Source organism: Bidens hawaiensis, unplaced genomic scaffold, assembly GCF_021521415.1.
Source record: "Bidens hawaiensis isolate Kalapana, Puna unplaced genomic scaffold, B.hawaiensis_p1.1 tig00047703_1, whole genome shotgun sequence".
Lineage (NCBI taxonomy): Eukaryota > Viridiplantae > Streptophyta > Magnoliopsida > Asterales > Asteraceae > Bidens > Bidens hawaiensis.
Genome location: NW_027498545.1, coordinates 14171 through 81823, shown reverse-complemented (window position 1 = coordinate 81823; position 67653 = coordinate 14171). Strand labels below are relative to the sequence as shown.

The window sequence follows — 67653 nt, the reverse complement described above, 5'->3', positions numbered from 1 at the left end:
TCTAACTCTGCGAAACCAAGCTTTATAAAGTTATACTTTGCGATAAAACCAAGATATTAACTAAAATTAAAACTTTTATAGAATGCCTCCACTATCAGCTCGCCATCTTAGGAAGAAAGAAGCCGCGCGCAGGCGATCGCTGCAACGTTCCCAGGAAATGGCCACCGCAATAGCCCAAGCTTTGAGCCAAAACAATACCAACACCTCTGGTTACAACATTAAATCCTTTAACGCGGGTAACCCTCCAAAGTTCACAGGTCTTGAAGGAGCCACCGTGATGCTCCAGTGGCTTGAGAAAATAGAAAACACTTTCCTCCACACCCAATGCCCCTCAGACAGACGAACCCTATATGCTTCCAGTGTCCTGGAATCTAGAGCGCTTACATGGTGGAATGGAGTAGCTCATGCGCGTGGCGCAGAAACTGCTTCCAACATGCTCTGGGAGGAATTTAAGGAAATTCTGACGCGAGAATTCTGCCCTCCCAACGAAGTAAAGCGCCTGGAGGAAGAATTTTGGAACCTGAAGCAATACAGTGGAGAAGCGCGCGAGTACGCGACGCGCTTCCATGAACTAATCCTGCTTGTCCCTCACCTTGTTACCCCTTCCCGCCGAGCCATAGAGAAATTCCTTGGGGGTCTCCCCATGGAAATTCAAGATTCTGTATGGGCCAGAAACCCAGTAACCCTCTCTGACGCCATCGAGTTGGCCGCTGTGCTCAGCGACAACCATGTCAGAGCAGGAACCCTGTTCCTGCGGGGAACAGAAAAGACCAAACTCACCAAGACTGCCCCTGAACCAACAGAAACCAAACCAGAACCCTCAAACCGTAACAACCTCAAGCGCAGGCGCAAGGCCTATGCGCTTACCAACCCGCCCGTTGTCCAGCAACCCATCTACCAACCCCCAGTTTACGCGCCTAACCCTCTGTCAGCCTACCCAACACCTCCTGTAGTCCACAACTATGCCTTAACCAATCCAGCACTCCCTGCCCCGCCAACTAAGAAACCTTACACAGGAAACCATCCCTTTTGCCCAACCTGTAGATTTCACCACCCAACCCAAACCCCGTGTCGACTTTGTACCCGATGTGGCCGCGCTGGTCACCTTGCAGAAAACTGTAGAGTCCTTCCCGCTAATCCAATTGCGCCAACACCACCAGTCTACCCGCAGAACCCACAACCAACCTACCAAAACCCACGACCCAGATCGTGCTTTAACTGCGGTGATCCCAGTCATTTCCGGAACGCGTGCCCGAGACTACAAGTTCAGATTACGCAAGCGAATCCGGTGAACCAGATTTCAAACCAGGTGGCACGTGGACGAGCTTTTAACATAACCGCGCACCAAGCGCAAGCGAATAATGACGTAGTTAATGGTACATTTTTGCTTAACGGATTTTATGCTTCTATACTTTTTGATACTGGCGCCGATCGAAGTTTTATCTCTCGCGCCTTCGAGCAGAAGCTTGCGCGACCGCGCAACGACTTAAAAGAAAATTTTTCAGTTGAATTGGCTAATGGCGAAACTGTTTTAATTAACTCAGTGATTAAAGATTGCACGCTTAACCTTAACGAAAACGATTTTCTGATTGACCTCATTCCCATGCCTCTTGGAAGCTTTGATGTTATTATTGGTATGGACTGGCTCTCGAATAATCGCGCCGAAGTTATTTGCGCCAAGAAGATGATTCGCATACCTCAAGAAAATGGTGATCTTCATATCTACGGCGAAAAACCCTCCAGTGGTCTTAAACTTATGTCTTGCGCCGAAGCCCGAAGACTCATGCGGAAAAGGTGTATTGCATTCTTAGCCCATGTGGTTAAACCTGCTGAAGAAAAGAAGCTTCGCGATATCCCTGTTGTGCGTGATTTTCCTGAAGTTTTTCCTGATGATCTTCCTGGTATCCCTCCCGCTCGTGAAGTCGAGTTCCGTATTGATCTTGTCCCTGGTGCTTCCCCCGTAGCTAAATCTCCTTACCGTCTTGCGCCCGCTGAGATGCAAGAATTGGCAAGCCAACTTCAAGAGTTGACGGCTAAAGGATTCATTCGCCCTAGCTCTTCGCCCTGGGGTGCTCCGGTGTTGTTCGTTAAAAAGAAAGATGGATCGTTTCGCATGTGTATTGATTACCGCGAGTTGAACAAACTCACTATTAAAAACCGGTATCCCTTACCGCGCATTGACGACCTCTTTGATCAACTCCAAGGTGCCTCTTGTTTCTCGAAGATTGATCTCCGCTCTGGCTATCACCAGTTGCGTATCCGCGATGAAGATGTTCCGAAGACTGCTTTTCGAACTCGTTATGGCCATTTTGAATTCTTGGTCATGTCCTTCGGTTTAACCAACGCACCCGCCATTTTCATGGATCTTATGAATCGGGTGTGTAGGCCTTTCTTGGATAAATTCGTGATTGTGTTTATCGATGACGTTCTGATTTATTCTAAGACCAAGGCCGAGCATGAGCAACATCTTCGGTTGGTGTTGCAAAAGCTTCGAACCGAGCAGCTCTTTGCCAAGCTCTCCAAGTGTGAATTTTGGTCGGATGAAGTACAGTTTCTTGGCCATGTTGTTAACAAGATGGGTATTCATGTCGACCCATCCAAAATTGAAGCAATCAAGAACTGGATTACGCCATCCACTCCTACCGAAATCCGTTCCTTTCTGGGCTTAGCTGGTTATTACCGGCGCTTCATTTCAAATTTCTCGAAGATCGCTTTGCCTTTAACAGCTTTAACGCACAAAGGTAAACCGTATATTTGGGGCTCGAAGCAAGAAGAAGCCTTTCTAACGCTCAAGCGTTTGTTGTGTGAAGCTCCTGTCCTTGCGCTACCTGAGGGTAATGATGATTTTGTCGTGTACTGCGATGCCTCCAACCAAGGTCTCGGTTGTGTTCTTATGCAACGAGGCAAGGTTATCGCTTACGCATCAAGGCAACTCAAGGTTCATGAAAAGAATTATACAACTCACGACCTCGAACTAGGCGCAGTTGTTTTTGCCTTGAAGATCTGGAGACACTACCTTTATGGTACTAAGTGTATCCTCTACACTGACCATAAAAGCCTTCAGCATATCTTTGATCAAAAGGAACTCAACATGAGGCAACGCCGATGGAACGAACTCATCAGCGATTACGATTGTGAGATCCGGTATCATCCTGGTAAGGCTAATGTGGTAGCCGATGCGCTCAGCCGAAAACCCTGCCAGCTTAACTGTATTTTGCCGCGCACGCAGCTTCACTTCGCGCCGATCCAAAGCAATCTTGAATCACGCATTCGCGACGCGCAGCGCGCATCCATCAGTAATGGTAACCTTCGTGCCGAGTTAGCGTGTGGCGCGGAAGCACATTTTGTGCCTAATCTGAGTGGAATTCTCTGCTATCTCAATCGCATCTGGATTCCCTTTGATGAGAATCTTCGCGCTGATATCCTGAGTGAAGCACACAAATCTCGATATTCCGTTCATCCTGGCGCTGATAAGATGTACAAGGATTTGCGCATTACTTATTGGTGGCCCGGTATGAAAAAGGATATTGCTGTGTTCGTAGCTAGATGCCTGACTTGTTCTAAAGTAAAAGCTGAACACCAACGCCCATCTGGTTTGCTCGAACAACCAGAAATTCCTACGTGGAAATGGGAATGTGTAGCGATGGACTTTATTACCAAGTTACCTTTGACAGCAAGCAAACATGATAGCATTTGGGTAATAGTGGATCGTTTGACTAAGTCTGCTCACTTTCTGCCCATTCGTGAAAACTACCGTGTTGAGCAACTCGCGCAGCTTTATGTCAAGGAAATTGTCTGCCGCCATGGCACTCCTTTGAGCATCATATCCGATCGCGATGGCCGTTTTATATCTCGCTTTTGGAAATCTCTCCAATCTGCGCTAGGAACTCGCTTGGACATAAGTACGGCATATCATCCTCAGACTGACGGTCAGTCTGAGCGAACTATTCAAACTCTTGAGGATATGCTCCGATCTTGTGTTCTTGATTTTGGAGGTAATTAGGATTCACACCTGCCTTTGATCGAGTTCTCTTATAATAACAGCTATCATTCCAGTATTGGTATGGCCCCATTTGAAGCACTTTACGGTCGTAAGTGCCGCTCCCCGATTTGTTGGAGCGAAGTGGGTGAAACTCAAATCACAGGACCTGAACTTGTTCAAGAGACAACCGATAAAATCGCCAAAATCCGTGATCATCTGCTGACTGCCAGAAGCCGACAGAAGAGTTACGCAGATCGCAGGCGAAAGCCTCTCGAATTTCAAGTTGGTGATCTTGTTCTCCTCAAAGTGTCGCCTTGGAAAGGTGTTGTCCGCTTTGGGAAGAAAGGTAAGCTTGCTCCTCGATATGTTGGACCATTCAAGATTCTCGCGCGTGTGGGAAAAGTTGCCTACAGACTTGACCTGCCGCCCGCGCTCAGTAATGTGCATCCAACGTTCCATGTATCCAATCTCAAGAAGTGTTTAGCTGACGAGAACCTTCACATTCCACTTGATGAAGTTCAAGTTGATGAATCCATGCATTTCGTTGAGAAGCCTGTTGAGATTGTGGATCGCGAGGTTAAGCAAACCAAGCGCAGTCGTATCCCTATCGTGAAAATTCGATGGGAGTCCAAGCGCGGAGCCGAGTTTACATGGGAAAGGGAAGATCAAATGAAGATCAAGTACCCGCACCTGTTCTCTGCGCAACCTACTTCGAGATAAATTTCGGGACGAAATTTCTTAAAGTAGGGGAGACTGTGACATCTGCCCCGATCCGACCCGACCCAGGTACCCGTTTCTCTGACCCGATCTTTTCTTTTATGATTTAAAATTTATTTATACTTATATTTTTCTTTTAATAATAATAATATATTTTCCTTCCCGCCTCTTTCTCTCTTTTTCTTTCCGCCGTCCCGTCCCTCTTCTCTCTTTCCGCCTTCTTTTCCCTCTTGTCGCCGTCCCGCCCTTACGCCTTGTTTCCCTCTTTTTCTTCTAACTCTTTGCTTGTCCTTTGTTCCTTCCCGCCTAAGGTTGTCTGCGCAGCTCCACGCGCATGACTCCTTACAAGGAATCCTGCGTGAAGACCATCTGTTCCAGCGATACGCGAGACGAACTCTTCTCGCAGCGCGCTAAGAATTGGAATTCTTCTCGCAGCGCGCGAAGAACGGTAGTTCTTCCCGCGACGCGCTAAGAATTTGTAGTTCTCGCAGCACGCTAAGAATCGTAGTTCACCCCTCGACGCGCGAAGAATTATAGTTCTTCCAGCGGCGCGCTAGGAATTATAGTTCCTCCCGCGGCGCGCTAAGAAATGTGATTCTTCCCGCGGCGCGCCTTAGCCTTCTCGCGCTACGTCTTGAGTCATTTCTTCTGTTTAATCTAGCCGTTTGTTTTTGTGATGTCTTATCTTTTGAGCCGTTGACCTAATCTGCTTTATGTCTGAAAAGTTACTTTCGGCGCAGCATGCGCACCAACCCCATTGGTTGGCAGAAAAAGTGACTGACATTATCTTTTGAGATCTGCTTTTTCCATGCCTGACCAGTACCTTTTTCTGATCCGCCCATGCTTTTTACTGTTCCCTGTCAGCTTTATCTTGCCCCCTGCGGCTGCCATATCTTTTGATATCTTTTGCTTTTGGAATCTTTTGCTTTTTGAGATCTTTTCCCCTTTTTCTAGGGATTGTGTTCCCTATGGTTTCTCTATAAATAATAATAATGTTATTTTCCTAACACTACACACACAAAACACTTAATCTCTCCTGTTCTCTCTTGCTCCTTGCTCTCTCTGCCGTCTTCCTCTCTGCCTCCGTCTTCCTCCCTGTTCTGCCCTGCTTTTCCGGTAATATATATATATTATACATAATAATTTACTTATGCAAACTTATAATCAAGACTTAAAACAATAATCTTATTTATAGGTTAACTTGTGCTTGTTTAAAGTTGGTTCTTGCTTTATCTTACACCGCCTCGTTTATCAAGTGAGTAATCTCGTACCTAATCCCTTTTTGGCTTTTAATGTTTTGGGATGTTCATGTGTTCATACAAACTTAGAGTCTTAAACTTGTTTATGAACTTTAGTCGCGCAGTATCCCATGTGTTGAGGACGTAGACTTGGCTGTTTATTTGTATGTGTGGATCATTAACCGTCTTGTCGGTCTATTCCGCAGTTCTCATGGTACCATTAGATGAACACGGGAGAACTATCGTTTATGATTTTCTCTTTTGTTTACACATGCACAGTTTGTCTTGTTTGTGAGCTCAATTGTGAGCACTGGCAGTCTATGAATCTTAGAGTTGGTCCCGATCAGATTACACCCCTGTTGAAAACCAGACATACACATGTTGCGCGCAGATTTATTGTTATCTATGTATTGTATTAAACTTGATTTCTCACCAACACGCAAGTGTTTGACGTTTATTTTAACACATGTTCAGGTTTGCAGTAGCTGTTTTGGAGCTTGTGGACACATAGGACGTTTTTACTTTTGGACCTAGATTAAAATGTATCAAGACAAGTTATTGCTGTTCGAATATTATGATTTATAATATATTGATTTATGATGATTTAAGTTATCTTGTTTACTTTGCGTGTGCGCGAATGAATGTATTTATTAAATATTGACACCCAATAGTGTCACGAGTAATGAAACAATATGTGGCGCCCCGATGTATAATCCGCCTTTGGTCGGGGTGTTACAGTGATGAGACCACTGTTCCGGAGGTTGAGACAGCTGTCACCTCCGGGCAGCCTAGTACAACGACGGTGACCGGCGTGAAGAGGCCGGCTCCATCGGGTTCGTCCCCGCCTATTCGCACCTTTAAGCTCAAGAGGACTCGTAAGTGTAAACTTTAACTTTAACTTCATATCTTTCCGCCATTATATTTAAATATGTTGTCTTCATGCAGGCGTGGATGCAACCGCATTCCAAGGTGGAGCGGGGAGGAGCACTTCTGGACCCATGACGGTAGGTTTGGTAAACCTACCCGAGGCGATGACCCAGGCGGCTGCGCCTGCTTCAAGTGTTGGTTCAGTTGGTCACTCGGTTGAGGCAACTGTTCCAACTGTGACGTCGTCTCCGCCGGCTGTCAGTGCCATATTCACTGATTCCTTCACTGAGCCGGCGATGAGTTTTTCTGCGGGCTCTTCCGCAGCGGCGACCACGGTTGTGAGTTCACCTCCGGTGAGTTTTTCTGCGGGCTCTTCCGCAGCGGCGACCACGGTTGTGAGTTCACCTCCGGTGAGTTCACCTCCGGCGACCACGGCTTCAACCGCGCCTCCGGCAGCGGCGACCACCTAGCCCCCGGCCGGTTCAGCAGGAATGTTTGGGGTTGGGGCGTCTAGCCAATCTCTGCCTCCTTCCCATCTGCCTGACCTCTTGGATGGATATCCGTTAGGTTCGGGTGATGGGTTTGGCGGCTACAGGCCTGTCGTCGACCCTACAGGTGCGTAGGGTTATTTTGGCCTGTTATGTTTTTTTTATCATCTTTTCCTAACTGCCTTTTGTTTTTGCAGTGTCGGATTCGAATGAGGTGTTTGTTCCGCGGTGGAACATCCGCCGGGGAACCACCCTTCGGACGGCTGTGGACTGCGTCGAGTGGGCGCGCCACGCCGCCCCCAGTGGTGCACTGGGAGAAGCTATGTCAAGCTACCAGGAGGGTAGGCTGACAAACGAGCTTCGAATTCTCCTTGCCCGGATGCAGCCGCGCGTCGAGCTGCTTTGTCGTGAAAACGACAAGTTAAAGGCGGCTCGTATCCAAGAAGTAGCTCAGGCGCGGGCTATCCGGGAGGAGAACAGGAGACTATCCGCTGTTGCTGCGGAGAAGGAGAAGGCCTTCAAGGCCCTCGAGGTTGAAGTGCAGGCCCGGCTCAAGGCCCGTTCCAAGGCTGCCCAAGCTGTTAACGAACAGCTTCGGTTGGCTAAGGAAACTGCGCGAAACGCGACTGAGAGGGCCACCAAGGCTGAAGCCGTTGCTGAACCTCTGCGTGCCGAAAATGAGAAGCTCAAAGCCAAACTAGAGAGGCTTCAGCAGGCTCATGATGCTTTGGCTATGGAAGACGCCAAGAAGCTTCAAGAAATCTTGGACCAGAGGGGTATGCTTGACCATACTGAGCGTAAGCTAAAGGGCGTTGAAGAGGCTGCTGCTAAGGAAGTGTTGCTTGCCAACCTTAACAAAAGTGAAGCCGAACGCGCCCGTAACCAAGCTCAAGCTGCCCTCCAGGAGGCTCTGGTTACCAAGGAATGACTTCTACGAGAAGCGTTGTCGCAGGTAAGCTTAGCTTCATAATGTCTTTACGCTTTTCTTTGTACTTAGAAAAGGTTTTGATACTTGTATTTTTGTTTTGTAGGTTGTGCATCGGGTCTTCACGGACACATCATATGACGATGCCATGAGCGCAGCCCTCAACGCTTCTCATGAGGATGGGGAAAAGGCTGGCTTCCTGCTTGGTCTAGGGTTCGTTGAGAAGGGCATCCCGCCTTCCAACTTCCCTTTATATGATGTGGATACTGAAGCTGCTTATGACCAAGCAGTGAACCAGTATGCTGCCTTCCCGCATCCAGTGGTGGAGAAGGTGAACGAAGTTGCTGCTGCTGATGATGGGTTAACCATTCTCAAGACCTTCCTTGAACCGCCACAGCCAACTGATGGTGCGAGTACAAGTGGGTTTGGAGGGAGTGGTCCTGAAGCTTGAACATTTAGATCCCTTCCCACTGTTAAAATAGGTTTATGTTTTTGTATAGATTTACACTCTTGTAGGCGGGTAGATACCCGGCCATTCTTGTAATACTTGAATTTTTATGGAATGTAAATCTTTTGTGCGGGTAGGACCGTCACTCTTGCTTTATAAACGTTATACGACTTGCTCATGCATATTATAGTTTAATTTGGCACTTGTTTTGCCGCATAAACAATATATGATTCGCTTGTGCATACTTTAGTTTAACTTAGCAATTTCTTAAGTACTTTGAATAAGTTAACCTATCAACGTGGCAGATAATAGGTTAAAGTTTTGCTTCCTCTTTCGTGATTGTGCGGGTAAGACCGTCACTTGCACTTAGTAGGATGGCTAAACTTTACCTATATCTGACCTGCGTGGAGGTTTTCCTCATTTTTTCCTTGAAGATATTTTCTAAGTGTTCTGAATAAGTTAACCGAACTTCATGATTTGTACGGTTAGGCCCGGCACTTTCATTTAGTGGGATGACCGAACTTCACCTATGACTGACCTGCGTGAAGGTTTGCCGTTTTTTGTGTTTATGCGGGTTTTGCCGCCTTCCACACGCAACGATTTCTTCACACTTATTTATGCGGTGAAAACCGGCATATCAGTGTTTTGAATAAATTAACCGTTCGACGCGCGCTTGTCAATAGGTTAGTTCGGTGTCCTCTATCATGATTTGTGAAGTTAGGACCGGCACTTTCATTTAGTATGATGATCAAACTTTACCTATGACTGACCTGCGTGAAGGCTTTCCTTATATTTTCTTTAGAAATTTGTCGTTTTGTGTTTATGCGGGTTTTGCCGCCTTCCACATGCAACGACTTGTTTTCCCACTTATGTATGCGGTGAAGACCGGCATATCAGTGTAGAAAGTTCATTAAGTATAAATGTAAGACCATCAGCGTCAATGAGGAGAATCATTTCCATTAGAAGTGGCTCTGGGCCTTTTCTTTTACAAGTTTGGAATTGATCTACATGCAGACTGTGTAATTGAGCTCCCTTCCATGTTCTTGGGAGTGTCATCGAGCCTTTAAAGCCGATATGCACTTGGTTCGGAATCTCGTTGTTTACGCAGTATGTAGTCTCCGACATTGAAGCTGCAGTTTTATTCGTGTTTTCCCCAACTGTGGTTCTACACGCATTAGCCTGCTCAGAGTTCATTACGCCACGAGGTGCGTGAGCGTCCCATCTCTGACAAATGCTTCGACGATGTCCTTCAAGTCTACGCATTCCTCGGTGTTGTGGCCTCTTGTCCTGTGGAAGTCACAGAATTTGCTCTGATCAGCGTTGTGACGCTCTCGGATTATTGGAGCCTTTGGCCATGGGAGTCTCTCGGTGTCGAATATCTCGGTGACGCTTTTGGTGAGTGGCGTCCATCTGGAGTTCCGGTTTGACGACGGCATGTTATCCTTTCCGCCTAACCGAGGGTGCGAGCCGGATGAGGTGTCAAAGTTTACCCTTGACTGCCAAATGTCTAGCTTCCTCTTTTTGTTTAGTCGGGCGGTAAGGACATTGTTTTCTCTTGTTTTCTGGGTGTAGAGGTTTGTGCTCTGGGGAAGATCTCTACCCAGTTGCTTTTCCGTTTCCGCGAAGCGTTTAGCTGCTGTCATGATGGCATCCCATGTGGATGGCATGCCATCTTTACCCGTTAAGGTGCGGATGAGCTCTGGGTCTTTTGTGCCCTGGATGAAAGCAGCGCGAACAAGATCTTCGCTAATACTACCCAGACTTAGCTTCTTTGAGTTGAAGCGAGTGATAAAGTCTAGCAAAGATTCATCTTCCTCTCGAATGCAATTGAGGATTGTCCATTGCTCTTCGGTATACTTTCTTTGTTGGCTGAAGTGTTGGCTAAACTTCTGTTGGAAGTTTTGCCCAATCATAGATGTGGTGGACCGGTAGACGGTCAAACCACGCTCTAGCCGCTCCAACTAGTGTCATCTGGAACATATAACACCACGTGGGTTCCGTCCAATTGCTGACGGTTGCCCCCGCTATGAATCTGTTCAAATGATCGTCTGGGTCGGATATACCATCATAAGTGCCGATGTTGGGCATCTGCTTGGCACTCTTCGGGGCGATTGCTTCCGCAATGTCCCTTGCAAACTTGGACGTTCCCGCATTTGCAACAGTTGGTCTAAAAGCTTTGGAGAAGTCACGTGGGTTTCTACCCGCGTTTTTTGGTTTGAAAGTTTCTCCCAAATTCCTTCTCGGTTGGAAGTCCGTGTCCTTACACTTCCCTTTCGCTCTATGGCGAGGGTTTACGTCGGTGTCGGATTCCTCCGAATCATCGTCCAAGTACTCGCACTCATTGCTCATGTTGAGCTGTTGAGAGCTTCCGAATTCGTCAGGCTGTTGGAGTGAACGTAAGCGTTCATCCAACCCAGCTTGGAATTCCCTTTGACGTTTTTCCGCCCACGCTTTAACTTGTTCAAGTGTTTGGCGGGGGTGCCTCGTCTGTTGTCTTTCCACCTGGGTATCAATGAATCCCAGGGGAGGATTGTTTACTGCACTTGCCCCGGCTCGGGTAACTGGGGTAGTGTTTGTAAAATTTACTGCACTTGCCCCGGCTTGGGTAACCGGGGTAGTGTTCGTAAAATGTGTGTATTCGCCGGTGTTCCCCCCAGTAGCTGGGGTTGTGGTTACCGGGGTTTCTTGGTTACTCCCTGGCCTGGGGACCTGAGTAACGTTAACCATCTTTTCGGAGGTTTTGAAAAAACTGAGAGAATTAGTTCTAGCTTTTATGCACGGATGGCGCCAATGAAGAAACATTAATTGACCCCGGGCAGATTACGGATAATCTGGGGGTTAAATAGATGTTTCCCACGAGGGGTTAGGTCCGGCAAAGATGGTTGTTCTTCAGATGACCTGCAAAACAGACACCGTGAGCTCGTCACTGAGAAGGGGGGGGGTACCTCCTTATGACCACCCTCCTGCGTGAGAATCAGACTAGATTGCTCTTGAATATAAGTGTATATTAAGAGAAATGACTAGAGCAGATATGATGGTATGAGATGAGATGATAATACCGTTCCAAGGTGTTGGAGTATTTATAGTCGAAGGTAGGTTTCCAAGAAGGTACAGCCGGCTGAATAGTATTCCTGTTCTGCCAACTGTGGGCTACGCACATGCCATGCTAGTGGTTGGTGGGTAGGCAGCGGCTGATAGTGACCAGGCCGGCTGTGTACTATTCCTGTTCCACCAACAGCAGGTTATGCACGTCCTCCGACAGGTTGGTGAGTAGGCAGCGGCTGATAGTGACATACAGTACAAGAGCGTGCTGCTCGTCATACTGTTGTCAGTGAGCTGTCGTATCTTTGGTCAGATCTTTTGTCCATACCTCGTCAGGTACAGTACAAAAGATCCTCCAGTATCGTACGGACTGACCCATTTGGGCGGGAGTTTTCCCGGCTTTGGGCGGGAGTATTTCCGGCTTGCTCACTCCTTCTTCAGGTGACATTACTGAATTATTTGAGTTAAGTGCCTTGTGCGTGTAGCCTTGCTGCGCAGGTAGCCTTCCCTGATGGCTTGTATCCGCAGCTGCGGGAACAGGCGGGGTACTTCACCATTGGGAGGCTTTTCCTGCGGGAACAGCTTGCGTACTGCGCGTAAGGACGTCACGTCTCTGAGCATGGTGGGTCCTGCGGATCCAGTTGGTTTCTGCGCAGACGTCTCTCTTCAAGGTGAGTCTTACGAGTTTAGCCTTTGCGCAGACGTCCCTGTTGAAGGTGAGTCTTGCGGGTTCAACTACGCAGACGTCCCTCTTTGAGGTGAGTCTTGCGGGTCCAACTGGGCTCTGCTGGGACCTACCTCTTCAGGTTATGAGTGGGCCGAGATTGGAGGAGTTTAGGAAGAATGCGTTCAGTTTGAAGACAGCGGCGTGTGAGGCTGTGATGGATGGTGGTTCATCGGACAATAATATTCAGATGTTTGTAAATGAAGTCATTTGCTCTTGCTCATCGTATCCAGGACAAACTTGATTTTGGTGTCTGTAAAATTATACCTCATCCGGTTAATATGAAATAAGTAGTTATTACTTATTAGCCGGATGTTGGTTTAGCCTATAACATAGAGAGAATTTAAATGTATAATTAATACAGGTAACCGTTTATAAATTAATAAAGCATGAGCATTTATTTTATACATGAGTTGTTTTAACTATGGCAAACAATTAAAAAGAGAAAAAATAAATCGTGTACGTAAGCGCACGTTGCACACCAACAAGTCGTATGATTAACATAAGAGAGGTAAATCACGTGTCACATAGCTTATTTGATGGTCCTAGGGGTTGATCCATATATCTTCACAATAGATTTTCGCATCCTTACCATAGAAACATCATCGTAGGGACTAACTTTAATTTGTTTAAAAGTGCATCTTTTAAAGGTTGTACTGAATTTATATAATATAAAATTATTTTGAAACAAATTCAAACTACATGTGTGATCTTTAAATAGATGGATTGCTACATGTACGTGTGGTACATGTGTTTACCAAGTCATCAGTATAAATAAGAGACTATCTCTGCAAGTTGGTTGTAGTTTATGTATCTTACTTCTTAGATGGCAATTGATAAATAAGCACTAAAAGCTTTTTTCTATCATATTATCTTTTTTGTTCTTATCTTATCTAAGTTTGCAACTTCGTATACCATAAGAGTGGTATCAGAGCTTTGTAAACGAATCTTTGGATGCTTATGTTCTTATTCATCTGTATCGATGTCTAACCCTATGCATCCCCTACCAACTACATCAACACCCATTCCTATATCCGAAAGTGAAGGATATCAATACTGGAACACCCGAATTGTTGGCCTCCTCTTGACATGACCGATTGAATAAACGAAATAGAAATCAAATAATATGTACTAGAGTAATTAACAAAATAATTTTGTTAATGATTCCTGAAGAAAAGATGATCGATATGTATTGAATCGATTAATAACAAATGTAATTAGAAATAGTAAAGAAGCATGCTTAGCATTAGCTGAAATATTTTTACACAAGAAATAATTGTTTGTAACTACTAGGGATAATAATAATAATAATAATAATAATAATAATAATAATAATAATAATAATAATAATAATAATAATATATTATGTACCTTTTATTTATTGTTTTTGATTTATGCAAGAAAACTAGATCGACAAACCCACGGGCCACGTACGAAGTGGACCTAAAGGTTAATTTTAGCTTTCAATCACTTTCCTGATATCATATTTAGAGTGAAAACTATCGAGCATGTTAAATGTGAAGGACAAAATTGTTATGTCACTGCTTAGCTAATATTTAATTACACATGTCGTGTGGCCTTCACAGTTCACATAATAAATTTGGTTTTGTTCTTTTCATATACTATAAAGTATAAACCCGTAAAGGCGTCAAGATCCCCTTCAATGACATTTCTGGTTCTATAATTACAAGTTTACAACCCATTATGTGTCAACTATTCATAAAACTTAACAGAAATTGGATTTACTGGATATTTAACAGAAAGATTCAAACACTAATTTCGAATATTGACAGGAAGTTCACTTTTACTTAGCAAAGAAAAAGTTAAAATATAAAAAGATACAAGAATGAGTGAGAAAAGCATTGTGACCAGACAAAAAACCTCTCAAAATATTCAAAAAAATAATAATAAAAATATCATAACTTAGTATATAAATAGAAAACAAAAAAAATTTAAAAAACTAATATATTTCCCCCGTCATCCACGCTTAAAAAAAACGCCGACAGCACACAATGCTGAAAAAAAGACACAATGGAGAAATGAACAAAAGGCACAATTATAACTAAAAAAAGACACAATAGATCGTAAAATATAACACAATGCTGAGTAATATAACAAAATATCAAGAAAAAAAACAAAATGTCAAGAAAAAAAAAGACACGTTCAACGACGAAAACAAATACAAAACACAATGATAAGCAAAAAGATACAATGATCTTTTTCCCTTTAGACTGTGTTTTTTCTAAGAGCGAATACGACGGTGGAAGCATTTTTGTATTTTTACCTTTTTTGTTTTTATTAAATTTTGAGTTATGATTTTTTTTATTATTTTTTTGAGAGATTTTTTTATATGGCTACAAATCCTTCTCATCATTCTTATTTTTATCTTTATTTGTAGAATAACTTAACCCTTAATTAACATGATTGACAATAATTCCAACTTACTTCACAACATTACCAGTAATACTTAAAAATATTGTCCTCTTCAATACGTTAATGATTGTTAGTCATCAGTGCATAGGCGTTTTTGGGGAACGGAAACTCGTACAAAAAAAGCTTTTTTAGTGTTGCATTATTCGTCTATTTCGACATGGCATCCGTAGAAACGTTTACGACAAACCGTTAGAAACCTTGACAACGAATCTTAACCCACATTTTAATTAAAAATAATTTGATTTTCTAAAATTTATTATGTGACTCGACTGGATAGAAAACCCCAAACGTTAGTGATAGACAATCGATCTTTTGTCTCTCGAAAATTTCCGAACATGAAGGAAAAAAGTTCTAGCAATGCCACTATAGGTATCCACAACAACCTTAACTATTTGTGGTCTTTACTACAACCACTACATATCGCAAGTGACTATTTGTGGTCTTAATATGCTAATGAAATTTGAACTTCGTGTTATTGACAGAGAAATATATTATCGATCTTATAGAGTTTTCCGCCTTATCCGGTTACTACCGAATATGAAATTGTTTAGAGTAAAACATATAGGATTTAGAAAGCTGTACGTCTAGGCTAATTGCAATATAGAAACCTATATCAGGCTAATGGAGTGAGGAAAACCTATATGGTTATATCTATCATGGTAGAAATGAACCAACAATCATGACCAGAGAAATACTTTAATCCCAAATTCTTTCAAATTACAGAAATCGGTTGAAAGATGCACGGCAATTAAATTGACCACTTGACAACCCAAATTATGGTTTTCTAGTTTGTCTGCCATATATGGTCCACTCAAATTCAAAACATCACATTTTATGAAACATATACATTGTAATATTGTGTGGTGAAAAATGAAATACGTAGGGCCATTTGTTGGCATGCTCACCCTGATTTCTTCAAACTTTGCTTCCTAATCTCATCTACAAACTCTTGGATATTCCGATCAGAAGTTCCACCTTGTGCCACCGCTTCCTCCGCTGCTTTCTTCCATTTCATCACATTCTCTTTCATCTCCACCGCCTTTACGCCATGCGAAGCCTCCCTTATGCGCTCCTCCACCTCCACCCTGCCAATCACTTTGTGGTCAGCCTCACACCTACACATCCTGATCCCAACCTTCCATTCATCAGCCAAGTATCTGGCATTTGTCACTTGATCCCCCCACTGGGGGAACGCCACCAACGGAACACCGCTTGATAAAGTCTCCATTGTCGAGTTCCACCCACAGTGAGTCACAAAACAAGACACCGCGGGGTGAATCAACACCTGTGCTTGTGGGCTCCATTGAACTACCATCCCCCTCTCACCCGCCTGCTCCAAGAATCCCTCAGGAAACTTGCCAGCTTCTCCAGGAGAAGTCACATCCGTCCTCATGACCCACAGAAACGACACGCCCGAATTTAAAACACCATAAGCCATCTCCGTGACCTGTTCTTGGGTCAAGCTCACAATGCTTCCAAACGATATATAAACCACCGATGAATGCGGCTTTGAGTCGAGCCAATCAAGACACTCATCAGCTTTTATCAGGTCTCCAGAGATATTGGAGCTGGTTTCGAGTAGTGGGTTTTTGAACAACGGGCCAACAGATCGAATCGGGCATACTTGAGACATGTACTTGATGAGATCACCCTCTAGTTCTTCAAAGGTTTCCATTAATACACAGAAGTTCTTTGATAGGTTCTTGAACTGCCCTAAAATGGCTCTTCTTAAGAACGGGTAAGGCGTTGAAGGATGTAGAAAGCTGGGAATCTCATCAGATTTGAGTATCGGCATGCTTGGCAATTGAACATCAATGTCTGGTTGTTCTTCACTCGGAAAAGGAACCAACGAGTTCTCGTAATGATAATACGATGAAAAGCAAGCACATGACTGCACCCAAAGCATTGCACAAGGGATGTTTAGCTCTTCCGCTAAGTCTGAGACCCATGGCACAAACGGATTGTTGATTAGACACTTGACTGGACGACCGTTTTCTGCATGGTGGTTGATGATACTGGTGAGTGCTTTCTTCCCGTAAGCCTCGAGCTTATGCAAGTACGTGTCAAGGTCATTGCGTTCATCATCGTTGTCTTCAGAGCATCCATCATCAAAGAATTCAAACCTGATCATGCCACCACAGTTTCCTACAGGAGTTGGATCACCAGAGATCGCGGCTCCGGCTTTCTTCATTTTCTTTCCAATAGATTTGTTGGCGGAGAACGTGACGAAAACGTTTCCCTTGGAAGCTAGAAGCTTGCCTAGTCTGAGAAGGGGATTGACATGGCCTTGTGCGGGAAACGTAACTAGGAACACATGAACAAGATCTTCTTTAGTAGCCATTTTTTATGGATATGAGAAGTTACAAAGTTGTTTTGACTTTGTGAGTTAATCCTTTTGGTATATGAGTTGGTATAAATTTATATAGATGGAAAGATGATGTTGAAAAACTGAAGAGGTGGACGTTTGTGGACAAAACTAGATACGATTTTTTAAGTGAAAAGTTGAACAAATATAAAGTTGAATACACTCACTTCCAATGCTTGTGTAATTGCTCGGTCTTTTAACGTGTATTGTACTAATTTCGTTCACACAATTTATACTTTTTACGATTGTTGTCTATTTCAGAATTTATATCTATGGTATGCCGTTAGTGTTCACTTTTAAAACATTTGTCACTTGAGACCTAAATCCTTCAAATTATACTTCAATTGTTCACGTTATTTCTTTATATCTATCAATAATCATGGACTAAAGTAGCTAACTAAATATTTTTGAACTAAAAACATAACTAACACGACTTATTAGAGAAAAAATAATTAGATTATAAACAAAATATTATTGAAACCGAACGTTTTCAATTGTTTACGGGCAAAAGTCGTTTAGGATTCACACTAGACACTGAAAACACCGAAACATGAACACCAGAATCTAAATAGTACTAGCTTGATACCGGTACGTAGTGCAAACAGGCTAGGTCTATTGCGATTCGGACCATAGAACGACTATCCTTCATACCAAAGCTGTCTTGGATGATTTTGGAGACATTCTTAATCATCTTAACACCTCTCGATCATTAATTCATCCATAGTTTCATCCTTCCAAACCATAATTGAGCTAATCATGATGCAGATGCAACGCTAAACCACTCGTGACCACTTCAGGTGTAGGGTTTGCGTATGAACTGATTATTTTCCGAACATTACATGTATTGGGATTAGTTTTGATTAATCTTTTGGTTGACTGAATCTATATATTTATTGGAATCGATTAGACAATTGTTTTTCCAGAGACTTTCGTTTTGCATCAATATTTGGTTCGTGTTCATCAATATTTAGGATTAAGTTTTTATCGTCATTGAACCATTTGCCATTAATCATTGAGATATGTTAAGTATTATATTAATGAACTGATAATTAGGTAGACCGCTTTCAGTTGTGTCAATTCATCGAATTAGATTTTATGAATCACCATAACCAAGCTACTGTATCTAGTGATTATTTATCTATTCTAATGAACGAACCATGTTTATGTGATTTCCCAGTTGGTATAAATTATTATCAGTCAATTTATTGCATTTCCATAACCTGAAGTGTTGTCAATCTTTTTTCAAATTGTTTTACAACCAAATCAATGTTTAAATTGCTTGACATTGTTTGTTAGCATAAACAAAATCAACTAATAAACAATCAACTTGATTAAAGTATTTCATGTTAATATTACGAAATCAATAACTAGATTAAGAATTGCATAAAATTCTACTAGAACTATATATACCATATTTCTTTGTAAACAAAAAAACGAAGTTCTAATTAAAAATGAGACAAGTTAAAAAGTTGTATGTGACTAAGAGGTGGTACAAAACCCGCATCTATATGCAATGTAGAATCCAAAGAATCATCGTCAGAGAAAAACTTACACACTTTATTTCAAAAGTTAAGGGGCTATTTGGTTGGACGGAATTCTTTGGATTTCATTGGAATTGGAATTTAAATTCGATTCCTTAACTTGTTTGATTGGTTAATAGAAGAAATTGGAATTGATTTCAATTCCAGCCAAATCCTTCAATTAATGGAATTCAAAATCCCTCAACATCTAGATGGAAAGTTGAATAATCCTTGAAATGTTTGTAACATTACCAAAATATCCATGGTTTCCTCATCTCCATCGGCCAACTTTATCTCTGGCCACCAAGACCAACCTGATTCCGATGGCATTTGAACCATGTTTTACCAGCTATATCATTACCTAAGCGCGCCCGCCACCCCTTCGTTTTTTCTGGCTATAACATTTCCGGCCAGATATGAACCACCGAAAGCCTGGGTTTTCCTTCACCTTTGATTCCCACTGGTTGCCGGAGATGGGCGATTGAAGCTCGCATACACCGATGGTGAACGAACCACATATTTTGGATCTAGGTTTTCAGAACCAATAGCTTATGAGACTAAACAAGCTGAAATGAGAGAATAGAAAGGGAGAGATTGAAGTGAGAAATAGAGAGGCAAGTGATGACCAGCGATGGCTGAAGGTGGTGGCTTGCAGGTGGCTGTTGCTTTACAAAGAGAAAGACCAGAAGATGGAGGGTAATATATGCTATTTGGAAGGGGTAATTTTGTTTTTATAAAACATTTCTTCATTCCAATTCCTTACCAAGCATATAACCAAACACATTGGATTTTTAAAGAAATTCAATAAATTCCAATTCTAATTCTATTTCCATGCAAACTCTAATTCTAATTCCTAAACATTATGTGAACAACACAACCTGAGTAGTATATTTTAGTTTGTGTGTAAGAATACATAAGACAACGCTGGTCCACTCAAAATAAAACAAAAAGCACTATGAAAATAATTAATAAAATGGAAATCAACTTAAAGATCATAAAGCATTCTTAAAGTTTAATCAGTTGGGCTGCTTGTTGGCGTGCTCAACTTATTTCTTCAAACTCAGCTTACTAAATTCATCCACAAACTCTTGGATATTCCGGTCAGAAGTTCCACCTTCTGCCACTGCCTCTTTCGCCGCTTTCTTCCATTTCATCACATTCGTCTTCATCTCCGCCACCATTGCACCACTTGTAGCCTCCCTTATGCATTCCTCCACTTCCTCTCTTCCAATCACCCTATGCTCAGCCTCACCCCTACACATCCTGATCCCAACTTTCCATTCATCAGCCAAGTATTTGGCATCAGTAACTTGATCCCCCCAGTGTGGGAACGCCACCACCGGAACACCGCTTGACAAAGCCTCCATCGTCGAGTTCCATCCACAATGAGTCACAAAACAAGACACCGCGGGGTGAGTCAACACTTGTGCTTGTGGGCTCCATTGAACCACCATACCCCTCTCACCCGCCTCCTCCAAGAATCCGTCAGGCAACTGGCCAGATTCTCCGGTAGAAGTTGCATTCGTCCTCATGACCCACAGAAACGACACGCCTGAATTTAAAACACCATAAGCCATCTCAGTCACCTGTTCTTGGCTCAAGCTCACAACGCTTCCAAACGATATATAAACCACTGATGAATGCGGCTTTGAGTCGAGCCAATCAAGACACTCATCGGCTTTTATCAGGTCTCCAGAGATATTTGAGCTGGTTTCGAGTAGTGGGTTTTTGAACAACGGACCCACTGCTCGGATCGGGCATATTTGAGACATGTACTTGATCAGATCGCCCTCAAGTTCATCAAAGGTTTCCATTAATACACAAAAGTTTTTTGCCAGGTTCTTAAACTGCCCTAAAATGGCTCTTCTTAAAAACGGGTAAGGCGTTGAAGGATGAAGAAAGCTGGGAATCTCATCGGATTTGAGTACCGGCATGCTTGGCAACTGAACGTCAATGTCTGGTTGATCTTCACTCGGAAAAGGAACTAACGAGTTCTCGTAATGATAATACGATGAAAAGCAAGCGCATGACTGCACCCAAAGCATTGCACAAGGGATGTTTAGCTCTTCCGCTAAGTCTGAAACCCATGGTACAAACGGGTTGTTGATTAGACACTTGACTGGACGACCGTTTTCTGCATGGTGGTTGATGATACTGGTGATTGCTTTCTTTCCGTAAGCCTCGAGCTTAGGTAAGTACGTGTCAAGGTCATTGCGTTCATCATCGTTGTCTTCAGAGCATCCGTCATCAAAGAATTCAAACCGGATCATGCCACCACAGTTCCCTACAGGGGTTGGATCACCGGAGACCCCGGCTCCGGCTTTCTTCATTTTCTTTCCAATAGATTTGCTAGCAGAAAAGGTGACGAGAACGTTTCCCTTGGATGCTAGGAGTTTGCCTAGTCTTAGAAGGGGATTGACGTGGCCTTGTGCTGGAAACGTAACGAGGAAAACATGCATAAGATCTTCAGTAGCCATTTATCATCATCATCATCATCGTACTCAGTAGCCATTTATGGATATTTGAATTATAAAGTTGTTTTGACTATGTGAGAAGTTGATTTATTTTAGTTTATGAGATGGTGCATGTTATTGGCAACTGCGGAAATTTATACAGATGGAAAGATGACGTTGAAAAATTGAAGAGGTGTATGTTTGTTTGTATACGTGAAAAATGAAGCAAATATAGAGTTGAATACAACTACCACCATGGCCATATGCATGTGTAATTGCTAACGTATATATATTGATGAATGATTAGTGGGACCATGCACGTTTGCAAATATAAAAATCAATTATTAAAAGACCAAGATGTGTGTATATAACTACCTAATTTATATACGTAAGTTTAACTAACAAACTATTACTTTTTTCAAAGATATAATAGAGACCACTCTTAACAGCTAGCCTCTTCGAACAGTGTTTTTAACATGCATATATATCAATATATTAATATGACTTAACAAACTAGGTGTATATAATAACTTTCTAGCTTGAAAAGTTTAATGAAAAGCTTACACTGCTCTTAATTAATTTAATTTATAGCAACACCATATTGGTGAAAGTGTTGTACTTAATTACATGCAAATGTGTATTAACAATACAGCTATTTGGCCTACTCAGTACAAATAATTTATTTTCTATTGCAATTGTGCATGTGTTATGGAGCCTTAGAGCAACCAAACGTCTAGTCTGTTATGGGATTTGCTCCTCAAGAACCGTGTGTCACCAGACTTTATCATTGTAGGCAATAGTTATGATCAAGCTAAAGTTTGTGGTTGTAGACAGAGATGTAGATGCCACATCAGCTCACATCTCTCACATTGTTATATGCATAACTGAGGTTGCGGTTTAGGTTAAGAATATTAAATTACTAAAATTAATGGCAATGGGATTTATTTGTGAATTTTAACATCCATAAATCACTCTAGGTTTTTATGTTTCTATCCCCAAATAAAATAAATAATAGAATTGGTTGGAAATTAGTGAATCACCACTAGTATTCTAACAAAACAAATAAAATTACAAAAATGGAGTAATTGAAACATCTATGAATCACCATGAATTTTCATGTCTCAATAAAAAATGAAATAATAAAACAATTGAGAATTTGAGATGAAGAGTTAGAGCAACTATGAATCATCATGGATTTTCATGCACTAATTAAAAGAACATGGATTTTGAAATGAATTGTCAAAGTATCCAGTATCCATGAATCATCATGGGTTGTCATACTCCAACCACTCATTCAAATAAAATCATAACGAAACAGAGTTTAGCAACGAATTACCGTGAATTTGGTTATAAACGAGGAAGGTAACCATTAAAAATGATTACGTTGACGCCTTGAGGCTTGTAGATCCGCGTAACATTTAGTGTGGTATGTTTTGGCCTAATAGGTTTCACCAAACCCTCCAAGAAATCAACCGGATCTCACGTCTGATTGAGATTTATATGCATTATATTCCCTTAGGCAAATGTTATATTTACATATATTAAAATATGTAAACTCATTTAAAAGCATGTAAAGCTATTTTAATAATTTATAAATTTAATGCATTGTTTAATGTTAAAAAATATATGTAAACTTACTTAAATATTATATTTACATATATTAAATCATCATCATCATCATCATCATCATCATCATCATCATCATCATCGTACTCAGTATATCCTACCAATAGCAATGCTATGGTAGGGTCTGAGGAGGGTAAGATGTAGACAGCCTTACCTCTATCCCATAGGGATATAGAGACTGCTTCCGGTGAGACCCCGGCTCGATAGTAGTTTTGCATCAAGCCTTGGACATAAGGCACATAGCACTCAATCATCGGGACACCGGCTGATTGGTGCATGTGCCCTTGTCTTTCGGCTATCAACGCCACCACATGATGCCTGATTAACCTTCCGCCACTTTTAACGTTATTTTCATGAGATTAGTAAAATAATGTCAAAATTAGTGCAATTTTACTTTTGCCCACATGAGGGTTCACGCATATATACATTATACGCGTGCAACGCAAGCAGGGCGTATTTACATATATTAAATATGTAAACTTATTTAAAAAACGTGAAAACTTATTTTTCAAAATATGTAAACTTATTTAAAAATAGGTAATTTAATTTTAAAATATGTAAACTTACTTAAATATTATATTTACATATATTAAAATATGTAAACTTATTAAAAACACGTAAATTTATTTAATAATATCTAAATTTAATATATTTGTTACATGTTAAAAATATATAATTCATGTTTTAAAAAAATATGTCAATTTACTTAACAAGATATTTACATAGTTTTGAAAAAAAAAAACATAACGCTCTGTTATGTAGAAAAAAACAAAAAGGCAGAATTTATTAAAAGAAAAAAAAAACGTAGTCTTGCTTGTGATTTAATTTCATATAAATTAGTTTCAAGTTCTTCACCTTACATAAGCATATTTAAATGTTTAAAAGGAAAAACATGTACACATTCAACTCTATATCTACTACTAGTCAATAAATATTTAAATATTTAAAGCTTTGGAAAATTGCAAATATGGTCTCCGACAGTTTCAAGAAATATCTTAAGCTTTGGCAAGGCTGAGTAGAAGGAGATGGAGAACGGCAGTATGCTCCGACAGGATCTAACGACGGTGGGTCACCGAAAACATTGTCTAGACCTCAGATCTAACATTAGAATTCATTTCTGCCACCCGCCAGAGCGTAACACTTATCGCCTCCACCGCTCTACGCCTGAACCCTAGTTTCCGCCGAGTTTTAGCTCCACCGTTGTCCACCATCTAACACCTTTAAAATCTTCAAAGGTGGATTGAGTTTTAGGGTGTGTTTGGGATTCTTATTTAGTCCGAAGGTCTTTTGGTTAAAAGGACTTTTATAACTTATGACTTTTGAAAAGAAGTTTTTAAAAAAAATGTTTGTATTAGCTTACGTGGATAGTTGGATACATATGCATTTTTAACCTAAAAGTCATTAAAATTCACAAATTCTTAATTTCTTAAAATCAGTTTTTTTACATTAAATAAAAAGTTAAAACCTAAAGTCCTTTTCAGTTATCCAAACACCTTTTTCTATTTTCTCTATTTTATAAAAGTTAAAAAGAGAGGAAAATAAGCAATCCCAAACACCCCCTTAAAATTATATTTGAAAAGTTATAGGAAAGAAAGAAAAGGTTTTGTAGAAACCCAACTCTGTGATTTTCCAAAGCAAGAAGAGAGATAAATTAAATATCTTTTTTCTTACTATTCTTGTAATATTTTTACCTATTATTTAACTTTTTTTTTACTCACAAATCACACTTTATTTTCAACCATAGATGTGAATAAATGGTCACGAAAGAGTTTTTAGAGTTTTCGTAAGTAGGAAGAGTTTTCATTCTAACTCTTTCCTATATATACACACACACGGTTAGTTATCTGTGTATAACACAGGTTTAACAAATTTAATTTTATAAGTCCAAAATAATCGATATATTAATAATAAAAAGTCATGATAAGAAAATTTGAGTATTAAATTTAAAAATAGAAACATACATTATAGTTAAATAACATTTTTTTACTAATACATTAGTTATAAGACATGCAAAATATAATACGATCGAATACAATATATATGATATAAATTAATCATGTCATGAGTTAAAATAAAAAAAAAAGTAAAGTTATAATTAATTTTACCGAAAAAATTTGTTTTTAATAATAATTAGAAGTTTTTTATAGTAACTATATTACTTAATAGTAAAATATTATTTTTTTTAATAGCAATTAGAAGTTTAGTGTTGCATAACATACATGTAGCAAACAATTTATTTATTAACAGTTAGAATATGATGTTAAATTTCATTATCGAGTTATGATAAACTAATTTTACTATATGTTTTTTCGTGTATAAATATATGGTGCTTTCTAATAGTATTTATAACAACTATAGTATGTGAATAAAGTTGATGCTATTATATTTTAAAAATTCAAAGGATGTCTTAGTGCCAAACAATATGAAACATAGCGTTTCATTTCATATAACATCAAATGTTTAGATAATATAAAAATGTAAAGAGATAAAATTTTATAAAACAATCATGTCATTTCATCAATAAAAAACAATCTCAATAAAGTCAAACACAAACACAATCCCAAAACAAATTGTAAAGAAACATAATACGAGCAAACAATGAAAAAGTATAATAAAAAAGGAAATTGTTTGTAACGAAAAAAAACTTCTACTTCTCCATTTTTGTAATCAACAGTTTGTTATTCCAAGTTGCATTGGACACATCCTTTGAGTGAATCTTTAGCAGTTTAGTTGACAATAGAGCAAATAAGTCGTCAATGTTGTATGTACTTTTAAGGTTACACTTCAAATCAACATTGATGCGTTTTAACATTATTATAGGTTTATATACATAAGTAAACTACATTGTATGTTTAAATTAGTTGATTATAACTAAGGTGTAAAATGATAAGATACTAAAATTAGACTATCTATTTATAGATGGTATAATTTGGATTTTAAATTTGAAACCGATTATTATAATTTTTGATTGTTGATATGTGTTTTAATGAAATAAACTGTAAAAGTAATTAAAGTAGGTTATAAATTTGCATTTTGGTTACATATTAAATATATTAAATGTCGTATATATAATTAGCAGCAGGTAGTGTAACATAAATCGTTGTTGTTGTTGTTGTTGTTATTATTATTATTATATGTCATAGAATATGGAATTATAGTAGCAGGTGGCGTAACTTAAACCATTTTTTTTATTAAATGCATAAATATGTATAGTTAAGAATATGATATCTAACTTCACCTATTTAAAACTATACTTTTATGCATACAATTATCACATAGTATTTTTTATTATTAATTTGAATAATTAAAATCATTCTTAAATCGATAACTGTATACCTAATTTACACATGGAGAGATTGGTATTACCATTATGTGATCTGTAACACTTGGAGATAAAAATAAATCATCGAGAATATAGATAATGGACCGGTGGATACCTTACTATGGCTTTCACCTCTTCCAAAAATCACTTAATCATCATCTTGACTATTATTTTAAGAAGAAAAAAACATTTTATTTAAATTTTCGAAAAAGAACATCCAATAGGTATCATTTTATCATATGAACACAAAATCATACAAAAATCATATACAAAATTGAAAAAGAACATTTTGTATAAAATTACAAACCAAACATCAAATAGTTATGCAAGTGTTTATGCTTAAGTATAACATGAAATATTTGCAGTGAAAGTGTTTGAGGAGCAAAAAAAAAAGATTAGATCAAAAGAAAAGAAGATTTATAGGTCTGTAGACAAAAAAAATGTTCATAAATATAATTTCAGTTTTGTTACATAGTCAAGAACATGGCGGCGCTATGATTTTTTCATAACTATTTTTATGACTATAATTTAATATAACAAAATCCTAATACAGATGCATATTTGTAAACACGGTATCAAAATTGGCTAAACATGTATAAGATAGATTAAATCATAATATAAACGCAATTTAAATTTTACGAAATTATTATATATGATACCTTAGACACAAGAAAAATGATGAACGGGTAGATGATGATTCAGATTCATTTCCTATAATTAAAGATTGATTACAATTTCTTGAAGAAACATTACCAAACTCCAGAAAAATGATTTAGGGTTTCCGATATGATATGAGATAAATTGAAGAAAGCCATTAGTTCTGGTCGCCAGTGATTTTAAAGATGAAATTATAATTTTCTGATTTAGGTTTTCTGTAGATGAAATTCAAAGTATTGTCGTCGGTGATTTTGGAATTTGGGAACGATTTGCTGGATCAATGAGAGGAGAGATTGGAATGTTAAACATTGGGAGAGACAAGAAACAGGGTTTCTAGAAAATAGCCAGTATGTTTGTTCGGGTTATAAGTAGTTAATTGGATCGGGTAATGATACGAACCGGGTTTGTAAAAGGAGTGTGGTGGGAGGCGGGAATTTGAAAGGAACGATGGGCTAAAAAGAGGACACGTGGCGTAAGAAAACCTTTATTTATAAATTATTATAGATTATAGATTACAGATATATGAGAGATTTCAAATGAGAACCACTTTGAGTTTTAAAAACTCGAAAGAACTCAATGTAACAATTTTTTTTTTTGAATTTTTTATTACACGTGCGTAATACGTAGGTGATGGTTGGGTAACAGTTAGTTACTATTAAATATTAATTAAGGAGCTTATTGGGAATATTTACGAGCTTGGAACGAAGACTTAAAAGTGAGAGATTGTAAGTGCACGCATCACGAGGCAGTTAAAGAGAAGAAAATAAGTCTGTGGTTATTTTGCACCTTCGCGCGACACGAAGGGTCTGAGAAGCAACTTCGCGCGACGCGAAGTTGCAATATTCTGAGCCCAACTATTTTGTCCTTAGCGCGACGCGAACCGACTTAAAACAAAAAAAATCTAGGTTTTTTACTATATAATCCCATTAACCTCACCATTCGGATTATTATGACTTCCAGAGGCAAAAGAGGCTGTTTAGGCCGAGTTTTCATCATTCTAAAGCTGCCGGTTCATCTTGGGTTTACATGTCATCAAAGATAAGTCATTTAATTGATATGTCAATGCTCGGCTAAGTTCCCGTGGTCATTCTAGGCTAGGGTTTTGTGTAATTCCTCTTAAGACCAGATTTATTATGCTTAATGTAATGAACTTTATTTGATTTATTGAAAAAAAATTAAAAATATTATTTCTTATTAGTTAATATATAATTTAGGTTATTTTTAGTTGTAAATTTTCATTATTGGGGATAATCGCGACCGAAATGCTATACAGTTGTCGCCCGTAGTTGTGTCGACACGAACTCATTTGGTATATTTATTTGCAGATGTCGAGGAAGAGATCCAAAAAGAAGCAGACGTTTGATTATGCTTCTCAGCAGTATATGCGGGCCCAGATTAGGTATGAGGTCGACGAGATTCCGGTTCACAGGGCTGCAGTCGAGGATATAACTGGGGGAGACGATGAGGATCACATCATTTTACGATTTCTCCCCGGTTGCCCGGAACGAGAAGTTTTTGATCAGATTCGTAATATGTAGTTGTTGAGACATCGTACGTTTGATTGGGGTTTGTTGAATTCATTGGGGGAGGCTAGGAGAGTTAATGGATTCTTGAGTGGACGTTGGGCAGATGTACTGAGGTTTGAGGAAAAAGAGTATGTGGAGTTGGTATACGAGTTCTACTCTACTTTTCGACACAATACTGGGGATTTCAATGAGGCACATGCTGTGAGTTTTGCTTTGGGGAGGCAATTGTACCAAATGACAGTGCCTCGATTTGCGGTGGTGGCAGGTTTATATGGGGAACATGAGGTAGATGGTCCCGAGTTTAGGGAAAGTATTAGAGGTTTCACCACTGGTTCTACTAGTTCTCGTCCTCAGTGGATTTCGACTGATGATTTGGCCACTTTCTGGAGTACCATTGCAGATGGGCCACATTCTAGCAGTGGGGTTTCGTCGGCTATCCGAGATCCGAGATCCTATTCACAGGTACATGCATAGAGTGCAATAATATTGATTTGATGTGTTTGATGGCCCCGGTTGGAGGTAGAAATGTTAATATGGGCACTTTGTTGTTGAATTCTTTGGGGAGGGGTGGTCATCGAGCGAGTTCGGTTGCGACACGGTTGTCGTTAGGGCCCATTATTACGAGGATTGCTGAGTTTTTAGGTGTTTTTGGATGTTATCCGGTGGAGTATTTTGAGGAAGGACCGGATACTGATGTGGTTACTCTTGAGGATGCCCAAAAGGCCGACATTGTTATTTATGATAATCCACCACGGTTGGTGGGAGCTAGAGGTTCGGGTAGTTCGAGGAGGCAATGAGTGGGATGCCACTTGCCCAGCCACGTTAGAGACGGCAGCCCCCGTCAGCCTAGTCCACCACCGGTGCAGCACCAGCATCCACAACTCATGACTTTGGATTATATGTTTGAGCAACAGTTACAAATGCGATATGAGTTACATGGGTATAGAGATGAGTTTCGGGAGTATAAGGATGAGTCGAGAGGATATTTTAGGAATATGTTTGATCACTGGAGCATCCCATTGACGGATTCATTGCAGCAGCCACCGCCAACTACTGGTGGCTTTGGTGATATGGGTGGTGCTGGGTATGGTTATGGTGGTTCTGGTAGTTATGGGAACGTTTCGGCTGCAAGATATGCTGATTATGGAAGATATGGCACGAGTGATTATTATGATGCAGGTGTTGGAGGATCTGGAGCCGACAGGGCCGGTAATGCTGATGATGATGAGGATGAGCAGTAGGTTTTGATGGAGGCAGCTTTACCAACCGATATTTTGGGTCTTATTTTCATTTTTCCTTTATTATGTTTTTATTTTCCTTATGGGTTGTACGGATATTATTATTATTCTGTTTATTGGGGAAAATGGATTGGGTGGTTTGGTTGGGTTACTGATAAGGGACTTATTTTTTTGGGTGGTTGCTTGTATATTTTGTTGTATTTGAATTTTGTGGGTGTAGTTCACTATAAACCCTCACGAGACCATACTCGTCCACCCTGGCTACTGGGGGGATTAAAAGGCTTGTTGCATACGCTAAATGTAATCGTGATTCCTACGAAAGTGAGTTAGGTCTTTTAACATTTTTACTTGTTTAACAAATTTGGTTATGAATTTAATTAATATTGGCTGGTAATTTAAAATTAAAGGTTTTGCAAACGGTTTAAAAGACCTATATTTTTAACACTTGTGAGAAGCGTGCTTTTACATGTTTGAGAGTTTGCAGATTTCCTTTTGAGAGTTAAGGAGTTAAGATTCACCGAGAGATCACCGAGGGCACGAGAGTGGCACATGAGAATTGTATTTTCTAATCAGGTAATTTCGTTTTCACGACATTCTTTATTTTATTAGTTTTTGTGTTAAGAGTGTAATCGTATTAATGTAAAATTAGGTAATAACCATCAGTAGGTTACATACACATAAAAAATTACATAATTTTTTACGCACCGAGTCGAATTTTTACATATGTGGACGTAAAAATTAGTGTAATCACTTACATCTTTATTCTCTTTCGTACTTTGTTTTTTTAATCAGATTTAATCTCAACCACATAATCTAATCCATTTAATTAAATTTGTGGTCAATAATGGAGTTCCTAAGTTCTTAAAACTCAACAAAGTTATCAAACTCAACAAAGTTATCAAATTATCCCTCTCCTAATATTATATATATATAAGGAACTCTATTATTGACCACATATTTAATTAAATGGATTAGATTATGTGGTTGAGATTAAATCTGATTAAAAAATCAAAGTAGGAGAGAGAATAAAGACGTACAGTGATTATACTAATTTAAATGTCCATTACACCTATGTAATAAGTCGACTAAGTACGTAAAAAATTCTGTAATTTTTTACATACATGTAACATACATATATTACGTATATGTAAAAAAAACTGTAAAAAAAATAAAATTGTTACGTTAACTTTTTTCGAGTTTTTAAAACTTAAAGTGGTTTTCAAAAGAAATCATCCCGTACATGTCATGTGTATATATATGAATATCTATGTGTGAGGGATGTGAGAGTGATGGCCCAATGGCCACCATACTTGTCCGGCTCTATTTTGCAGCCACAAACTTTGCCCATGATTTTGTAGAGCACCCCCCCCCCCCCCCCCCCGGTTCATGGGGTGATTGGGTTCCGGATGCGTTGTGGATGCTCTTACCTTTAAAAAGAAAAAAAAATATTGTTCTCTCTCTAGTCATGATTGGCTAATTTCTACCATTGTAGATGTGGATTTTGTTTCACCAGCTCGTTCGCACAACTTTTTTAAGTGTATGTATCATTTTCGGATTAAAGTATTTCATGGCTATGAAATGAAGAACGATATAAAATAAAAGGCTCTACATGTACGAAAATACGTATCTCTATGAAATTCTAATTTTGTGTTCTCAGCGTGTAACATACCGAAGTTTTCTGCTTTATAGGTAGGTAACCATCGTAACGTTGTAGTTAACGATTATAATTACCACACTTAAATAGTTACATGTGTAGGAAAACCCTTCAACATGCTAACCTGAATGAGTTAAACAAGCCAATCCAAACACAGCCTATTTAATAAACATGTTACAAAGGTTTAGATTCAAGGTGGCCTGAATTCGGTGTTAGCAAATAGCAAGCCCATTTACAGTAATATACATTCAGTTATGAACGTTTGTCAAATATACAATGCCTCAAAAGACAAATTCCACATTATGACCTATTCTGAAAACAACCCATTTTGACCTTAACCCAACCCGCCTATTTTGCCACCCAAAAATAAAACAGTCATATTTGTATATCTCAAGATCTACTTGAAATCCCATTTCCACAAGACCTAAAGAAGCTGATCATCTTACAATAAAGATCGTCATATCCTCTTGTGCTCAATAGGAAATCTACATGGCCGTAATCTTCAAGAAACAAGACACTTGGTGTTAATCTCAATTCCTTTATCGTGTGATGCACATCGACCGCATCTCCTAACGCATCATTTCCCCCATACGCCATCCATACAGGCAGCGATTCAGGGATTTGGCTAAGATCAAATGCTGGCGGTTTTAATTGTCCATATTGTAGTAAATTCTTTAGAGTCCCATAATCATACTTTGCGAAAGTACCTTTACGTATCACTACACGACAAAAATAGCTTTAGCAAAGTAAATATATTGTTTTGCATAATAGAACTATAATATAGAAAAGGACCGTACTTTGAAAAAGATGTTTTAAGTTCTTTAATGATGAAGGATGAGGCTCATATTCAAGATAGAAATCGACACGACTACTGTTGAAGCAGCAGTTTTCACCTGCAAGACGCGAATAAAAAGTAACAACAGCAGGCCTGTAAACGACCCAAACGTTTAGTGAATTGTATGGAGTTAAGTTTGTTCATTTTTGTTTATTTCACGTTAGTTATCGTTCATTTACGTTCGCTCATATATGTTCATTCGTTTATGCTCAATAAATACTACTAGAAAATTTCAAATATATATTATAATTTTTATCTATATTGTGTTTTTCACTTTAAATTACAAGCCCATATATAAATATGTCCGTTTGTGTTTGTTTTGGTTTGTTCAACTATGTTCGTTTATGTCCGTTTCTGTTTGTTTTGGTTTGTTTACGTTCGTGAACTGTTCATTAAGATTTTTAACGAACAAACGAGCATGTTCATTTTCTTAACGAACAAACTAGAACAAAAAATCCGTTCGATTAATTGTTGATGTTTGGTTAAAGTAAATGAACAAACATGAACATCCCCCATTTGTGTTCCTTTATTAAATAACCTGTGATAGATGCTAACATATCACTGCAATCAACACGCCCACCGTCACAAGCCATCTCTACAATATTGGTGAGAATGTCACTGAAAACAAGCATAGATAATTAGATATCATCATTGATATTATTATTACAGCTACAAAATCGTATAAAATATAAAGAGTAAAAAAAACCTCTTCAGGTTGAGTTGGTGTATTCCAAGTAATGAGAGTGCCTGTGAATAAAATGTTGATGTATTATAACTTCAAAAAAACTTAAGTTCACTTGAATTTGAAAAAAAATTATCAGATTAAACCTCATCAAGATGCATATTCACAAGATTAAGAACAAACTTAGATGTGATATGATCCAAGTATGATATAGGAGAAAGAAGCGCAGCAGCCTCAACCATATTAACAATATCAGGTTGAGTAAAAGCAGCCAACGACATTATCGTTCCCTGAAAAAGAAAATGGAGATTATTAAAGAGATATTCCTTAATTGGATTAATTTATGATAAAAACTAAAAACGAAGTGCATATAAGACCTGTGAATGTCCCACAACAAAAACTTTAGAGTTAGTTTTGGAAGTTATGTAAGTAAGCATTGCTTCAAGATCATAAAGAGCCATTTCTTCCCAACTCCAATCCCAAAATTCCTAAATCAAAGATACAAAGAACAAGTTAGCCAAAAAACTAATAATAAAATAATTAATGATTGAATTTATTAAAGAATTTGTGTACCTTATCACCATCTGATAAAGTTGTATGCCCGTGGCTCCATTTTGTACCACGCACATTCCCAACCCAAACATCGAAACCACCGTCCGCGAGGATAAACCCCAATGATTGATTTGGCAAGTCCATAAACCAACAATCACCACCCTAATCAAGTTAAGATTGTTATCTAAAAGTTAAAATTGTAAGGCTGTAAATTAATAATATTGTATGGTGTTACCATAAAGAGTCCATGTAAGAGTAAAACAGGAGGCAATTTTTCTACACCCGAATTAACAATGCCTGGTGACACGCGTTGTAGACCTAGCAAGAAACCGTCATCCGTTTGAGCCTGCAATTATAAACAAGAGACAATTACCACATGAGTGATTTCAAAATTGGCAAAATGAACATATTATTACAAACAAAATCTCAAATATTCAGATCATGATTCATCAATAACACTTGCTATTAGATCTTTGGTCATCAATTCAACATTCTCAAGTAAAAATTACCATAATTTGGGGGTGAGCAATAACCGAACCGTTAACCGAATCATATCGAAAACCGACGAAACCGAACCGAAATTAACTGAAAACCGGCTACCAGTTATTTATTTATTTTTTTACCCTTGGTTAGCCGAAATTAACCGAATCGAACCATTTATATTTTAATATATTTCTAGGTTGTTTACCTCCATTTCATGTATTTGATGTTTTATGCCCACCATTTCATGCATTTGTAAGTAAAAACTTTAGACAAATTTGATTAACTGAAACCAAACCGAAAACTAACAGAATAAACCGCAAACCGATTGGTTAATTTGGTTGAGACTAATAACCGAACCGTGACCTCCCCTCCCAAATTATAATGAAATCAAGAAAAGTAACTGTTATTTTAAAGAAATCTCAAATATATCAAACAAGACTTCCTGATCTAGCTTAGCATATGATGACGAGTAGTTAAATTACCAAACACTTGGCGTGCAACAAAAGTTGCTATTTCAGTAAGTCAACGTTAATAATAAGGGAAAAAGTCAACTAGCATTGGAGAACTCACGGTGTGTTCAACACAAGTATATCCCCAAGGGTCGACGAGATTAAAGCACAAACCGCCGTCGTACGACTGGCTGTGTTGGATGATGGAGTCAACGGGCAAGCACTCGGCGGAGAAGATGCATAAGGCGATAGTCAACAGCAACGGCGATTTGGCCATAGGAGTGAATCAAAAGTGGACCAGTGGCATGAAGTCAGTCAGTCAGTCAGTCAGGTGGTGGTTGGATACATTCACCAATAATAATAATAATAATAACTTCTACTTATGGAAGAACTAACATGATTGCTTCGGAATCTGGAAGTCTCTCTCTTGCTGGAGATATTTTGAATTTTTATTAAATGAGTCAGATTTGATCCAAAGAGTGTGGTCTCAGTTTTATTTAAAAGGGAGGGAAGGAAAAGAGAATACAAGATTTATAAATAATTAATTTCATAAATTTGGATTAATGAATTAAAATCTCTTCGGTTTTATGAGTTTTAAAACTACTAAACAATAGATTATTGCGGTTATAAAATAATTAATTTGGTTATAAATATGATTATTAATTGGGATTATCAAAACGGCTAAGCTATTGTTTTACTAATAACTAGGAGTGCTTCGGGTTGAAATTTACGGTTTTGGGTTTTTCAAATCGGGTTATTAGATTCCAGATTTTTAAATTGAAACGTGAAACAAATCTATCACATTTTTTCGGGATCGGGTTCCACAATTCGGGTCAGTGCCTGCTTTATAGGGGCGGGCTCGGGCATAAGTAGGTGGCCTGCTAAGTCAAAATGCGGTCATGTTTAAGAAGTCTAAAAAAACATTTATCATTAGATTGTGTCAGGTAATAGAATAGATTTACTTCATCATCGATTCTTCAATTTCATCTTTTGTTCTAGTATTCACAGGTGTGATCAGGTTTGTGTTAGCTCTATCTACAATCTGAATGTTTGATCCATAGTCTGATCAGTTGAGTTGGTCCTCATTATTGGGCATGATTTCAATGCCCATAACAGAAGCCTACGAAACTATCAAGCCCACCTTTCTGAGCCCACGTCTTTCACAGCCCAACAGAAGAAGAAGTGTCCAGGTTCAATGCATTATTATCCCTACAATCACAACTCGCCACGTGCCACACGCATGATTCATGCCTCAAATCAGATTATTCCACTTTTAAATTTTCTAATAATATTCGTTCAACCTTAACTTTATAAAAATATTTCTAACGCAATTAACGCCTTTTTGAAAAACAAACGCCACTCCAAAACCCCAAACAGAATCTTCAACTCTCGTCCGCCGTCAACTCCAAACCAGCCGTAAAACATGACCACGGAGGGTTTCCGAGTACTCGACGAGAAATCGCTAATCAAATACATCAAATCCACTCCATCCCTAGCCTCCAAGCTCGGAAACCAAGTCGACAACCTTAAAATCAAAGAAGTCGGTGACGGCAACCTTAATTTCGTCTACATAATAGATCCGTTGGAACCGGTTTTTGATGCCCAAACCTATATATAACTTGTTTCCACCACTTGTTTCACCACCAAACTCAAAAACAAACTAAAATACTACTCCTTTAGCAAACCCGTTCCTTTACCCGACCATCCAACTAAATATTATTATGGCACCCATCAAAAAAACTAACAAGAAGGCTAAGAAGAGTGTTTGTGTTGCCCCCGTTCCTGTTACGGAGGACCCAAGGGTTGTTACGGTAGTCAACCATAACCGCAACCAAGACATATGGAAGAATTGGGATTTGATTGTGGATGACGAAGGTTATCAAAAGGCTCGTTGCAAACTATGTGGTTCAATATTAAAGCACGATTCCAACTCTACTTAGAGAAAGCACATCGAGAAGCCATATTGCAAGGCGTCGAAAGGGATTGGCACGACCGATCAAATTGACTTGGGTAAAGATGGTACACTATTTCGTTACAACACGACTCAAGTTCAAGATAGAATGGCAAAGTTCGTTATTCAACGAGGTTTGCCGTTTAACCACTTTGATGACCCGGAGTTGACGTCGTTGATTCGCGAAACTCTACAACCGAGATACACACATGTAAGTCGTACTACCTTAAGACGTCATTGTATCAGGTTGTAGGAGTGTGCTAAAAAAGAGTTAATCGAGTCTTTTCATTCTTTAGAAGCCATGGTTAGTTTAACTACCGATGTTTGGTCGGCACCACACGGGTTGCCCGAATCATACATATGTGTCACCGCTCATTGGGTTGATCCGGTGACATGGCAATTGATGAAACGCACCATCGCTTTTGAAAACTTCCCGTTCCCACATACCGCCGAAAAATTGTTTGAATTACTTGATGAAGTTATAACGACTTACAACTTGAGAAATAAAATATTTTCGATTTCGTTTGACAACGCTTCAAACAATACTAAGGCGGCTGAAAAAGTTATCATTAAATATTCACCACCTTGTTTCGGGGATTTTTTTCATGTCCGATGTGTTGCACATATCATCAACTTGGTTGTTCAAATAGGTCTTGACAATGAAAACATTTGTGATGATTTAAAATACTTTAGACTTATGTTACAAGATGTCTTCAAAAGTGGTAAAAGAAGACATCTTGAATATAAGAACTATTGCAAGTCGGTTGAAAGAAAGTATTTGGGGCCGAATTGGGACGTTCCAACCCGTTGGAACTCAACTTGTCATATGTTAAAGTGTGCTTTTGCCCAACCCCAAACTTTACAAGCTTTTCATAACAATCTTGTTGAAGAACGCGAGGCCGATATGTTTCCGGAAAGTGTTTGGGTCCAAGTCGGTTATTTGTTGGAGTATCTTGACGTGTTCAAAAAGTCAACAACAAAATTATCGGGAGTCTATTACCCTACTAGTTGTTGGGTTTTGCAAGAATTGTACTATATGTCTTGTGTTTTTAAAAGCTTTGCGGAGAAGAACAAACTCTTCGAAAATATTGTTGCGGTGATGAAAGAAAAGTTCATAAAATATTTTGAAAACATACCGCCGGTCTTTACTTGTGCCGCCGCATTAAACCCCTATTGGAATGTTAATGGGGTTGAAACAACGATTGAGGAAATATTCGACAACTTAGGTATGCACGAGATTGACCTGAAGTTGTCGACGGAAGCGAAGGACAAGTTCAACAAAAACCTTTAAGACCTTTATGACCATTATTTTCAAATGTATGGTCCAAGCACGAGATCGTCTTTTGTGAAAAAAACAACAACTAGTAGGCCGTGCAATGACCCACTTATAAACTTGATGAATGGGATTCGTGAATCGGCATCTAAGAGGCAAAGAGGAAACACACCAAGTAGCGAACTTGGTCGATATAGTGGAGCAAACTATGTTGAGGGCGCAACGGTCGACGAAATTCGCAATATTGATTTGTTGGCTTGGTGGAAAGGTAAACAAAACGAATTTCCCATTCTATCCGCCATGGCTCGTGATTTGCTTGCCGTACAAGCCTCAACGGTTGCTTCCGAATCGGTTTTTTCTCTTAGTGGGAGGGTGTTATCTATGCGAAGAACAAAACTAACTCCCGAGTCTCTAGAGGTTTGCATTTGCCTAAAGGACCATTTGGATGCGGTGGATCGTGTACAACACAAGGCGAACTTTGAAGACGAAATACCAATAGAGCGTCATATTCATGATGAGGAGGCGGAGGACGGGGTTTCTTCCGATAACGAAGACGAGGGTGAAGAAGATAATGAAGACGAAGAAGAGTTGTAATTATTTGTTTTGGTAAAATTATTTGTAACTTGTTCAACTAATATTTAGTTTTGATTTGTTTTATTATAATTACTTTTGTTACTCATGATTAATTTTTGTTACTTTTTTAATAACGACGAACATTTTATTTATTTAAAAAATAACTATTACAAACATTATTAAAACAGAAACGATACTAAACATAACAACTAAAACATAAAAAACAAAGTCCGTCGTTTTAATCCGGGAATACTTATTTTTGGGTTGTAGAGCCGGACGACTCTCCCACTTCCGTTTTTTTAGCTTCCAACCTTCTTTTTTCTCGACAATACTTATTCGTATGTTTTCGTAATGTCGAGTTGGACCCTGCTTTAAGAAACTTCGAGCAATATTTGCAACGTGCCAACTCATGTGAGTCGGTCATGAGACACAAATCGTAATGAACCCAAACATCGGGGCATCTTGTTGTTTCGATCACCATAACAACGTCATCATTAGTTGCCATTTGTTGTCGGTTTAAGGTTAATTGTGGTTTGGAGTGTGTTTTATAGTTTTGGAATTGGTTTAACAAGTACACAAACAAACCTTGCTATTTATAGTAAGAAAATAACCTATTTGTAGTTAAAAAACCGGTTCCAACGGTCAAAAACGGCTATATAGCCGTTGGAACCGGTTCCTAACGGCTATAATATTTAAATTTCAAAAAAAACCGGTGGAACCGGTTTTTACGTAAAAACCGGTTCCGGTTCATACCCTACCCGGTTCATAAAAGTTAGCATATCTGGGCATCGGTTCGGGTCGGGAACCGAACCGGTTCTTGATTGGAACCAGTTCCATTTTACAACCCGGTGTGAAAAAACCGGTTTCGAACCGGTTCGGGTTTTCCAGTTGAACCCGATTTGTGCACGTCTACCTAAAGGACCCATTTTTTTATGAATGGCAAATTTTTTCACTCTTTTTAGGATTTAAACCATGGATCTTTAGGTGGTTTTTGCCTTTGCCAGAATTGGCCGGTTTTTTAATTGATAAATTGTAAGCATAAAAATCTAATTTTTAACCAATAACCAAAAATATGGTACAATACAAATGAACACATGAAATGAGGAAATTTCATAACTCATGTATATGTATAGTTCAAACTTCAATATCTATAGTGTAGTAGCAAACTGCAAACAATCTTACTAAACATTATATCATATTGAAGCAGTGAGCACATAAATGAGGAAATTCCATAACTCTCACTTTACCTGCATCAAAAAAACTTTCTAAATATGATACTAAACATTTATCAGATATACATGCTTGCGTAGCTGCGTGAAAGTTAAAACCCCAAACCAATTGAAGATAAACAGATGGCTAGGAAAAAAGAAGCGTGCGTGTATATATGATGATAAAACGTTGAATAAATTTTTTTTTGGGAGGGGGAGGGCTGTAGGATTACTTTTTTACGCTCACATTTGTTTCACATGCACCGGATGAATGGGGTTGCAAAATTGTGTTACAAAGGAAGTTGGCCCAAAAGATGAATTGTGTTGCAAAATTAAAATGTAAAAGATTACTAGAGTGTTTTTTTAAACGTAGACAATGATTTCTGTAATTTTATCTTAAAGTTGTTTTACATTATGGTATTTTAGCTATTCTTAAAAAACTAACTTCAAAATTTAAGAGACATTCGCTTACCATGAGTGTTACAATCAAGTTAATAGCAGGAAAATTCTTTTGGACAAACCACGTGTGTTTAACTCTAATTCAAACTATTATTTTTTTTGTTTTATGATTATTATACAATATATATATAAAATATAAATAATGAACACAAGTAATTTCCAAGCATCTGTTACATTTCAATTCGTTTTGAAAAAGTTGTGGTCCTGGTTCATTGTATTTTCCATCTTTATTCGTCTTTTGCTCTTCAAAACACCCCTCAGATTAGCCACAATAACATACCGCCGGAAAAGATGACGACGGATGGATTCCTAGTACTCGGCGGGAAATCGCTAATCGAATACATCAAATCCACACCATCCTTAGCCTCCAAGCTCGGTAACGAACTCAACAACCTCAAAATAAAAGAAGTCGGTGACGGCAATCTCAATTTCGTCTACATCGTCATCTCTCCATCGGGTTCGGTTGTTATAAAACAGGCCGTACCGTATGTCCGTTTGATCGGTGAGTCTTGGCCGTTGGCCAAGGAACGATCGTACTTCGAAGCTACGGCTCTTAAACGTCAGCATGAGTTGTGTCCAAAACATGTTCTGGAAGTTTATCACTTTGATAGAAGTATGTCGTTAATTGGGATGCGGTATATCGAGCCGCCGCATATAATATTGAGGAAAGGCTTGGTTTCTGGAGTGAAGTACCCGTTGCTGGCTGAACACATGTCGGAGTTTATGGCTAACACTTTGTTTTACACGTCTCTTCTTTATCTCACGACTACACAACACAAAAGTGCAGGTGAACACTTGTTATATTATATATATTTTGTTGTCTTTTTGGAAGTTTTGGCAACTATCATTGTGACACAAATACAAAATGGCAATTAAATATTGAAGTTAGGACTTTAATGGATGTGTAAAACATGGTTGCAAAAGTCGCTATGGTTGACCGACTAGGGAGTTGGGTGTACCCATGGTACTTGGACATGATAAATATAAAGAAAATTAGTTTTTAGATATTATACATATATGTCAAATATCATAAATTTATTGATATTTATAAAAAAATAGGTGAATATCAATATAAATAAAAGAAATACATTTTTAATTACTAAGTTATTCTGAAACTTGCTAATCATTAATTTTAAAAAAAAATGATATTCGTTCTTTAATATTATAGAAATATGAATTATTTTTATTTTTTTAAGTCAAAATCGGCCCTAGCTGACCACCTTTAACCGATTATTCGTAACAAGGCGGAGAAAAAAAATTCAACTCGGCACTACACCTTGTGGCGATTACTCGAGGAGTACTCGGCCCTGTAGACCTACTTTTACAACATTGGTGTAAAGTATGTCAATTTAGTAATTTACGTGTTTTAGACTAAAAAGGACATAACTATAAATTGCTAAAATTTAGAGAAAATCTTCAGTAGATTTCGTGTTGGATATAGACCAATTTTGTCCGCTCCTTATGAGCTTTGTAACCACACTTGGCCACTTGTAGCTCAAGTTACGCTTTTTTCATGTTTTGGTATTTTGTGGCATGTTTCTCTCTGTCCAGCTGGTCCATGTAAAAGTGTGCTAACTCTTGGATTAGCTTATCAGTGGGCGCATTTTATGTGGATAAGTGGAGATATCCATGGTTAATCGTGATTGAGTCGGAGCAAACCATGATGCATGAGCTCTTGTGCAAAAAGTGGGCAATATTGGCCGGATATTACATTTATGTATGCTTTAAGGCTCATGACATGTGATTTTACCTTGTGCAGTGGCCGAATTCTGTGCAAACGTGGAGATATGCAGGCTGACCGAACAAGTGGTGTTTTCAGATCCTTAAAAAATTTCTGAACATAACCGTTGGACTTCACCTTATCTTGATGGTGATGCCGAGGCTATTCGGAATGACAAAGAGTTGAAAATTGAAGTTGCTGAGCTCAAGTCTATGTACATACTCAATCAACCATGCTTTATGTTCTTTCTATTTTTAATTTTTTTTTAATTTCCCATTCCATTATTTTGATACTCTTTAGGTTTTGTGAGAGAACACAAGCTCTAATACATGGTGATCTCCATACAAGTTCAGTCATGGTTACTCAAGATTCAACTCAAGTCATTGATCCAGAGTTTTCTTTCTATGGGCCAATGGGGTTTGACATCGGTGCTTTCATTGGAAACCTGTTTTTGGCATATTTTGCACAAGATGGATATGCAGATGACCGAAAAGTATGTCTAGTTTAACATATTAAATTGTTACTAGTGTCTATTTTTTGTTCCGTAAGTCAAGTATTATGAACTATGAATGCAGACATATAAAGAATGGATCATCAATACCATATCCGACACTTGGAATCTTTTTCACAAAAAGTTTACATCGCTTTGGGATAAACACAAAGACGGGCCTGGCGAGGCATATCTCCATGAAATTTATAAAGATGCCGAGCTTTGGGAGCTTGTAAAACAAAAATATATGATCAGTTTATTCCATGATTCACTTGGATTTGCAGCTGCCAAAATGATAAGGTGATTCATAACTTATGCAACTCTTTAAGCTTATTCTGATATTTTATTTTATTCATCACTTATGTAACAGGCGAATTGTTGGGGTGGCTCATGTTGAGGATTTCGAGTCGATCGTTGAACCGGCCAAACGAGCTGACTGTGAACGTCATGCTCTTGATTTTGCTAAGACGCTTATGAAAAAAAGAAGAAATTTCGATAGCATTACTGATGTTATTTCTGCTGTTTAGGAACTTTCACCTGAATATATGTAACATGTTCCAAAATTACAGAAGCATATGTAAAGTTTAAATATTTCCTGTTTGACCATAAAATTCAAACTATACCATTTCTTTTAAATAAGGATGTAACATAATTAAGCTTTCTTGTTCATGTCTTAACTATGATTATAAGCAGCCTTGTAGTCACTCCACAGCTGATCAACACTCTTCCCAACCAAGTCAACAAAATAGTCAACACTATAAGCATACCGCATCTTCTTATTAAGTTCAGCCACAAACCCGAATCTAAGACCCTCACAATAATCAAGAAACCGAGCGGTTACATCATACCCATGGTCCCACTTGTCACCTTGCCCTGGCTGGACCCAATGGCTCGGTATGTACCCCGCCTTTAGTCTCACAAAATCAGCAACCCCTTCAATCAATCCCAAGGGGGTGGACCCGTTACCCGACCACTGCCACACGTGTGTCATTTCATGATAAATGACACCACTAAATTCTTTTATGATATCGCCTTGATAACCTGCAATATAGTTTGTGCTGAAGTGGATCTCGTTATCCTCACAATAAGCAACCCCGTCCATGTCATCAAGGAACAAATGGACATTTGCCACGTTTGCACGATCGGCCTTGTTTCTTTGTTGAAAGATTCTCCATATGAATAAGTTTGCGGACTTTAAGGTGTGTTTGGTAAACTTGTACCCAATTTGGTTCTCGTACCGAACCCCACCTGGAGTTTGTGCAGCGGTGTTGGTGATGTTGTAGCTTACTGTTGCAAAGGTTGCTGGTAAGACTGCTAGAATTAGGATGAATGACATGACCATTTTCATTTTAGTGTGTTTGGACATTGTGTTATGCATAAGTATGTATTGCATGTTGATGTATTTGCAGTTGCTTGTATGTATATATAGTGTGATGCTGCGGTAGCTAACTTTGTTACTTTCATGGCCATTTGTTCTTTGTTTGTGTATCTATTAATAGTTTCATGTAAAATAAGGTTCAGCCTGCACATTTCAATCAAAAATGGCCAAACCTTAATAAAAGGGGCCGGCTGGCCACATGGCTAACAAGAAATTACATTTTTAATCTTTATATATGTTGTACTCTAAAAATGTTTCAGTAGTCTAATATTAAAATTAAAAGGGTATAGCAATTTTTATAATAATAAAACCCAAAAAAAAAAAAGATTAAAAGGGTATAGTATAGTAGTAAACTTGTTGGGCCCAAACATAATACAAGACAAGAGATACATAATAATGTGAATCCAACCAAGTTGGGCCCAAACAAGTCTCAAAATGAGCAAGGGTAGCCCTAAGAGGAATACGGCACACAGGCCATAGCAAGAGTACAATATATATGGGCTAAATTGGTCATTCCACCGATATCTTGTGTGGCCCAATTGATGTCATCACTTAGGAAACCCAATAATACTCAAGCAACCAAACTTATGGGCCGCTTCACATGTGAAACCAACAATTCACAAATGAGTTGGCAATCTCCAGACCTGGTTATATTACATTAGGGTCGGTTCCTGGATATTGCGAGTAAGACCCGTTTGCTCCTATAGGGTGAGCATAAACCGGGTAAGACCCGCGCGAGCCGAACCGTTCAAACCCAATTATTTAAAATAGGGTCTATTCTCAAGTCCTGAGAATTCCATTAATAGGGTCTGGGTCGGGCGTGCGGGTAACACCTATTTGCTCACCAAGACCCGAACAAGAATTCTAGTCAAAACAACCAACCCATGTCCCATCCTGCCTCACAAATTTCACACAAAGCACTCACATGGGAAGTATAAGAGCCGAACTGTCCTGACCCCATGCCTCAAGTTCTCACAAGGTGTTTGTGTGGTTGTCTATGAGAAAAGTAGCAAAGATTTTTCTCATTGTGATTGTTGGTATTTTCAAGTTGTAGTCTGTAAGGTAGTGGGTGTAGTTTTGGCATTGGACAAGAAGGTGGTGTGGGATGAGTGATATGGATGTGAAAGCGCTAGTTTACTCTGAGAGTCACATGCAGCGAGATGGTGGTGCTGAAGTGCAGAAGAAACAAAGAAGGAAAGATAGGTAGCGGTGTGGGAGCAACTAAAACACCGTCCCTACCTTTGGTATCGTGGTGGGAACATTGCTCCCTTCACCCTAATGCTCAATTAATCTATTTTTTTCCAGGTGCTAAAGCTTAAAATCAAATTATAAAGATTGATAAAAAGCAACTTGATGTGTGCATTATACTTGAGTACAATTTAAACAAAATTCTAACAGGCCACTTATTCTATAGCTTGCGATTTGTGAGAATTTGAACAAGACAAGGTGAGCTCACTCATTGGCTTGCTTTGTTTGACTCGTTTAAGTTAAGCCATAATAGTGACGGTTCAAACATTAGGAGCGTCGTTTAAAAAAAATATGATTATCCACTAGAGACCACCTTAAATTTATTATATCAGTTTTTTTTTAATATAATTTTTTTATTTTTAGTGTAAGCCAGGTAACTCAAGCTTATTTTGTTGCAAAACATGTGAAAAAAAAATAATTTAATTTAATTTAATTTAAACTTAATTAGTTTTAACCAATTAAATTAAGGTGTTTCTTTTATAAATAGAAGGTTGTGAATTCAAATCTTTATAAATACCATGTAAAGATGAAACTTTGATGTAAAAAAAACCTAATTAAGTTAAATTCATTATTTTTGTTGAGTTTCAACTTATTATTAAGTATATAAAAAGAGTTTCAACTCAACTAATCAAACATGAATAAATTTTGTTCAAAACCATTAATGCTACAACTTTGAGTTAAATTATTCTTAAAAGGTGTTTGATTTTTGGTTTCCCATAAATACCGAGTGTTACATGGTAGAAAATCACACCAAAAACATCTAACGGTGCAAACGAGTTGAACTGCTCGTGAGTTACTCAAGATCGGCTCGCTAAAAAGCTCGACCTAGCCAAGCTTAATTGGGCCCGAGCTCGAGCCTAAAAATAAGCTTATTTAATAAACGAGCCCGAGCTTCACTTACCGAGCTTGAGCCAGCTCGCGAGCTAAACGAGCTTGCCATTTATATAATTTTTAATGATATATATTTAATAATTATATATATATATATAATGCTATGAAAATATAAATAAAAATAACTAAATAATATATAGTATTTTATACATAAAATTATTATAGAAAAAATATATAAAAATAATTATAATTATATAAAAAATAATTGTTAATAATAAATGAGCCGAGCCCAAGCCGTGCTCAAGCTTAAAAATCTACTCACAAGCCGAGCTCGAGTTTTGAAAATAGAGCTCGAAACAAGCCGATCTCGAGCTCTGTGTAAGTTAAACGATCCGAGCTCGAGCCTAATCGAGCTCGGGCTTGGCTCGTTTGCATCCCTAGTTAAAAAAACATCTATATTTTGAGAGAATTTTTATACTCTCAAGAACAATCTAAGAACACAAAGCATTCTCCAAGATTAAACCTTCTTCTCTTGATTCAAGGTTTAACTTCGAGTGCTAGAGTCCTTCCCGGCAGTACACATACTATTCCAATTTTTATAATGGAAGAAAGACGCGTTTGTCTTAGAAGAGGCACAAAATCTGTTTTAAGAGACTCGTGTCGAACACAAATCATCAACCAACGGTAACGACTTTAATTGTTTAAATAAAAAGTCAAGAGCAAAATCGAAGACGCGTTTCATTGAAAGAGCACCGCTGAATATCTTTACATTCAAATAATTTTATTTATTTAATTTTATTCGTTTATGTATAAAGAGAGTACCTTTATTAAATTTTATTATTTATTTTGATAAAAATGTGAACGGACTTCCTATAATCTTAAAAAACATATAATTTTTTTTGAAAGATTTATAATCAAGGATTTAGGGTTCATAAAAAGTTATAAAATTAAATTTTTTTTTTAATCTTGTAATTTTTTTTGGGAAATAATATGAGTACAAGTCGGATTTTATTGGAACATAATATCAAATTCGAATACCATATTACAAGAACGGAGTTTCGATTCAACCTTCTTTCAACTTTCATAGATTTTGGTTATACTTCGTGAAGTATCGTTTACTTTGTAGAATGCAAAGATATTTAACGAATAAAATAAATAATTTACTTGAATGTAAAGATATTCAATGATGCTCTTTCAATGAAAAGTGTCTTTGATTTTTTTTTTACTCTTCACTTTAAACAATTAAAGGCGTTCGTATTGGTGAGGAGTCTTATTCAACACAAACCCCTTAAAACAGTTTGTGTGTCTCGTCTCACAGAGTATAACTACCAGAACAGTATGTGTTCTGTCACGGAGAACTCAAGCATCCGAAATCAAACCTTGAACGAAGAGAAAAAATAATAATGTTGGAGAATGTTGTCTTTTTGGATTGTTCTTCAGCTTCTTTTTGGAGTATTCTCTAGAGTATACGAAATCTCTCAAAAGCTAGTTGCTTTTTGTGTGATTTTCAGCTATGTAATACCTAGTATTTACTATTTATAGGAAACGAAATTTAAAAAAAAAAATTAACTCAAAGTCGAAATATGTTTCAAGAAATTAAATAAAGGAATAAATAATTTTTCAAAATTTAATTTTGTTTTGAATATTTTTGAGTTAAAACTCTTTTTATAGACTTAATAAGTTGAAACCCAAAAATAAATTTAACTTAATTAATGTGACATTTGTCAATTTCGGGTTATTTTATACTTGTATTCTTAATGTAAACCCGACCCGTTTTGTATATCGAACCTTTCGATATAATCAAAATGATGAATTTTATGTTACAAATTTGTTTTATAGTTGTCGGATCTAAAAAAAACACCCTTTTCGATTCTTAAAATGCCCCAAAACGCTCAAAACGAACTCCAGAGACTAAAACTACCAAAATGGAGACTTGAAAGACCCATTTGTAGTTTGTGCTTTCTTGAGTCTATAACCAACATATTTTCATGCAACACCCTTTATGAAATACCCATTCAACTTACCCTATATACACACTCATCTTCTTCATTTGTGCTTGCTCATTTCCTCATTTCTCTCTCAAATTCTTGATTTCTAAGGTTGTTCTTCATAGTTTGACTCTCAAGGTCAAACTAAGCTAATATTTCATTTTAACTAACTTCTCGATACTTAAAGCTTGATGTTACAACATATACAACATATATATAATATACACTCCTTGTTTACCTTCGGTCTTTCATTTCTCCGATCTCGGCTGGTTGAAATGTCGGGCTAGTAAGGCAAGGTTACATGGAGGACTTTGTAGTCCTTGTTTATATATTTAACAAATCTAATAACTTGCTTAACTTCTGCATATTTTAGTTTATTGTTCATATTTGTCAAATTCCATGGTATTGTTTATGTGGTGACTAGCCTCGGTTTCATCCCGAGTTGAGAACCGAACCAAAAACCAAACTTTCGTTTAAAAGCTTTATTGTTAACTTTTTGAATGTAAAACTTGAGTATTATTATTTATAAGTTATTTTACAAGTTCCATGGTAATCGGGTATGTGGTAACCATCCTCGGTCTTATTCCGAGTCAAGGACTGTGACACCCGGTAAATTCCCAACCCCTTAACTAAGTAATCAACCTAATAATTAGGTGATTGTAAATATTATGCGCGCCATGTTAGTCAGCGCGTGCATTTGTTATGTGCGCCCTGCGCGAGCGCGCTATGTTAAGAATCAGCGCGGGCACATTATGTGCGCCCGGCGCGAGCATATGTTAGAATCAGCGCGGGCATTTATGTTTGCCCTGCGCGAGCGCGCCATGTTAGTCAGCGCGTGCATGTGTTATGTGCGCCCTGCGCGAGCGCGCCATGTTAGTCAGCGCGTGCATGTGTTATGTGCGCCCTGCGCGAGCGCACCATGTTAAGAACCAGCGTGAGCATATGTTATATGCGCCATGCGTGAACGTATTGGCCTTATGTTTTCATGTAACTTAAACGTTATGTTGTCTATGGGTTGACCATCCCGCATGATGCTAAGGCGGGTGCATCCTACATCGTTTATGCGCGTGCGGAAGGGAACTAACCTACCCGCATGGCGGGAACTTTGAGAGCTAGTTTGTCTGAAGCTCCAGGATGGAATTGACTTCAACATGACTGATCACTATGTTGAAATACCAAAACCACCTGGAGAATCTACAAATGAAACTCAAATGTCCCTAACTGCGAGAAGGTTACGCACCTACCCGCAGCAAAGAAATGTTCTACACGCAGAAAGCTATGCGCACCAAGCTATACGCGCAGAACACTTAGTCAAAATGTTCAGATTTAAGGAAATTGTCCCCGCCCAAAAGAGGGCGGTAGCGTGTTTCAGAAAACTTCTACTTTTTACTGTACACTGTCTAAAGCACTGAAAAAGCAAACTGTAAAAGTCAACTGCCAGCCACCCACTCTCACCAGCCACAGCCCTGCATGTCCTGTCCATATCAAATCAGAATCTTTAATCTACTTTTCTACTCTTTTTAATAAATAATAATAATTTCCATACTTTATCATCATTTCAAAAGATTACAATTCCCTAAAGCAAGGGATTATGTTCCCTTGAGTTTGCCTATAAATTTGTAGCCTAAATTATCACCCAAAACACACTTCAAAGAACTACAAACTTGCACTAATCTTTTCCCAAGCATCCGTTGTTTCCAGCTCCGATCCTGTTACTAGGTAAGCCGAGATTATAACCTTGAAATCTACTTTCCAACCCTTATATCTTGATCTTAATATATATATTTGTTATTTAATCGTATTCTAGACCTTCGATTCCGAGGCCAACACCAAGAAAACCCGAATCTCGATTAATCCCTTAACAAGAACCACAGGTGAGTCTCACAGCCCCATTTTCACTGTTTTCACTATTTTAAACTGTTTTCGGGGCGAGGGACACGTACTTAAATAATGTTTTATCATGGTATACTTACAAGCTAAGCAAACGATTACGTGTTTAAGTTATGTTTCATGATGAGCAATGCGAACAGTTATCTATGGTTTTTCGATGATAGTGCACCAGATTCGAGTAAGTGATCACTTTACCATTGGAACTCTAAGGGTAGGGACTGCTGGTTTGATCCGCCCACTCGTAGGGGTCGCACCTCTTACACAGACGAGTGCCTAGCATGTCACGGGGCAGTACTATGGGATTAAGCCCGCTCGTAGAGGTCGCTCCTCTTACGCAGACGAGCGCCTTGTTTTCCGGCACAACGTCCGCGCGTAACCCGCGGGACGGTATTACAGCATATATTCGCTCGTAGTGGCAACGCCACTTACACAGACGAGCACAGTTTTCCAGAAGTGTCCGCGCGTAACCCGCGGGACGGTATTACGTTATTTTAGCTCGTAGTGGCAGCGCCACTTACACAGACGAGCACAGTTCCCAGAAATGTTCGCGCGTAACCCGCGGAACGATTTTATCAGAATATGTTGATATAACTATGTTTTACCAAGCATGTGTTTAATGATGCTACCAGAATTATGTTTCAGAATGATTTGTATCAAGATTATGATGCAATACGATTTATCAAGTTACTAAAACTTGTGAACTCACTCAGTTTATACTGATTCAAATGTTTTTACGTGTCTTTCAGGAGATAACTAGGTAGCGCATGGAGTCACACTTAGAGCACCACACGCTGAACATCTAAAACAAGCTTTTGGAAGATTTTGGTTTTATCCCCTCGATGCGCACGGTTATCCGCCGCGCAAGGGGATATGGCGAGGAAATCTTCAGTTTTATACTTGGATGTTTTTTTTTGTAATCTTTGAACAATGTAATGTGTTTGTACTAAACTTCTCATGCGCAATAAAAATCTTTGAATGTTTTGCAATGGCCCGTGCTTAATTATCAATCCCCACTCGTGCGCGCCCGGCTGTTTCCGCCGCTCAGGGCCGGGTTGTGACAGATTGGTATCAGAGCACTGGTTATAGCGAACTAGGAAAAGAAGTTTTTAACCTAGACTATAACCTTTGGGGAATCGCATGAAATATTTTTCAAAGAATATTTTCAAAAGAAAAATCACACACGCACTTAGGAACACGGGTCACAGTGTCTAGAGATAAGAACATTATGTGCTCTGAGTACATGCGCTAAGTTTGTTACATTTTCTTTTTATGAAAAGAATGCCTCCAACCAGAGCCAAGGGAATTACCATGACACCCGAGGAGCTCGCAGAAATAATCGCGCAGGCGATTGCAACGCATGAGGCCAGCAAGGCCGAATCTAGTCAGGGTCGCCAAGAGAACGAGACCCCAGAACCCGAATCAGGAGCCTTGGACAAAGGATGCTCCTATAAAACATTCATGGCCTGTAGGCCTTGGCCGTTCAAAGGCACCGAAGGAGCCATTGGGCTCTACAATTGGATTGACAAGATGGAGACAGTTCTCTCCATCAGCGGATGTAGTGAAAACCAGAAGGTCCTTTACGCGACCTGCATGTTCCAAGAAGCAGCTTCGTCTTGGTGGAAGCTCCAAGTAAAGACTTTGGGGCGAGAAGTTGCTCTTCACAAGACCTGGGAAGAATTGAAAGAAATGATGATGAGAAAGTTCTGCTCTCGCGCAGAAATTCAGAGCTTGCAACAAGAATTCTGGAACCACACCATGGTAGGAACGGATATCGATGCCTACACCAATCGTTTCAACGAGCTTTGCCAGCTGGTGCCAGACATGGCAAACACAGAAGAAAAGAAAATCGAGAGGTACATTTTTGGGTTACCTCCTGTCGTTAGAGTCCCGCTCAACGCCGCCGCACCTCCGACCTTTGACGAGGCGGTTGCGCGAGCCATCACCCTTACAAGGGATACGGTTCGTGCGGGTATGTTGACCACCCGCTTGAACGAGCAGCGAACCTCTGACTCCAAGAGGAAATGGAACTCCCACCGAGGATCAGACTTCAAGCAGCCACCGCCCAAGAAGCAGGAAAGCACAAGGGTTTACGCGATTCAAGCCGCGGAACCATCAAGGAAAGGATACAGCGGGCCTTACCCATGGTGCAACAAATGCAAGTATCACCACGAAGGCGAATGCGCGAACGTCACATGCGCCAAATGTGGCAGACCAGGACACAAGACGGTGAATTGCCGTGCTAAAGAAGCTGGAGCCAATGACAACTGCTACGCATGCGGGAAGCCTGGACACTTCAGTCGGGATTGCCCACAGAAAGGAAACCAAGCTCGCGGGAGAGCTTTTGTGATCGGCGCGGGTGAAGCAAAGGAAGAACCGAATGTGGTAACCGGTACGTTTTTGCTTAACGGCCATTTTGCATCTGTCTTATTTGATACTGGCGCTGACCTAAGTTTTATATCCCATGAGTTTAAAAACTCCCTGGGCTTAGCGACCAGTAGGCTAGACAAACCTTATACTATAGAACTAGCCAATGGTAGGCAGTTATGCGCGAATGAAAGGACTGAACAATGTGTATTAGTCATGGGAGGTCATGAGTTCAATATTAACTTGTTACCAATAGATTTGGGAAGTTTCGATATTGTGGTAGGTATGGATTGGTTGGTCGAGAATCTCGCGGAAATTGTTTGTCATGAGAAGCAGGTTCGGATTCCACTGTTGAACGGAGAAACTTTGATGATTCAAGGGGAAAGAAGGGGAGTTGCGACGAAACTGATTTCATGCCTAAAGGCGCGTAAGTGCCTAAGGAAAGGGTGCTACGCCTTCCTGGCGCATGTAGTAAAGAAAGGAGATGAGCGAAGAATTGAAGACTTACCAGTAGTGCGCGAATTTCCAGAAGTTTTTCCTGAAGATTTGCCCGGGTTACCGCCGCCGCGACAAGTCGAGTTTCGTATTGATTTGGTCCCAGAAGCTGCGCCAGTAGCTCGAGCGCCTTATCGCTTAGCTCCATCTGAGATGCAAGAGCTATCCAATCAGTTACAGGAACTATTGGATAAGGGTTTCATACGCCCAAGCTTTTCACCTTGGGGAGCTCCAGTACTGTTTGTAAGAAGAAGGATGGTTCGTTCCGGATGTGTATTGACTACAGGGAGCTGAACAAGCTGACAGTCAAAAATCGGTACCCCTTACCGAGGATTGACGACTTATTTGACCAGTTGCAGGGATCCAGTTATTATTCGAAGATAGATCTACGGTCAGGATACCACCAACTTAGGGTCCATGAGGAAGACGCGCCAAAGACAGCCTTCCGAACCAGATATGGCCATTATGAGTTCTTAGTGATGCCTTTCGGGCTAACTAATGCGCCGGCTGTATTCATGGATCTGATGAACCGTGTATGCAAACCATATTTGGACAAGTTTGTGATTGTGTTTATAGATGATATTTTGGTTTACTCTCGAACCAAGGCCGAGCATGAGCAACACCTGAGAATGATTTTGGAATTGTTAAGGAAAGAAAAGTTGTATGCGAAGTTTTCCAAGTGCGAGTTCTGGCTTAGAGAAGTTCACTTTCTCGGTCACGTTGTAAACGAGAAAGGAATACACGTCGATCCTTCTAAGGTTAAAGCCATCGAAAACTGGGAAGCGCCAAAAACCCCAACTGAGGTGAGGCAATTCCTTGGACTAGCTGGCTACTATCGACGCTTCATTGAGAACTTCTCCAAGATAGCTCTACCTCTGACCGCGCTAACTCAGAAAGACAAGGCGTTTATTTGGGGCAAGAATCAGGAAGCGGCATTTCAAATGTTGAAACAGAAGTTATGTAGTGCGCCAATCTTATCCCTGCCCGAGGGGACAGATGACATCGTCGTTTACTGCGACGCTTCACACCAGGGACTCGGATGTGTCCTTATGCAGCGAGACAAAGTTATAGCGTATGCCTCGCGCCAACTTAAGACCAATGAGAAGAACTACACAACGCATGATTTAGAACTTGGAGCTGTTGTCTTCGCGCTAAAAATTTGGCGCCATTACCTCTACGGTACGAAATGTGTAATCTTTACGGATCATAAGAGCCTCCAACATATATTCGATCAGAAGGAATTAAACATGAGGCAACGAAGATGGGTTGAATTGTTGAATGATTATGATTGCGAGATCAAGTATCATCCGGGGAAAGCGAATGTGGTAGCAGACGCGCTAAGCAGAAAGGAGCGAATAAAAACGCTACGAGTCAAGGCTCTAAGGTTGACCATTCACGCAGATCTCTCTACCCGCATCCGAGACGCTCAGCAAGAAGCCTTGAAACCAGAGTTTGTTAAAAACGAATGCCTTGGGGGTATGATTAAGAATTTGGAACTTAAAGGGAACAACACTCGATATTTTGCCAACCGCATATGGGTCCCTCTCAAGGGAGGATTGCGCGAGCAGGTATTAAACGAAGCTCACAAGACGCGATATTCCGTACATCCTGGCGCAGACAAGATGTACCAAGATGTTAAAACGCTGTATTGGTGGCCCAATCTTAAAGGCGCCATCGCGATGTATGTCAGTAAGTGCCTGACGTGTTCAAAAGTAAAGGCTGAATACCAGAAACCATCGGGGTTGCTTCAGCAGCCAGAAATTCCCATGTGGAAGTGGGAACAAATCTCTATGGACTTCATCACCAAACTGCCAAGGACACCTGGGGGTTATGACACAATATGGGTTATTGTGGATCGGCTAACTAAGTCAGCGCACTTCCTGCCAATCAAGGAAACCGATAAGATGGAAAAGTTAGCCCGATTGTATATTCGAGAAGTAGTTTCAAAACATGGAGTCCCAGTGTCCATCATTTCTGATCGAGATAGTCGGTTTACATCAAGGTTTTGGAGATCATTACAAGAGGGGTTAGGTACTCGACTGGACATGAGTACGGCTTATCACCCCCAAACGGATGGACAAAGCGAACGAACGATCCAGACATTGGAAGATATGCTGCGCGCGTGCGCGATCGATTTTGGAGGTAGTTGGGATACCCACCTCCCGTTGGTTGAATTTTCTTACAATAACAGTTATCACACAAGTATCAAGGCTGCGCCGTTCGAAGCTTTGTATGGGCGCAAGTGTAGATCCCCACTGTGTTGGGCTGAAGTGGGCGACAAGCAAATGACTGGTCCAGAAGTGATCCAAGAAACAACAGACAAGATTTTTCAGATAAGGGATCGTCTTAAGGCAGCACGCGACAGACAGAAAAGTTATGCTGATATGAGAAGGAAACCGTTGGAGTTTCAAGTAGGGGATAAAGTACTTTTGAAAGTCTCTCCATGGAAGGGAGTCCCCCGTTTCGGTAAGCGAGGAAAGCTAAATCCGCGCTACATTGGACCTTTTGAGATCCTGGAGAGGATCGGTCCAGTTGCTTATAAACTCCGTCTACCCGCCGAACTCAGTGGAGTTCATGATACGTTTCATGTATCCAACCTCAAGAAATGTTTATCTGACGAAACGTTGATTTTACCGGTGGAAGAAATTCATATTGACAAACAGCTGCACTTCATAGAAGAACCTATAGCAGTAACCGATTGGAAAGAACAAAGGTTGCGCAGAAGCAGAATCAAGTTGGTAAAAGTTCAATGGAACTCAAGGCGTGGGCCTGAATTCACTTGGGAAAGAGAAGATCAGATGCGCATAAAATACCCACACCTCTTTCAGAATATGGCTTCTGCCAGCAACGTCTCTTAAATTTCGGGACGAAATTCGTTTAACGAGGGGAGAATGTGACACCCGGTAAATTCCCAACCCCTTAACTAAGTAATCAACCTAATAATTAGGTGATTGTAAATATTATGCGCGCCATGTTAGTCAGCGCGTGCATTTGTTATGTGCGCCCTGCGCGAGCGCGCTATGTTAAGAATCAGCGCGGGCACATTATGTGCGCCCGGCGCGAGCATATGTTAGAATCAGCGCGGGCATTTATGTTTGCCCTGCGCGAGCGCGCCATGTTAGTCAGCGCGTGCATGTGTTATGTGCGCCCTGCGCGAGCGCGCCATGTTAGTCAGCGCGTGCATGTGTTATGTGCGCCCTGCGCGAGCGCACCATGTTAAGAACCAGCGTGAGCATATGTTATATGCGCCATGCGTGAACGTATTGGCCTTATGTTTTCATGTAACTTAAACGTTATGTTGTCTATGGGTTGACCATCCCGCATGATGCTAAGGCGGGTGCATCCTACATCGTTTATGCGCGTGCGGAAGGGAACTAACCTACCCGCATGGCGGGAACTTTGAGAGCTAGTTTGTCTGAAGCTCCAGGATGGAATTGACTTCAACATGACTGATCACTATGTTGAAATACCAAAACCACCTGGAGAATCTACAAATGAAACTCAAATGTCCCTAACTGCGAGAAGGTTACGCACCTACCCGCAGCAAAGAAATGTTCTACACGCAGAAAGCTATGCGCACCAAGCTATACGCGCAGAACACTTAGTCAAAATGTTCAGATTTAAGGAAATTGTCCCCGCCCAAAAGAGGGCGGTAGCGTGTTTCAGAAAACTTCTACTTTTTACTGTACACTGTCTAAAGCACTGAAAAAGCAAACTGTAAAAGTCAACTGCCAGCCACCCACTCTCACCAGCCACAGCCCTGCATGTCCTGTCCATATCAAATCAGAATCTTTAATCTACTTTTCTACTCTTTTTAATAAATAATAATAATTTCCATACTTTATCATCATTTCAAAAGATTACAATTCCCTAAAGCAAGGGATTATGTTCCCTTGAGTTTGCCTATAAATTTGTAGCCTAAATTATCACCCAAAACACACTTCAAAGAACTACAAACTTGCACTAATCTTTTCCCAAGCATCCGTTGTTTCCAGCTCCGATCCTGTTACTAGGTAAGCCGAGATTATAACCTTGAAATCTACTTTCCAACCCTTATATCTTGATCTTAATATATATATTTGTTATTTAATCGTATTCTAGACCTTCGATTCCGAGGCCAACACCAAGAAAACCCGAATCTCGATTAATCCCTTAACAAGAACCACAGGTGAGTCTCACAGCCCCATTTTCACTGTTTTCACTATTTTAAACTGTTTTCGGGGCGAGGGACACGTACTTAAATAATGTTTTATCATGGTATACTTACAAGCTAAGCAAACGATTACGTGTTTAAGTTATGTTTCATGATGAGCAATGCGAACAGTTATCTATGGTTTTTCGATGATAGTGCACCAGATTCGAGTAAGTGATCACTTTACCATTGGAACTCTAAGGGTAGGGACTGCTGGTTTGATCCGCCCACTCGTAGGGGTCGCACCTCTTACACAGACGAGTGCCTAGCATGTCACGGGGCAGTACTATGGGATTAAGCCCGCTCGTAGAGGTCGCTCCTCTTACGCAGACGAGCGCCTTGTTTTCCGGCACAACGTCCGCGCGTAACCCGCGGGACGGTATTACAGCATATATTCGCTCGTAGTGGCAGCGCCACTTACACAGACGAGCACAGTTTTCCAGAAGTGTCCGCGCGTAACCCGCGGGACGGTATTACGTTATTTTAGCTCGTAGTGGCAGCGCCACTTACACAGACGAGCACAGTTCCCAGAAATGTTCGCGCGTAACCCGCGGAACGATTTTATCAGAATATGTTGATATAACTATGTTTTACCAAGCATGTGTTTAATGATGCTACCAGAATTATGTTTCAGAATGATTTGTATCAAGATTATGATGCAATACGATTTATCAAGTTACTAAAACTTGTGAACTCACTCAGTTTATACTGATTCAAATGTTTTTACGTGTCTTTCAGGAGATAACTAGGTAGCGCATGGAGTCACACTTAGAGCACCACACGCTGAACATCTAAAACAAGCTTTTTGGAAGATTTTGGTTTTATCCCCTCGATGCGCACGGTTATCCGCCGCGCAAGGGGATATGGCGAGGAAATCTTCAGTTTTATACTTGGATGTTTTTTTTTTGTAATCTTTGAACAATGTAATGTGTTTGTACTAAACTTCTCATGCGCAATAAAAATCTTTGAATGTTTTGCAATGGCCCGTGCTTAATTATCAATCCCCACTCGTGCGCGCCCGGCTGTTTCCGCCGCTCAGGGCCGGGTGTGACAAGGACCGAACCAAAAACCGAACTAAACCGAGTTCACTCGCTTAAGACACACAAGTGTGTTTTTAGCCACCAAAACTCATATTTTTCTTCAAGATTATATTTTAAAACAATTTTAGTTAATTTCTAAACATACTTGGTATGTCGGTAACCAACTTGATCTTATAACAAGTTCGGACCGATAAAGTCGTATACTCGCTTAACGAACGTTAAGGTTCTTCACAATAGAACTACATACTTGGTTAAGTCTATTTTGATTTTATTGAGTTATCTCATAACATTTATTATTTTGGGAAGTTAACTTTAAGCTTGGTCAATTATCAAGTCTCGTATTGACAAACCCGAACACTCGTTTAAATCTCGTTTTGGTATTCTTATAACCAAGGGTTTTGTAATATTGCATTTTAACCCACATTATTACTTAACGTAAGTTGAGTAAAAAAACTAATGAATAGAATACCGAGACCCGGTTTTGAGTAAACTTATTTTACAAAACTCGTTTCTTTAATTTCTAAAATATTTACATTTTAAACCCTAAACTTTATTTATTTACTTTATTTGTCATGTATTTTACTTTAAACCCTTCCAAGACTACCTACTAACACAAGATCCGTTTAATATAGGTCTTGCTCGTTAAACCGATCTCTCCGATTATTCACGACACTATCTTTCAAGTTACTTGTTAAAGTGAATACTTTTTCATTCCCCGTTTTCCATCTTTCAATTTGGGGGTGGCATTGTATACTTATTCAAATTCAAATGATTTATACTTGAGTTTTAAACCACAACACTTATTGTATATGTTTACTTAAATAAATGCTCGATTTGGTGTTATATGCTTTACATGATTATGTGCAAATTCTTGAATGCTAAGGCGGGTAGCCTCTCGAATGCTAAGGCGGGTAGCCTCATCAAAGTATGATCACACGTTAATCCGAGTATATATGATATCCCCATATAGAAAGGTGTCGTCAATGTATTCTTATTGACGATTTCATTATTGTCGTCAATGTATTCTTACTGACGGTTTTATTATCTAAATTGTTGCTATTATTTATTGTTTTCATATACTAGTTGTAGATTTCATACTATATACTTATTGTCCAAAACTATGAAAATTGCTCACCAACATTTGTTTTGACAAACTCTATTTTATGTAATGTTACAGGTTTGATGTTAGCTTGATTGGATTACTTGAAGAAACTTATCATTTTGGCTTTAGGATATTAGAAAATAAAAGAACAAGTTATTTGTTTATCTATCTATTTGGCATTTTGTATGAACAATTGTTGTGTTACTTATGATGATATGGTTTTAAATGAGTTGTTTAAATATTGTCACTTTATAGTGTCGTTGTGCAATGAACAATCATGTCGCGCCTCGACGTTTCCGCCTTCATTGGTTGGGGTGTGACACTTAATGAGATGAAACTCAAATTAAATTTATATGTTTTATTTGTCTTTCATATATTTTCCAACATATTTGTCAGCTCAGCAAGAGTAAATGAGAGCCAAGCAGACATGTTTAACTTCGGCCGAGCCGGATCCGGCTTGATATATAGTTAAGGACACCCTACCAAGAGGCCACTTTATATATTCTTTTCAAGGTCAAATTTGATGTTCTTATTTTACAACATATCAAGAAACCAAAAGAAAATTTTTCTTAATTTCCATGATAAATAATTATTAGAAAAATTAGGTGGGGTGATCTTTATCCTGAACCTGAAGACGGTAAAGACAAGTAGGTGACTGATTGAACACTTCAAATTTGACTCTGCTTTTGACTTTTAACAAGCCTTTAGTAAATGAGAAAGCCCCACGTTAACTGCGACATACGACCCATTAATGTGGATAACAATTCTCAATAAACGGAACGTTTGCACTGACGCAGTAGGCTATTTTCTCTTTACTCTCATGTTCAAAATTCCTTCATGTGTCTTTGATTTTAATTTCAAAATTGTTTTTTCAATTTTTCCTGATTTGATTGTTTATGTTTTGATTTAAAACGTGTTAGTTATGATTTTCACTAATTTAGACGTTTGCTGCATCGCTAAACTTTAGTTATGTTTTGTCACTTTCATTTTACCAGGTTTTGATAGATATCAAATATAACATTGTTTCCAGTTTGATTTATAGTTATTAGATGGTCCGAACTTCGGTGTCAAATTAGAACAAAGTTAATTAAAAATTTAGCACACCTTTTCTTTTCTTTTTCTTGTTTTCTATTCTTTAACAATGTTTGGAACTACCCTAATATTCAAGTAAATCTTTGTGAGACGGGATGTCAACTATCCATCCTAATTTTGACGCTCCAACACTGATGTATCCAATAATAACACCATCAAGGAGGAAACCTACCATTATGGAAAACCTTCATTGATTCAAGTTTCAAACCAGCCTAAGACCATATAATTCCAAACGTTAATCATTACCTCCACACAATTAGACCAGAAGGTTAATGGTAGTTAGCACACCTTAAACTGGACTAGCTAAGGAAAGATGAGGAAAAGGTCTCAAACATAACAAAGAAAGCATAACTTGGACCTGAATATCATCTATTAGGACTATTTTTTAATGGCCACCTCTTAACTATTCAAACTTCAAGCTACCTCTAAACAAATAAGAGGCTATGAACCATTAAGATGTAGCATCTTAATGAAATTGTTAATGGCTACTAAACAACCACGTGTATTTTTGTGTTTCCACTCTACGTCACACGCATAAGTCCATCACTATCTATATATATGACTAGTTTTTTTCGAGACCCACTATGATCGGGATGCATGAAGTCTTTGTACATCGGGTGTGTTCAAAAGTTCATAAATGGGTAACCCTAGTCTCTGTCAAATCGAGTTACAGTACATATTTAGGAGGTGTTTAGATGAACTTTTAAATTTTGCTTATTTAATTTTTGAAAAGCAAAATGTGTTTGGTAAAGCGTTTAAAAAACTTTTTAAAAGTGTTTTTACTTTTTAAAAGTCAAATAAGTAATAAGTAATTTTAAAAAGTTCACCCCCCCCCCCCCCCCCCCTAGTTTCATAACAACAATAAGAAATCACCATTTCATAAAATAAAATGGATGATATATTGTGAAAATAAATTTCATCCTTTTTGGTGTGGAATGTTACATAAACAACCAAACTTTATAACTTTTGTATTTTTCTAGAAGTCACTAGCAAAGAAAATACGATATTAATCAGATTCCTTGGGTCAGTTATCGTTTATTTTACTCATATTTTTGTTCTTCGCAGTTTATAAGCACGTGATTATTTAAAAATAATAGCTTATTTAATCTTCCTTAACAATAATATTCCAAAAGAATAAGACAAAATTAAAACAATCCTTTTTCTTAAATTGGACTCATTCTAAAGGCTGCCATGAGAGTTTTAAAATTGTAGTTTTTATAATTAAAGTTTGGTTTTTTAATTTGTTGATTAATTAACACATACTTAAAATATGGCAAATGTACAAATCAAGAGTTAAAATTTTATTTCAAGGTTAAATCATGGTCTAATTTGGTAACTTATTTACGCTCTAGTTTTTTTTTCCTAGGTAATACTCAATTGTTTATCGGCCTAGGTAGCATATTAATATACACAATTAATCAATAAAATGACTGGATAACATATAGTTGATAACTAACTTCCTTAGGTTGGTAATTAACGTACGGTAATCAATAATTAACATTTGGGTAATGATGAATAATTTTTTGGACCAACTATTAACTTGTTATTATCAAATGGCATTTGGCCCGATATTGCCAATGATCCTTAGCCAGTTGGCTTAATTGATAAATACTAGCTGAGTTACTGTGAGGTAATGAGGGTATATCATGATTCGAACCATGCATGTGACAAGAATTTTAAGAGAATCTCTTGGGTGTCTCGGTTCGATTGATACATGCCATTAATAAAGAAGAACACTACTATTTTAGGATTTAGATTCGGATAAAGTGAGTTGCATGCTGATGGTAATTCAGAGTCTCCCAACAACCATTTTGCACTAAAGTTGTTAATTTAGATGGATTCAGAAATATTAGCTGTTAACTTTTTCTTATTGATTTGTTATTATGATATGCAAATATTCTTCGGCATATATTCAAAACCACTTGATGTTATGAATTAGCAGAGCCACCTACCATTTACCACCACCACCGTCACCTACTTCACCCACCATCTATTACCTACCACAAGGTGGGAAAAAAACATTAGGTCTAGAAGCGCAACTATGTACAAAAACTCAAACTGGTGATGCTCATCAACACAAAACATAGCTAGATTTCAAACCAACAATATTTCAAACCAAAAATGTGGTATGTGGGACATAACCAAAAGCTTTGACCAAATCAACCAAAATCACCATGTATTAAGAAAAAAAAATCGAGAATTTTTTTATCTATTTTTGAACGACAAACAAATTATAAAGCTATAACAATATTCACCATGTATATAAAAATCGAGAGATTCTAAAAACTTAATATGAAATCTTGAGTTTGAGATTCAAGTCAAGAGCAACAAATCTAGGAGGAAAAAAAAAGTGAGATTCATTGAAACCCAAATACCAAACAAAAATAATGTATCATTTTCAATTGAAATAACAAAACCGAAAACGTATTTGCCTCTATATAGTCATAACTCATAGCATAGTGATGACAACGGAAGGGGTGACAAAAAAAAGTTAACACTGAAAGAATATTAACAGTGTAAATTAGGAATTTTTGGATGAGTCATGAGTGGTAGGATCCGGGCTTAGGATCCTTGCCTACTCTGAAAACAATACACGTGTGGAGACATGGGCAGACCTAACGTATTACTATATCAACGTCACGCGACACTAGTGGAGAAAAAATCATATGTAATTTTTGTACCTGAAAATCGAGTGACAGTGTATGTTTTTAAATTATGACACCAGTAAAAAACTTACTACTTGCCATTCGATATACATCACAGAAGTATAGCATTGTTTAGGAGATACGTCGAGTGGTCGACATATTTTGAATTGTAGGAGAATTTTAAGAGAGAATGGAGATGATGTAGGAGAGGTTATGGCATGAGGAAAATAAAACACATATTTACAACCTTACACTAAAAATCACTTTTTCCTAAATTTGTTTCTCACTTTCTAAAAAGATCCTACATGCCATTTCTATATTTATCTCTAATCAATTATAAAACATTTCTTTATTCTTATTTTTGTTACTATTTTTTTCTCTTTCTTACGCTCATAAAAATTATAAAAATATAGATATGAGGGATGAATAATTAAGAAACAAATTTGGAGGTTTTTGAATTGTTTTCCCATAAAAATATGGAGATGGGGAATAAAAATGTATAGGTGTTATCTGTTTGTTTGTTTATTTATTTTAATTTTTGTCATTTTTCCTTAATTTTAAATCAACCTTATATAATAATTCAAACTTCCAAACTACTTAAATAACAAACTTGTAAGCTAGGAACAGTTAAATGAGTTAAATTTTTGGCAAAACAAAACATAACTGGTTAAGTTGAGCATTCACAATTTGACAAAACAAAATTTGTTGAATGCAAACTAAAATTGGAGGGTATGCTTGTTAACCATTAGAAAACGGAAAAAAAAAGGAAAAGAAAAAAAACAAAGAAAATCATTAGCATATTAAATATAATAAAATTAAATTTAATAAGTTAGTTGTAAGTGAAACACAACAAAAGCATGCTTGAGTTTGATTTTATAATATTGACAAATCTTTGAGCCAATGAATTAGTGATGAAGTGACAAAGAAGAAATTTGGTATTTCATGTAACTCAGGTTTGATTACTGGCCCCATTATTTAGTTTCGACGGCGCTAGGTGATGATAAGAGACTAAACGAGTAAGTGACTTTTACTAGTTGGATCCTTGAACTGAAGGAGATTTACCTTACCCGCACTGCCGTGCATTCGAGCGAGTATTCACAGGCGTTGGCTTTAGGTGAAGGTTTTCACTGGATCGAAAGACGAGTGTATCCCGATCAATATGATGAATTTCACTGGAGGATTCGTTGGCCGGTAAAGAAAATTAACAAATCTTTGAGCACCCTTTTATTTATGTTGTTTTAGGCATTCCCGAGTCTCATTTAACAAGGGGATGGGAAGGAAAAGAAAGGAAAATAATAAAAAACCATGTTTCAGAGTTTTTTTAAGAAAAGATGGGGATGGGATGGAAAGAGAGGGAAAATATAAGCATATTATCATCCTCTCAAATTGGAGAGATTAGGAAACAATGTTATGTCTTATAATAACTTTCTATTAACTCCCTAATATAGTTTACTTAAAGGGTATAATAAAAAAATTATATCTTTCCTTTCTTTTCCTCTTAACTCGGGAACACTTAAAATGTTTAATTTCCTTTCTCTTCCTTTCATTTTCATTAAACTCGGAAACACAAAATAAAGTCACATATTTTTCTTCCCCTACCTTTCTTTCTTGTCCTAATTCTCCTCCCTTCCCCTCCCCTCGTTAAATGAGACTCGGGAACACAAATGAACGCATTGACCTTCTATGCTCATCCGATCTCAAACTCATTTTTTATGTTCTAACTTCTAAGATCACCTCAACACATATTGTAAGTTTATAACCTGCAAAACAATCTCCAATGGCGTAGGTTTCCTCTAATTGTGTTCCCTTATATTAATTATCTTTCTCTAATTGGTTAAACAGCTCATAATGCCTAATATATTATTTTAAGAAAAAAAACATAAACCATATATTCCCATGATTCAGTTCTGCTTTTAATGTAAGACACTTGACGAACATTGATGAATTGATACAAGTTTCAACCAAAACCAGAAAAAAACTAAATGTGTTGACAAATTTAAAAAACATAAACAGATTCCTTCATCAGACTTTGCCGCTGACAAGCACCATCTCCGGTGTAACTCCGGCCAGTTTGTTCCCGTCGGCCATGAGACCATCTCTCATAACCTTAGCCGTGTGCTCCAACAGATCAATCTCCGATTCCAGGAACCCCCATTCTTTTTCAAGCTCCTTCACCTCTCCTCCCACACGTTTTGCTTCCAACACTTGCAACTTCTTGCCGGCAAGCTCTACTTTCAGTTTCTCAAGCGTTGCGGTGATCACCGGAAGCTTTGAGATGAACGACGATTGTCTGTCCATTGGTGGTCGAATGGGAGGAGTTTGGTAGGGTAGCTGGTTTTGGAATTAGGGTTATTTATAATGGAGGTTTCTTGGGGAGATGGGATACTTTCTCTCTAAGCCTATTTATAATGATTTTTTAACGTTTTATTTTCCATTTATAAAACCAAATCATGTATTTTCTATTTGAATAATTATTGAATCATTAACATTAATAATGGGAAGTATTGATGCTAGACTGTCATTATCTGGTCAAAAACAGTATAAATTAGTGTCCTAATCACCTTAAACTAGTCAGGGTAAGTAGGGTGTTGGACCACGAGGAGTATGTAATCAGTGTAAACGATTCCTAACCACTAGTAGAAAATATACCTTTAATGACACGCGAATTATGACACACGGTCATTTTATGACATGAAAACGACGCGTGTCATTAAAATTGTCATCTTTTATCAAAATTTGAAGAAACAATGACACGTTTTGCGTGTCATCGTTTTAACGTCATAAAAAGTTAATAAAAAAACACAGGCTACACTTTTGATAGTGAGTGTCATGTTTTAACTGTCACTTTATTATTTCTATTATTATTTCTAGGGCTTATATCATCAACGATCTTTCATTCATCGTTCTTTATGTCCTCTCAGCACGAATTCACGCCATCATCGTCAGTTCACTCTCTGCATTATTGATTACGGATCTGCTGCATCTGATTCATTACGGCTCTGGATCCAGCTGATTACGAGTGTTTTACGATTCAGGATTCACGTCATCGTCTGATTGTAGCAAGGTATCATTGATTCACTTGAATTCGCGTTTAATCTTACTGCAATTACTTTCTTCTGTTTTAATTTGATTAATTCAGTTGTAATTAGGGCTCAGTTTGTGTTTTTCTGTTCGATTAGCCGTTTTTGTGTTCTAATGGTTGTGATTATGAGAATTAATGACCACGGATTAGGAATTTAGAACTCAAACTAGTAATTAGGGAAGAACAGTCCAGAAGATTATCTTAAAACTGATTCGCGTCATTGCTGATTATGATTAATCGATTTCGGTATTCAATGTTGCTTAAACCGAACTCCGTCTGGGTATGCCAATTGGATTGTTGATTGTTATTCTAGGATTTCAGCATAACATCTACAATTATGAGACAAAAGTACTGATTATAGATTAATTTACTCTCAGTCTGTGTTTTTCTCATAGTTGTCAATAAGTTTTTGCTTGCATAATGTTATTGATTAACTTTTGGTTTCAATTTGTATATAGTAAGATTGTTAATTGACTGTTAGGTTTAATCTGTTGACGTGATTGTTAGGTTTAATCTATTTGTCATTTTGATACATGGAGAAGCTTGATTGTTGATTGCTAGGTTTAATCCATTGGCATGCTATGTGCAATGTTTGTAATCTTTTTGTTAAGTTTGATTGTTTATTTCTGACATATTATGAAGGCATTACTGTCGGTATAATATGTTTGTTAGTTGTTAGGTTTAATCTGTAGCGATGCTCCCTGTATAGAGAGTTAATTGGCACAAACGTGTTTATTACTTTAGTGTTGGGGAATTATGAGCTTAATGTATAGCAATATGCGATCTATGTCTTTTATGTTTAAAGTTTTATTATAAGTCAAATGCACATATTCATATGCTTTCTTTTATTTTTTTTTATATAATTGTTTTCTGTTATATTCTTAAACTGGTAACAAATGGTCATGGATAGATCATGGATTACGTCTGATAGATTATCAAATGCATATGTCGAGGGGATAATGGCATCATCTTGATTTTTATATGATTGTTTTCTGTTATATTATTAAACTAGTAAAAATCATGGAATTTGTTTTGTGAGGTAGCCTCGCCACGTGAACGTAAATTGAAGTTCAAAAATATTGATGATTTTTACGATGTTATCTTTAGACAAAGTTATGAGTTGGTTCGCTCGCCAAGGTGGTGTTATCTGAGAACGTTAAGTTCCACCAAAATTGATGTATTTCGACTTCAGTTCCGTCTGAATTCATTTGCTTAATTGCTAGTTTTAAAGCTCATTATGTAAAACGTTATATTAAGTTAGGGTTTGCTAACGAACAGGCTTTTATTTCCCCAAATCTGCACTTCTAATCATCTGGACTTCTAGTATTGTGTAACACCCCGACTAAAGCGGAAACGCCTGGGTGTAACGTACAGATTGTTCAAACACACGTGATACTATCTGGTGACCATAATAACATTATTTCATTTAAATCATCATGTAACACAAGTTTATCAAATAATACAAGGTGAAACAATAAATAAATGAATGGTAAGTTGTTCATTGAATATCCTATAGACATGTTATGTGTCTTCTAACTTTCATCCTCGTATCTCTACACCTGTAACATATGTATAAAATACGGTCAGCTATAAATATAGCTGGTGAGACTTTCACAGTTTGATACATATAATATAAAAACCATACAATTCCATGAAAACTTGTGAAAAGCACATAAAGGGTTCTTTACACTCGATGCAAATGGACCTGAGTGTAAAGAATAAACGAAGGTCCTTTCCGGTTGGGGAACCAACGTACTTGGACAATGAGGTCCCTTTTCCACCCGATACAAATGGACCTGGGTGCAAAGGGGGACGTATGATCATACTTATTGAGGCAACCACTTGAAATCCACGTATATAACAAATAAGCAAATAAGTACACAAGTCCATGATATGAATTGTAGTTTGTAAGCAATCGAAGTAATAAATCTTGAAGTTTATAAAGGATACATATGCCACCCCAAAATATGAAAGTGTTTAAAAAAGGGTTGTGAAAACTCACCTTGGAATTGAATAAATATTGCAATGAAAACCGAAAGCATGATAACGAAACCGAAGTAACCGAAGGCGCGTTAAAAGAACTCGATACGATGAACTTCATGAACTATAATTAAAAACAGAAACATAATCTAACTACAAAATTGATAAAGTTAAAGAATAATTTAGATAAAGGGATTTTACATTATTTAATATATTTTTATTAGCATTTTATGGCGTTTTATATTAAAATATTATATTTAAACTTTGAAAGAATTTTAACGTTTTAAATTATTTTAACTAATACTTATTATTTAATAAGAGAATTATGATATTTATAGGTTACGGATTTTATCGGAATGTTAACTTAAAAACAGGTATTTAAGCAAATTATAAAGTCTAATGAAATAAAAGCTAACGGATTATAAG

General features: G+C 38.4%; 2 protein-coding genes and 3 pseudogenes across 3 annotated transcripts; 1 reads left to right on the top strand and 4 right to left on the bottom strand.

Moving 5' to 3' along the window:
* Window positions 1-15672: 15672 nt before the first annotated feature.
* LOC143597188 (gallate 1-beta-glucosyltransferase 84A23 pseudogene) lies at window positions 15673-17238 on the bottom strand (annotated as a pseudogene).
* A 2557-nt stretch (window positions 17239-19795) lies between these two features.
* On the bottom strand, window positions 19796-21226 carry LOC143597187 (gallate 1-beta-glucosyltransferase 84A23 pseudogene; annotated as a pseudogene).
* A 10290-nt stretch (window positions 21227-31516) lies between these two features.
* On the bottom strand, window positions 31517-34536 carry LOC143597186 (triacylglycerol lipase 1-like). Its single transcript, XM_077075765.1, has 9 exons — window positions 34348-34536; window positions 33530-33640; window positions 33316-33456; window positions 33120-33230; window positions 32889-33032; window positions 32767-32807; window positions 32599-32678; window positions 32023-32118; window positions 31517-31944 (listed from the first exon to the last, which is right to left on the bottom strand). The coding sequence occupies exons 1-9, from the start codon at window positions 34501-34503 to the stop codon at window positions 31616-31618; spliced, it is 1209 nt and encodes a 402-aa protein (XP_076931880.1). The 5' UTR covers window positions 34504-34536; the 3' UTR covers window positions 31517-31615.
* A 5439-nt stretch (window positions 34537-39975) lies between these two features.
* Window positions 39976-42429, top strand: LOC143597185 (methylthioribose kinase-like; annotated as a pseudogene). Its single transcript, XR_013146846.1, has 5 exons — window positions 39976-40477; window positions 41450-41624; window positions 41711-41903; window positions 41986-42200; window positions 42271-42429. The product of XR_013146846.1 is annotated as a methylthioribose kinase-like (transcript).
* Window positions 42430-42484: 55 nt separating this feature from the next.
* LOC143597183 (uncharacterized) lies at window positions 42485-43242 on the bottom strand. Its single transcript, XM_077075763.1, has one exon. It carries the CDS (start codon window positions 43240-43242, stop codon window positions 42574-42576), a length of 669 nt encoding a protein of 222 aa, XP_076931878.1. The 3' UTR covers window positions 42485-42573.
* Between the last annotated feature and the right edge of the window lie 24411 nt (window positions 43243-67653).

What these genes read in the sequence shown, in the direction of transcription:
- LOC143597186 (XM_077075765.1), bottom strand. Translation starts at nt 34,503, where the DNA reads ATGGCCAAATCGCCGTTGCTGTTGACTATCGCCTTATGCATCTTCTCC. An exon ending in ATACTTGTGTTGAACACACC is followed by an intron (nt 33,641 to 34,347) that starts GTGAGTTCTCCA and finishes TTATAATTGCAG; the next exon opens with GCTCAAACGGATGACGGTTT. An exon ending in TGAATATGCATCTTGATGAG is followed by an intron (nt 32,808 to 32,888) that starts GTTTAATCTGAT and finishes TTTTATTCACAG; the next exon opens with GCACTCTCATTACTTGGAAT.
- LOC143597183 (XM_077075763.1), bottom strand. Translation starts at nt 43,242, where the DNA reads ATGGTCATGTCATTCATCCTAATTCTAGCAGTCTTACCAGCAACCTTT.